Below are 72,089 nucleotides of genomic sequence, written 5' to 3'. Positions count from 1 at the left end.
CAACAGATAAATGGTAAACACATGTGGTATATACATACATTGGAATATTATTCTGCCTTAAAAAGGAAGGAAATTCTGATACATGCTATAACATAGATGGACTTTGAAAATATTACTCGAAGTGAAATAAACCAGTCATGAAAGGACAAAAGCTGTATGATTTATCTTACATGAAATACCCAGAGCAACTCAATTCATAAAAAGAGAAAGTAGAATGGTAGTTGCCAGTGACTAGGAGAAAGGAGGAGGGGTGGTAAATTATCATTTAATGTGGGTATGGAGTTTCGATTTGGGAAAATAATAAACACACGTGAAATCTGATGGAGACAAACAAACCATATTCAAACCCTAGCAATTTCTTTAGTCTTTTCAAGTGATTGCTCTAGGAATTATAGTGTTATGGTTTGGCTCTATGTCCCTGCCCAAATCTCATCTCAAATTGTGACCTACATGTATTGAGGGAGGAACCTGGTGGGAGGAAATTGGATCACTGAGGCAGTTTCCCCCATGCCATTCTCATAGTAAGTGAGTTCTCATAAGATCTAATGGTTTAAAAATGTGCCCTCCCCTTAGCTTGCTCTCTCTCTCTCACCCCCATGTAAGACATGTGTTGATTTTCCTTTGCCTTCCACCATGATTGTAAGTTTCCTGAGGCCTCCCCAGCCATGCAGAACTGTGAGTCAACTAAACTTCTTTTCTTTATAAATTACCCAGTCTTAAGTAGTTCTATTTAGCAGTGTAAACAGACTAATACTGAAAATTGATACCGGGATAGTGGGATACTGCTATGAAGATAGCCTGAAAATGTGGAAGTGATTTTGGAACTGGGTAACAAGCAGAGGTTGGAACAGTTTAAAAGGCTCAGAAGAAGACAGAAGACAGGCAGATGTGGGAAAGTTTGTAATTTATTAGAGACTTGTTGAATGGTTTTGACCAAAATGCTGATAGTGATATGAACAATGAAGTTCAGGCTCAGGTGGTCTCAGACAGAGATGAGGAACTTATGCGGAACTGGAGTAAAGGTCACTCTTGCTATGCTTTAGCAAAGAGACTAGCAGCATTTTGCCCCTGCCCTAGAGATCTGTGGAACTTCAAACTTTGAACTTTGAACTAGGATATCTGGCAGAATAAATTTCTAAGCAGAAAAACCTTCAAGATGTGACTGTTTTGTTTGTTTGTTTGTTTTTCTTAAAATGTACCTCTGCATGCCCTAGGAGAGGTTCTCCATGAGGACTCTGCCCCTGCAGCAGACTTCTACCTGTACATCCAGGCATTTCCATACATCCTCTGAAATCTAAGTGGAGGCTCCTAGAGCTCAACTCTTGTCTTCTGCACACCACACCCAAAGGCCCAACACCAAGTGGAAACCACCATGGTTTAGGACTTGCACACTCTGAAGCAATGGTCTACGTGGTATATTTTTTAGACATGGCTGAAGCTTGAGTGGCTGGGATACAGAGGGACAATGTGGGGTTGAAGCCCCCACACAGTCCCCACTGGGGCACTGCCTAGTGGAGCTATGAGAAGATGGTCACCTTTTTCCATACCCCAGAATGATAGATGCACTGACAGCTTGCACCATGTACCCGGAAAAGACACAGGCACTCAACAAAAGCTTGTGAAAGCAACCAAGAAGGCTGTACCCTGCAGAGCCACAGGGGCAGAAGTGTCCAAGGCTGTGGGAGCCCACCTATTGAATCAACATGCCCTGAATGTGAGATATGGAGTCAAAGGAAATAATTTTGGAACTTTAAGATTTAGTGAGTACCCTGCTGCATGTCAGGCTTTCATGGGGCCTGTGGTCATTTGTTTTGGCCAATTTATCCCAATTGAAATGGGGTCATTTACATAATACCTGTACCCCCATTGTATGTTGGAAGTAACTAACTTGCTTGTGATTTTACAGGCTCGTAGGCAGAAGGGACTCCCCTTGTCTCAGATGAGACTATGGACTTGGACTTTTGGGTTAATACTAGAATGAGTTAAGAATTTGAGGGACCGTTGGGAAGGCATAATTGTGTTTTGAAATGTGAAAAGGAAATGAGATTTGGGAGGGGCCGGGGTGAAATGATATGGTTTGGCTCTGTGTTCTTACCCAAATCTCACCTCAAATTGTAATTCCCATATGTTGAGAGTGGGACCTAGTGGAAGGTGATTGGATTATGGTGGCATTTTCCCTCATGCTGTTTTCATGATAGTGAGTAAGTTCTCACAAGATCTGATGGTATAAAAGTGCGGCACTTCCCCTTCATGCTCTCTCTCCTGCCACCATGTAAGATGTGTCTTGCTTTCCCTTTGCCATCCACCATGACTGTAAGTTTCCAGAGGCCGCCCCAGTCATGTGGAACTGGGGGTCAATTAAACTTCTTTTCTTATAAATTACTTAGTCTTAAGTAGTTCTTTAGAGCAGTGTGAGAACAGACTAATACATGCAGTATGTGTTTCTACTTTATCACAGCTTATTCTCAATTAAATCAATTTTTAAATGTAAGTACTTTATTACTTTGTTTATGTGCTTTCCTGCTCTTTGTTCTATGTTTATCATATATTTATCTCTACACATATTATGAACTCCAAAATATATTATTATTTTACTTAAATACCTAGTTGACTTTTAAAAAATAAGAAAATAAGAATTTCATATTTACTTTTATATTATTATTTTTAGTGGGTTTTATTGCTTCCCATAGATTCTTATTTTCCTCTGTATCATTTCCTTTCACCTGAGAACTCTCCCTAGCATATATTATAGTTAGGTCTGCTAGCAGCAAAGTCTGTCAACATTTATTGTTCTGAAATTGCTTTAATTTACTTTCATTTCTGAAAAATATTTTCACTGAATATATAATCAACAATTTTCTCCTTTTGTCTCTTTAAACACAGTGTTTCACTATTGTCTGGCTCCTATTGTATCTGATGAAACGGCTGTTGTTATTCTTATCATTGTTCTCTTTTATGTAACACGACTTTCTTTCAGACTGTTTTTGGGATTCTATTAAGTTTACAGTAAACTGACAATTTTGTTCTTAGATGTTCTTTCTTTGGTAATTATTCTGCTTCTGGTTCATTGAACATCTTAGATCTATTCGTGTTTTTTATCAAAGTAGAAGATTTTTAGCCAATACTTCTTCAGTTTTTCTGGCCCATTCTCTTTCCTCTTGTCCAGGAACTTCTCCTGAATACTGTCTAATGTGTCATTGAATGCTCTTTTTCATATTGTAATCTCTTTATTTCAGCTTGGATGATTTGTATTGACCTACTTCAATACAGTCATCCTTTTTTTGTTGTTGTATTCAATCTGCTATTAATACCATCCAGTAAGTTTTATATTTTGGCTATGATGTTTCTTATTCTAGCTTTTCCAGTTGGTTGTTTCTCTAAAAGCTCCCTAACATCCCCTAATTACCCATTCTTTTATCATTACATGCACCTTTTTCTGTAGATCTTTTATTATCTTTGTCATTGTCATCTTAAATTCCTTTATCACTACTTTAATATTTTGTGTATCTCTCTATTGATTCATTTTTCTCTTGACTACAAGTCATATTTTCAAACTCCTTTGCATGTCCTGTAATACTTTATTGAACATTGTATATTATATCTTAAAGGACAATAGATATTATAAAACTATTTAAAACAATAGATCTATTCAAAATAATAGATTTTTAAAAAGATATTATGCAACAATATACACATATTGTTATTTTTAACATATCATATTTTACTCTTTCAATAAGGAATGCCATATTCTTTATTAGAAAGATAGGTTGAGAGGCTGATCAGTTTTATCTAGTCATAAATTAAGCTACTTTGGGGCAAGTTTGTTTGGCTTTAACTCCTCCAACAAGGCCTTGGAATTCAAGTACCACAAGTCTATTGTGCTATCTTTCTGTTTTTCATTCTATCTCTAGCTTCCGGTGCCACCACTAGGTGAAATGTTATTGACGTTACCAGACATTGAATCAGATGGAATTTTGATTGGAGATTTGGTTATGCTTCATTTTTCTCTAGGATTAGATACTTTAAAAGTGACTTCATGTCTTTCCCTCCAGGACTGCACTGGGACCAAATGCTGTCAGACCTCATATCTGTAAGACCTTGAGTCTGCTTGACCCCAAAACTGCAAGACCGCTAGACTATTAGACCTGTAGACAGATATAAGATGACTGGATGTTAAATATGACATGTCATAAGACTGCAAGACTATGAAACTATGAGTCTCCAGAGTATGAAATTGTTGGGCTGTGAAACAATGAGACTACATCTGTCCAGATCACAAGACTTTGCAACTTTAGGTCTGCAAGACTGCAAATATGAGAGATTGTTACTTGGCAGAGTAATTTCTGGATTTGGGGCTTCTCCAGATTTAAATTTAATATGCAGCCCATAGGTTTCGTAAATTCTGATCTGATTTCTCATTTGAACAAAGAGATCTGATTTCTCATTTGAACATCTTGCTTCTCTAACTGCTTTCAGACTCAGCTATCCTCTGATCTTTGTTCACCCATCTTTCTAAAGCTTCTACTAAACTTTGGTAGTTTTAGATTTCTTTGTAGCCAGAGTTCCTCGTTAGTTATAGTTTTGGGATAATCTATTGATTACTTATTGTTTTGGTGTCAGCAAAGCTATTCCATATATTTCTATATCCTAACTGAAAAGAATTCCACTGGAGCTATTTGAAGAGCTGAAATATTAAAGAAGGGTTTCAGATAGCTTCCATCTGTGCTTACAGATTCATTCTTCACTTTTTTTCCAGTTTGCTTTTCTTTATTTGAATTTTATGACTTTTTTTCTTCAACTTTTATTTTAAGTTCTGGGGTACGTGTGCTGGATGTGCAAGTTTGTTACATAGGTAAACATATGTCATGGTGGTTTGCTGCACAGATGAATCCAACACCTAGGTGACAAGTTCAGCATCCATTAGCTATTCTTCCTGATGTTCTCCCCACCCCCAACAGGCCTCAGTGTGTGTTGTTCCCCCTCATGTGTCTATGTGCTCTCATTATTCAGCTCCCACTTCTAAGTGAGAACATGCGGTGTTTGGTTTTATGTTCTTGCATTACTTTGCTGAGGATAACAGCTTCCCACTCCATCCATGTCCCTGCAAAGAACATGGTCTCTTTCCTTTTTATGGCTGCATAGTATTGCATGGTATATATGTACCACATTTTCTTTAACCAATCTATCATTGATGGGCATTTGGGTTGATTCCATATCTTTGCTATTGTAAATAGTGCTGCAGTAAACATATATGTGAATGTATCTTTATAATAGAATAATTTACATTCCTTTGGGTATATGCCCAGTAATGGGATTGCTGGGTCAAGGTATTTCTGCTTCCAGATCTTTGAGAAATCACTATGCTGTCTTCCACAATGGTTGAACTAATTTACATTCTCACCAAAAGTGTAAAGTGTTCTTTTTTCTCTGTAACCTTGCCAGTATCTATTGTTTCTTGACTTTTTAATAATTGCAATTCTGACTGGCATAAGATGGTATCTCACTGTGGTTTTGATTTGCGTTTCTCCAATTATCAGTGATATTGTGCTTTCTTCATGTTTGTTGGCTGCATGAATATCTTCTTTTGAGAAGTGTCTGTTCATGTCTTTTGCCCACATTTTAGTCATGAAATCTTTGTGTCTATGTCCTGAATGGTATTGCCTAGATTTTCTTCTAAAGTTTTTATAGTTTTGGGTTTTACATTTAAGTCTGCAATCCATCTTGAGTTAATTTTTGTATAAGGTGTAAGGATGGGTTCAGTTACAATTTTTCTGCAATTTTTCTTGCAACACCATTTATTAAATAGGAAATCCTTTCCCCATTGTTTGTTTTTGTCAGGTTTGTTGAAGATCAGATGGCTGTAGATGTGTAATCTTATTTTTGAGTTCTCTATTCTGTTCCATTGGTCTCTGTGTCTGTTTTTGTAGCAGTACCATTCTGTTTTGGTTACATTAGCCTTGTAGTATAGTTTGAAGTCAGGTAGCATGATGGTTCCAGCTTTGTTCTTTTTGCTTAGGATTGTCTTGGCTATGTGGGCTCTTTTTGGGTGCTATGTGAAATTTAAAACAGTTTTCTTTGTAAATTCTGTGAAGAACATTAATGATAGTCTAATGGGAATAGCATTGATCTATAAATTAATTTGGGCAGTATAGTCATTTTCATGATGTTGATTCTTTCTATGCATGAGCATGGAATGTTTTTCCATTTGTTTGTGTACTCTCTGATATCTTTAATCAGTGATTTGTAGATCTCCTTGAAGAGGTTCTTCATTTCTCTTGTTAGCTGTATTCCTAGGTATTTTATTCTGTTTGTAGCAATTGTGAATTGGAATTAATTCATGATTTTGCTCTCTGCTTGCCTGTTGTCAGTATATAGAAATGCTAGTGATTTTTGCACATTGATTTTGAATCCTGAGGCTGCTGAAGTTGTTTATCAGCTTAAGAAGCTTTTGGGCTGAGACAATGGGGTTTTCTAGATATAAGATCATGTCATCCACAGCAAAGATTAATTGACTTCCTCTCTTCCCATTTGAATATCTTTTATTTCTTTCTCTTGCCCGATCGCCCTGGCCAGACTTTTAATACTGTGTTGAATATGAGTGGTGAGAGAGGGCATTCTTGTCTTGTGCTGGTTTTCAAGGAAAGTGCTTCCATCTTTTGCCCATTCAGTATGATATTGGCTCTGGGTTTGTCATATACAGCTCTAATTATTTTGAGGTATGTTTCTTCAATACCTAGTTTATTGAGAAGTTTTAACATGAAAGGATGTTGAATTTTATTGAAGGCCTTTTCTGTGTCTATTGAATAATCATACGGTTTCTGTCTTTAGTTCTATTTATGTAATGAATTACATTTATTGATTTGTGTATGTTCAACCAACCTTGCATCCTGAGGATAAAGCCAACTTGATTGTGGTGGAAGCTTTTTGATGTAGTGCTGGATTTGATTTGCCAGTATTTTATTGAGAATTTTTGTGTCGATGTTCATCAGGGATACTGGCCTGAAGTTTTCTTTTTTGCTGTTGTTGTATCTCTGCAAGGTTTTTGTATCAGGATGATGCTGGCCTCATAAAATAAGTTAGGGAGGAGTCTCTCCTTTCCAGTTGCTTGGAAAAGGTTCAGTAGAAAAGGCACCAGTTTCTCTTTGTACCTCTAGTAGAAATAAGCTATAATTCAATCTGGTTGGACTTTTTTTGGTTGGTAGGCTATTCATTACTGCCTCAGTTTTAGAACTCATTTTTGGTTTATTCAGGGATTCAGTTTCTTCCTGGTTCAGTCTTGGGTGGGTGGATATGTCCAGGAATTTATCCATTTCTTCTAGATTTTCTAGTTTATGTGCATAGAGGTGTTTATAGTATTCTCTTATGGATTTTTGTATTTCTATTGGATCAGCAATATTATCCCCCTTATCATTTCTGATGGTGTCTATTTGATTCTTCTATTCTTTATTCTTTATTAGTCTAGCTAGTAGTCTGTCTATTTTATTAATTTTTTCAAAAAACAAACTCCTGGATTAGTTGATTTTTGAAGGTATTTTTATGTCTGTCTCCTTCACTTCTGCTCTGATCTTGGCTATTTCTTGTCCTCTGCTAGCTTTGGGGTTTACTTACTCTTGGTTCTCTAGTTCTTTTAGTTGTGATATTGGGTTGTCAATTTGAGATCTTTCTAGCTTTGTGATATGGGCATTTAGTGCTATAAACTTTCCTCTTAACACTGCTTTAGCTGTGTCCCAGAGATTCTGGTATGTTTTCTCTTTGTTCTCATTAGTTTCAAAGAACTTTTTGATTTCTGCCTTAATTTCGTAATTTAACCAGGAGTCTTTCGGAGCAGGTTGTTCAATTTCCATGTAGTTGTGTGGTTTTGAGTGAGTTTCTTAATCTTGAGTTAAAATTTGATTGTGCTGTGGTATGAGAGACTGTTATAATTTCAGTATTTTTGCATTTATGGAGGAGTGTTTTACTTTCAATTATGTGATCAGTTTTAGAGTAAATGTCATATGGTGATGAGGAGAATGTGTTTTCTGTTGATTTGGGGTGGGGTGGACAGTTCTGTAGATAACATTCAGGTCCACCTGATCCAGAGCTAAGTTCAGGTTTTGCATTATCCACTTTTTCTATCCTGCTATGTTTCCCTGTCCATTGGCTTCTATTGGATTCAGTCAATGAGGAAAAGTTAGCTTGAGTTGAAAGGTAGGTCAGATGAGAAGAGTAACTGGAACAGAACTGTGTATACAGATCCCTACAGATGAAAAGGAAGCTCTAGTGTATAATAACTACAGGTTGGCATGATTTCCAAGAGAAGAATGATGAAAAACCCAGAGAGGAACAGTGGTACTGAGGAACTTTGCCAGTGATAGTGTGGAAAAAATTGACGGTGTCAGGGAGCTCAATAGGACAATTAGGTAACAAAGGGAAGGCAAACATCTTAACATTTTCATAGTTACATCTCTTACCACGAATTGCTTAGAAAGATCCATCTTTGACATTTCTGTGGAGGCTGAAAATCTTGTAAGCCTATTTTCTTTTCCTTTTGGCTAATAAAAACATGTATATTGTTTATATTAGTAGAAGAGCCCATTTTCTTTAGCTAAAATCTGAAGAGAAAGCCAATGTGTAAAGCATATAAAAAAGCAAAGCTCACCAGATTGAAAATGAGCTAAAGGGAAAGAGTGCTGTCTGATGGGCCCCTGCTCATACTCCTCTTTGATGGTTTCTTAGGGAGCATCTCAGAATCTTTGACCAGTATCACCTGGAGACAGAAAGAGTGAACCTTGTATTTTAGAGCTGGAATTTCTAAGATGCACACTTACGGAGAAAACAGGATCTTCTGAGTTGGATCTGGAGCTTGGCAATAAATGACTTTTGAACCAGGATTTTAGGAGTGACAAAAGCACATAAAAATCATGTCATTGTAATGCAACAAAGGTATCATTTTGGTCCTCATGGGTGCCCAGCACAGTACTAAATGTTGATCCAAAAACATGCCCATTCTCAAAAAGCTCAAAATCCAAAAGAAAAGACACCGTTCAAGCAACTGTTACATACACCATACTATACCAAGAAAAGGAAAAAAAAACCACGTTAGAACTGATTAAATATGAGAATTACCTAAAAGTCTTTTAGAGCACAGTCCACAGACCAAACTTTGATGACTCCTGGTCTTGATAACACTGTTTTCAGTGTTATTGTTTAATAATTAGAAACTATGAGGTAGAGCTGGATTTATCCTCCTTTTCTACTTGCAAGTTAGGCTTAATTTAAGAGGTAAAGCAGATGGGTGAATTCCCAACTATCATACTTTAAGTCAACCTTGAAAGTAAGAATAAACAGTTCATTAGCACACACATTCATGTTTTTGACTAGTACCTCCCTCCCAGGAGGTGCACACGTGGGAAAATGAGTGGGGGTCAGAACTCTTCTATTCACCCAGCATAAATTATTATATTCCACTGGAGAATGGTTATTTGCAAGGTTGCTGTAAATCTTAAAATGAATGTTTGTAAGGCAGCAGAGAACAGGTTCTCTGATTCCCTTAAAAGAAATGGGGGAAGGGAACCTAGAAAAATCATCTCTAACTTCCCAGATGAATAGGCAGAGGAACTTCATAGCTTCAGCTCCCAAAAATAGCAAGAGAGGAAGGCAAAAAAATAGTTAGGCATGATTGCATTGTTACAACTTAAATTGTACTCAGATGTGAACTCTGATGTGCCAAAAACAGTGAAGGCTGATCCTAAAAGATCAGAAAAGTGACATCTGGTATTGGATGCCCCAGCAGACATGACTAATACCATTGGTATTGTGTAGATTCTGCCTTTATTAATTTAATATTCAAACATGAAGGTCAGCCCCACAGTGCTCTGCAGTACCAGAAGACATAGGCTTCCCAGAAACCACCTTCTTGTCTCAGGGTTATTTAAGGGTGCTGGATGTCTATCTTGTGGGCTGAGCAGGACAAACTCTGTAATTTCCACATTTGTTAAGACCGTTTTGTTTCATGGCTGTCACACATGGTTGAGCTGTAAGAGAGCCCTGAGAACTCACCCATAACTTTTAATAAATAAATAACCTCCCCATAGTTTGCCCCTTGGATATTTGCTTTATGCCAGAACATTTTAGTTTTATACATACACTTGCATGCAAATGTATGAAAATAAAAACCTGATATCTCTCATAAATTTTACTGTTGTCATTCAAGAATACCACATTCGCTTGAGGCTTGAGGGTGTTCTGACTAAATCAACAGAGTTATCCTGTACCCCTTATGGATATTTCCAATTGTCATATTTATTAGCTGATATGGTTTGGCCGTGTCCACACCCGAATCTCATCTTGAATTTTAGTTCCCATAATCCCCACATGTCATGGGAAGGATCCAGTGGGAGGTAATTGAATCATGGTGGAGGTTACCCTCATGCTGTTCTTGTGATAATCAGTGAGTTCTCATGATATCTGATGGTTTTATTAGTGGCTTTCCCCACCTCCACTTCATTCAGCACTTGTGCCTCCTGAAGGACATGTTTGCTTCTCCTTCTGCCGCCATGATTGTAAGTTTCCTGAGACTTCCCCAGCCATGCAGAACTGTGAGACAATTAAATCTCTTTCCTTTATGAATTACCCAGTCTTGGGCAGTTCTTTATAGCAGTGTGAGAATGAACTAGTAAAGTAAGTTGGTACCAGGTAGTGGGGTGCTGCTATAAAGATAACCGAAAATATGGAAGCAACTTTGGAACTGGGTAATAGGAAGAGGTTGCAACAGTTTGGAGGGCTCAGAAGAAGACAGGAAAATGTGGGAAAGCTTGGAACTTCCTAAAGATTTGCAGGGCTCAGAAGACAGGAAGACATGGGAAAGTTTGGAACTTCATAGAGACTTGTTGAATGGCTATGACCAAAATGTCAATAGTGATAGGGACAAAAAATCCCAGGCTAAGGTAGTCTCAGATGGAGATGAGGAACTTGTTGTGAACTAAACAAAAGGTGTCCCTTGTTGTTATTCAGCAAAGAGTCTGGTGTCTTTTTGCCCTTGCCCTAGATATCTGTGGAAATTTGAACTTGAGAGAGATGATTTAGGGCATCTGACAGAAGAAATTTCTAAGTGGCAAAGCATTCAAGAAGAAGCAGAGCATAAAAGTTTGGAAAATTTGCAGCCTGACGATGCAATAAAAAAGAAAAACCAGTTTTCTGGGGAAAAGTCAAGCCTATTGCAGAAATTTGCACAAGTAATAAGGAGCTGAATGTTAATCACCAAGACAATGGGAAAAATGTCTCCAGAGCACGTCAGAGACCTTCAAGGCAGCCTCTCCCATCACAGGCCCCCAGAGGCATAGGAGGAAAAAATGGTGTTGTGGGTTGGGCCCAGGGCCCCCCTGCTCTGTGCAGCGTCAGGACATGGTACCCTATGTCACAGCTGCTTTGGCTCCAGCTGTGGCTAACAGGGACCAAGGTACAGCTTGAGCCATTGCTTCAGAGGGTGCGAGCCCCAAGCCTTGGTGGCTTACACATGGTGTTTGTCCTGTGGGTGCACAGAAGTCAAGAATTGAGGCTTGGGATCCTGTGCCTAGATTTCAGAGGATGTATGGAAATGCCTGGATGTCTAGGCAGAAGTTTGCTGCAGGGGCAGAGCCTTCATGGAGAACCTCTTCTAGGGTACTGCAGAAGGGAAATGCAGGGTTGAAGTCCCCACATAGAGTCCCCACTGGGGCACTGCCTGGTGGGGCTGTGAGAAGAGGGCCACTCTCCTCCAGACCCCAGAATGGTAGATCCACCAACAGATGCACTGTGCATCTGGAAAAGCTGCAGATACTCAACACCAGCCATGAAAGCAGCCAGGAGGGGAGCTGTACCCTGCAAAGCCACAGGGGCAGAGCTGCCCAAGGCTGTGGGAGCCCACCTCTTGCATCAGCATGTCCTGCATGTGAGACATGAAGTCAATGGAGATCATTTTAAAACTTTAAGGTTTAAGGACTGCCCTGTTGCATTTCAGACTTGCATTGGGCCTGTAGCCCCTTTGTTTTGGCCAATATCTTCAATTTGGAATGCGTATATTTACCCAATGCCTGTACCCCCACTGTATCTAGGAAGTACCTAACTTGATTTTGATTTTACAGGCCCATAGGCAGAAGGGTCTTGCCATGTCTCAGATGAGACTTTGGACTTCAACTTTTCAGTTAATGCTGGAATAAGTTAAGACTTTGGGGAACTGTTGGAAGGTCATGATTATGTTTTGAAATGTGAGGACATGAGATTTGGGAGGGACCAGAGGCAGAATGATATGGTTTGACTTTGTGTCCCCACCCAAGTCTCATCTTGAATTGTAGTTCCCATATTTCCATGGTCATGCAAGGGACCCAGTGGAAGGTAAATGAATCGTGGGGGTAGTTACCCTCATGCTGTTCTTGTGATTGTGAGTGATAGTGAGTGACTTATCATGAGTTCTGATGATTTTATAAGGGGCTTTCCTCCCTTCACTCAGCACTTGTATCTCCTGTGAAGAAGGGCCTGTTTTCTTCCCCTTCTACCATAATTATAAGTTTCCTGAGTCATCCCCAGCCACGCAGAACTGTGAGTCAATTAAAACTTTTTCTTTTATAAATTACTCAGTCTCAGGCAGTTCTTTATAGAAGCATGAGAATGGACTGACATATCAGTCTAGCAAATATTTGCTGAATACATACTGTGCTAAATTCAGGGGCAACTAGATAAATGAATTTTTAAATGGAAGAAAATAACTGCATACAATGTCATTAAAACATGCTTTAAGATTTGAAAGTCAAATCAGAATTTTTTTTTTTTTTTGAGACAGAGTCTTGCTCTGTTGCCCAGGCTGGAGTGCAGCGGCACAATCTCGGCTCACTGCAACCTCCGCCTCCTGGGTTCAAGCCGATTCTCCTGCCTCAGCCTCCCAAGTAGCTGGAATTACAGGTGTGTGCCACCACACCCAGCTGGTTTTTGTATTTTTAGTAGAGATGGGGTTTCACCATGTTGGCCAGGCTGGTCTCAAACTCCTGACCTCAGGTGATCCACCCACCTTGGCCTCCCAAAGTACTGGGATTACAGGTGTCAGCCATGGCCTATAGCTCCTGGCCTTCCTGGCAACCTCCAATTGCCATTAAACAGTAATGCAGGGTTAATGTTAGAAATATAAATGATAATAAGAGCTGCTGTTTATTGACCATCTACTATAGGTAAAATATTGCACTAGATATTTCACATACAATATCTCAACAATTGTAAAAGATAGGTATGAAAAAATCCCTGTTTTACAGATAAAGGAACAGACCCAAAGAAATTAAGTAGCATGTGAAAGATCCTATAGCTCAGTAAGAACTGAATAAGACTTCTATTTTAAGTCTATCTCCCTTCAAAACCCATGCATTTTCCTCTATTCTGTGCTTCATCACAATTTTCAACGAAGCAATGTAAGTGGTTGACACCTGTTTCTTCAAGATTCTGATTTATTCAACCCCTTCCTCATATAGATAGGAACATGGAATTTCTCAAGCTTGAGAATTGCCAAATCTCCTAGGAAATTTTATAGGACTTTATTTTCTGTGATATTATAAAAAGTAATACTTCCACTTTCGAAGTATACAATTTACTCTGCAATTTAACTCATAACCGTAGTCTTTACCCATCACACCCCCTACCATCCCCAGATTCCCAGCATTAATCTTTTATATGGAGTCATTATACATGCCACACTGTCTCTCAATAGCCCAGTTGCGTGTGTGTGTTTGTGATGTATTTATTCTTTTACCCAAAAATCTCTTTTCTTCAGTTTCCTTGAATTTTTCTGTAACTTAGAATATAATATTTTATCTCCATGATGCAAATGCTCTTCAAAGAGTGGACTTATTAAGTCAATAGTCCTTAACACATTCATACAGTTTAAGTTTTCTGAGTGGCCAGTCACTTCAATAAGGACCTGAGAGATCTGGGCTAAGCAAACTTTAACATAAAACAAGTTCAGAAAACTCTAGGTCAGAGAGAGTGAAGGCCACTTGGATAGAAAAGGCCCATTGAGCAACTCTATTGAAGAGAGTTCTGGATACAAATGGGATACTGTAAGAACAGTAGGAGAAATGGGGAACATATATGGTTAAAAGGGAAAAAAGAAAGCAGAAGGAAGACAGAAATAAGGCAAATTTTAAGAAATTGTGTTTTGGCTTATAGATAATGATGTATTAGTCCATTCTCATACTGCTAATAAAGACATACCTGAGACTGGGTAATTATAAAGGAAAGGGGTTTAATTGACTCACAGTTCCATATGGATGGAGAGACCTTACAATCATGGCAGAAGGTAAGAAGGAGCAAGTCAATTTTACATGGTGGCAGAGAAGAGAGAACTTGTACAAGGGAATTCCTCTTTATAAAACTATTAGATCTTGTGAGACTTATTCACTATCATGAGAACAGCACAGGAAAGACCCACCCTCGTGATTCAATTATATCCCACTAGTTCCCTCCCACGACACATGGGAATTATGGGAATTACAATTCAAGATGAGTTTGGGTGGAGTCACAGCCAAACCATTACAAATGTTATCCTCTTATCTTTGATTTATAGAATATATGTTTCATTTATAGAAAAGTTAGTTATAGGCAAGAAAGTTCTTTAAAAACATAATTTAGTGCTATTTTTGTATATTGCTTTTCTTTTTATTTCCCTCCTGGGATAAGGAGTGTAGACTCTTTCAGGGAGGGCATGGCTAGGTTCACCTTATCAGGAGGCCGCTGGTTATCCCAAGGTGCATGTAGAGAGACTGATGCATTGGATAACTCAGGAAATTCAAAGCATTCTCCAGCTAGAGGATCCCCAGCAGTCCCAGAAATGGCGGAGCCTGCTGGCAGGCTGAACATGCAGGCTGACCATGCAGGCTGACCACAGCAACAGACCATACCACACTGGGAGAATCTGCCTGGGAGAAGAATGAGTTCTCCACTAAGAAATTAAGCTAAGAGGAGATAGGACTATTTTTTAAGTGGTTGAAGGGGGAATTAAAGGGAGGGGGAGGAATTGGTGGAGGGTTGGTGGGTTTGAGGGTTAGCTTTTCATTTTGCATTGAAGAGTCAGTTAACAATGGTTACAAAAGGAAATTAAAAGGCTGGAAGTAGTTGAGGTTTTTGTTATTTCTGAAGTTATGAAACACTCCAATATTGCACAGTCTTGTGTTTAATGTGGTATAACAATGTGACAGCCTTTGTGGATAGTCTCTGGAACCCTTTGAATGGGTTCCATGAGCAAATCAGCATTCTCTTGATGACTGTGACTGTCAGACTGTGTGTGCCCATTTTTCCAGCTCTTAGAGGGCATAGTCCGAAGTTTATCATGAGGTATACTCAAACAATGTGCATTTGGGGAGTTGAAAGAAAGAAGAAAGGCCTATTTGGAAATGTGTCTGTGAAGTTGAGGAAAGGATGAGTCCAGAACACAATCACCAAATGACAGCTAAAAGCAACAAAGTGACTACGGAAATTCTTGTGATGAAATTGCCACTTGAATCTCAAATTATAGCCAGAATCTTACCATGGATTCATACTTAAATACATATAAAGTGTGCTGTTAATTATGGCACAAGAGAAAGGGTTCCTTCTCAAGCTTTGTTAGGTTAGATATCCTAAACAATGAGTCTCTCAAATTCATTCAGCTAACAGGTAAGTATCAGAACTACTTTCAGTTGTAGAACAGAGCTTACATTGACGTTTTTCAAGTTTATGTCATGCTCAAAAAATGCATCCAAATAATTAAAATTATGCATATAATCTTTGCAATGGTCTTACTGGGTAGACATCATTATCATCATTCAACAGGTGAGAAATGGAGATAAGAGAAGTAATTTGTCCAAGTTCATACAGCTAGGAACAAATGGATATAGTATTTATTCCCTGGCAGACTGATATCAGTGCCACACACTTGACCATTGCCTCTGCTCACATCTACCTCATATCCCATTACTTAAAAAGAATCCATTCTTAAGTGAAAAACAAATAGACTTCTACATTATTATATAATTCTTTGTTGTATGACAAAGTTTACAATTATAAGCAGTTTCTTTAATTAAACAATAATTTAATAATTTAATTAAATAAGCTTGTATTGTGTTACATCAATATACATTTGAAAACCCCACTTCAATCTACACTGCATAAGAAGTATATGGTTTTCTAGAACACTTGGATGAACCAAGGCTTCTCCAGGCCCCAGCACTGTGTTTAGAGGATGAACATAAAACTCCATTCTAGAGTTGGGCCTCTCATAATACCCAGGAGCCTTTCCCTCTTACATGTTCTATTATTTTATGCTTTTTGAAGCACACAAGTAATGTTTTCTTCATTTTCTGAATTTTGCTAGGACTTTCTAATTTGTTAATAATTCAGAAGATAAACCTCTTTGGCAGTTTTAGATCTCAGAGTCTAAGGAATAAAAGACAGGGATGAACCAGGAGGGTGTGATATAATGAGAGAGGTGGGAAGACTCCCAGGAAAGCGTTGCCAGCCTGCAGCACCATCACACTGCTCCCTATTCTCTGCTGGGTTTTTTTTTTGTTGTTGTTGTTTGTTTGTTTGTTTAAAGGGCAGGGGTGTAACTTGTATTCTCCTTGGAAAGGGGCTCAAATTATATAATTAAAAATTACTATACTGTTCCCTCTGTGGGAAAATAACTTCGGTTATATGCAAAATCTAAAAAAAATGAGGCTGTAGTTCAATAGAAATTATGTATAATTTAACTGAAAATCTTTTTCTCTGTTGGTGTTTTGTTTCTGATGGGTGTATGTACCTGTGCATTGAAGGCAGGGGGAGCAGATGAATTCCTAAATCATATTCTGAAGACAAACGAGAGAAGATACTTCAAAATACATCTGTTAGTCCAACAACTATTTGTTGAATACCTAAAATATATTAGCTGAAGATAAGCAATATAAAAAATGTGAAAGCTTATCTGTTTTCCCAACAATTATTTGTTAATAAGAGATTTTTAATAAGATCATATATAAAATATATTTCTCATTATTTTTAAAATTGGTGACTATATAATTATTTCTCCATTCACTATAACATGTAATCTTTCCAAAGGGAACATAAACCTTATCAGCCCATTAGAAACCCCTCTTAAATTGACCTTTATTTTCACCACTGCCGCATTGTAGGAGAGATTTTGCAGCTACTTGTCTTCGTATATAAGCTCTTATTTATCAAATGAACATGCTATGTTCCTCATTGGTAAAGAAGGCAGAATATAATTCGTTAAAATTTTTTTGTATCATTCATTAAAAACAAGAACTTAAAGCAGTTCAATTTTGGCTGGAGGCAGAATCAGCATTAGGAAAAAGGTAAATGACCTATAGCAAATATTTAGTCTACAAATTCATTTAAATTAAGTTTTAGAAGAAAGAGAAATCCAAGAACGTCAAGGAAAGTTCACAATGTGGTAAGCACTGGCAACAGTTACAAATATTATCATGAAAGGTAAGGAAAAAGACAAAAGAAACAGAAGATTTGACAAAGGGGTTTCCTTCTGGTCAGATGCTTGGATGTCCATAATGTCCTACAGTGACCACTGAAAGGATCAATGACATTGGAGCTACTGGAGAGGTTAAAAGAGAACATTTGTGAAGAGTAGGGACCAGGAGAGGAAACCTTTATCTATCTTAAAAATGGTGTGAGAAATATAAAACGGTGTTAATCCTTAATTCGCAATAGAGAAGAGACAGAGATTTCCATTTTAATCAGTTTTTCTAACGACTCACTATGTAGTCATGAGACCCTGAAGATGTCATGTGCTCTGAAGATTCAAGGCATAGTCTGCATTGTCAAAGAGATGATTAATAAAGTGGTATCTTTATTTATTAGAAAAGTAAATCAATTCTGAGTTATTTTGTCTTACCATGGTTTAAGAAATCCTCTCATATTTAGGAAGCCATACATAGGTCAAATAAATTCCCCTACGATATTTTAGATTTTGATTGAAAAATTCATCTAAGTCTTTCTGAAACTTCTATAGATTACACCTGCAGCATGATATCGTCCATGAATCCATACTCCAATAGGACTTTAAAGCAAACACTCACAGAAAGTGGCATGCCTTAGAAGCTGAAGGCATAGCTCTAAGTTCTGTCTCCCATATTTACCACTTGTTTACATTTAGGCAAGCTATTTAAAGTCTCTGAAGCTCAGATTTCTTATTTTTAAAAAATGAGAAAAAAATGATGTCTTCAGGTTTCAAGGTGATACTCTATATCAAGAACTTTGTCCATTATGCAGTTTTGGGTACATACAAATTGTTGAATGGCAGCTGCTGCTGCTTTCCTAATTTAATTAGCCTTGGTGCAAAAATAAAATACTGAATTACTTAATTAGATTATATGCCTAAGAAGGACGTGCTATATAAGTGATAAGGTCTAGCTTAAAATAAAAATGCAGGGCCTCCTATTCAAAAATTATGAAGACTTTCAAGACTGCAGTAGCAAAGCATTAAACCAAGCATGGAGCCCTTCTAAGCATGAGGCTCTACATGACTTTATGGGTCACGCACCCTTCTCTTACACAACCTTTGAAAATGACCTTGCTTCAAGAACAGGAATATGTAGGTCACCAATTCCTGTTGGTAACCAATACCTCCTGCTTTAGTAGATTTAGTAATAATATCATTATCAATATTAAGTATCAGGATATATATTACCAAAAAAAATGCCAGCCAGTTTCTCTCCTAGTTCTGTTTAGTGCCTGGGGTCATTCTCCCCAAGGAAAATGCATTTCAGACTTGAGGTCTGATGAAAAAAGCCTCCATCAATCCTTCTTTGTTTTTCAATGCAATTGACCCTTGGAAGCAGAAAAGGAATTAGAAAAAACAAAATAAACATTTAAAAACGTGAAGCATTCTGGACAGTGATCAGAGAGGAAAATGTGTTAATGAATATAATTATGTTTAGGACTGCAAAATGAGAATGCAACTTTCATTAATATCCTGGGCTGAATCCAGGCTTTTGTCTGATTGATATGGAGAATTCCAACTATGAGGGTGGGAAAGGGACTAGATAAATGTGTACCAGTATTTTTATAGCTATGTTCATGTCTCCAGAGGCTCAGGAAGATTTAATAAATCAAATAAATAAATAAGTAAAAGAAGAATTCTATGCTCAGTTCTTCACGCAGTTTCCATCATTGTCCAAGAGATTTCCACACACACAGCAAGAAACGAAGATGTCTCTCTTGTTACCAATTATTTGGGAGAAACTATCTAGCTTTGATAATGATGTAATCTGGCCTTCACCCTCTGAACTTCATAGAAGTCTATTTAATCTTTGCCAATGTCCCCTTATGAGCAGAGACTTATTTTCCACTTTTAATGTTGGTTGAATAGCTTGTGAATACTTTATAAGGGATATGTCACTGCTTGGTTTGAGGTTTTTATGTAGTAAATAATTTCAGCTATGAGAGAGTCTGAGAAATAACTGTACCACTTGGGGAATATTTTTTTTTTCTTTGAAAGAAAGAGAGAGAAGAAGGGAGGGAGCAGGAGAGAGAAGGAAAAAGAGAGAGAGAGAGAAGAATGATTTGGTATTCATGAGCTCAGCAAAAGTCAACTGACAAAAACAAAATGCTTAAGGCTTTAAAAAATTGGTCACTGAAACCTTGCTATAATTTACAGAATCATAACATCATATAATTTGTAACTGAGAAGGATCAAAGAAATCATAAGCCAAACTTTTAATTTCATAGGTAAGGAAATAAAGCTTAGGAAAATTAACTTACTACATTGGCTAGTTTATACTCTCACTCCAGGTTTCTAGCTACATTCCTGTACTTTTCCTACATGACCTCTCTATGGAGTTCATTTCAGGGGAAGCTTCGAACGGAAACTCCTTTCCCAGAAAATTATGTCCAGGCAGGTTTATAAACATTTTGCTATCTCATGTGATAATTCACTCTAATTCACCCGTTCGTTTATTCATCTATTCATTAAATAAATTAGATAGGTCTTTCAAAGAGTATATCCCAATCCCATGTTATATTTTGGACTGAAACACAAACCCAGTTCCTGACTGCAAAAGATGCAAAACAATGGAAAAAATAGAGCTATCAAAATGAAATACAACAATTAGTCACTAAGGAGGCCCATGAATTCAGGAAGAATGCAGCGTATATGGACAATGCACAGTAATTACACAGTTAGGTAATGGCAGAGCTGACTTATCCTAAAATGAGGTACAGTTGGGATTCTTACTTTTCAAAGTAGGGATGCAGTATGTGCTTGGCATCACGGTTCAGAGTGTGAATTCGGGAACCAGATCACCTGGTTCCCAATTTTAGCTCTACTGCTCACTAACTATGAACTCTTATGCAACTTACTTAACAACTCTAACCTCAGTTTCCTCCTTGGCAAAATTCGGATTAATAGTAGTACCTAGCTCACATGGCAGTGGCTGGCACATAGTCAGCACTGGATAAAAGTTTGCCATTATTATGAAGTTACAGAGCTGTAATTTATCCACTGAAATTATTATACTTACTTTATAATTGGTTGCATCATGTTTTTCTAGCTTCAAAATATATGAATAATAGTTTTTCAATCATACTGTCCTAACCTAAGGGATAAATAGCAAAAATTTAAAAATATCAAAATGCTGGCTTTTCTTTATGATTCCCTTTAGCATAGTTATCAGCCCTAGATCATAAGTACTCCATATAGTATTATTTTCTCAAAAACAAAAATAAACAAAAAGCAACATACATCAGAATGCTTCCTCAGTTGTCCAGGCAACTATTTTTATAATATGGAAGATGGGGCACAGAGTTTACTTGATGGTATAATACTCAGAAGGTGAAGGATATCAAAGCCACTGTGCACCGATCCTCTGAAGCCAGGCACCACAAATGGTAAGGAGCTCTTGTGGAATGGAGAGAACATGGGAACTAAAATAAAATGCTTGAGTCTCAATACAGGTTCTATTAATTCCTTGGTTGCTTTATCATAGGCAAGTTGCTTAAACTGTTTATACCCTAGTTTCATCATCCTGAAATTGGGAATGATAATATGAGAGCATAAGTTTATTGGGAAGGTTATATGAGAAAAGGTGTTTGAAGCCGTAAGTTTGTAACAAAAAATATAAGGCACTATAATTACTTAGTATATTCAATTTAATTTCTGTTTACTCATTTTCTGGTCTTTGGATAAGGCAAAACATTTAGGTTAAGAAAGGGCATTTTGTATATATATTATATTAATTAATTAATTTATATATGTATGTCATATATAAATGCCCTTTATTAACCTAAAAATTATATATAATATGTAAAATTTACATATATATGGCACCAGTCTTTCCTTTTCCATCTCTATTTGTTCCTAGTTACATCTCCACTCCTTTCCTATAAAAAAGCAGGAAATGATCAGATATAATTTGCATTTTGATTGGGGTTGATTCACACTGATGTGTTACCTCTCAGGAGTTGGTGGTGTAACTCTAATGTGTTACCTCCCTTACTTATTTGGCGTTTAATCTCCATTTGAAAGCATCAGTTACTTTAAAGTTAAATTACAGATAGTTCTGCTTCAGCCTTTTGGATGGTGTGAAGGCTGAATTTAAAAGGGACTTCAGACATAGATGGGAGGTGTTAATTCCTTCCTTCCTCTTCACATCTTTGTCCTTTAGTTTTGAAGTCTTTTAATCTTCTAGCCAAACACTTCCTCTCTGTACACAGTCAAAGCCTCTCTCCTGATGCTCTATCCCCTCTCCTGAGCTCACTTTTGGGCTTCAGGTACTCCTCCCTGTAGAGTGTTGGCTTTCACTTCTCACCCTAAACTCCTGCTGCTAAAAATCTCTAGAACTTAAGGCACCAGCCTAAAATGAGGCTATGGTTGCAGTAGCTCTCTTATATTCGAGGTTAAGAACCCAAAATGAGAATAGAAGACGCATAGGAGATGACAGAAGAGTTGATGGGGATCTCAGGGTAGGAGCAGTGAGCAGGCAATGAATTTTGATGGCCTAAATTTATATTATATTGTAATAAGAAAAAGTACCTAACATCTTGAAATTGCCTCCAAGACTATGCCCCACAGTGGTGTGGGAGTATGAGAGTGTGTGTTCTATACCTGGAGGTTTGTTCTCACCAAGTACATAACCTCAGAAGAAATGTCTACCTTGAATTACTTCTTTCTGAAAGGGAAACATCAAAATGTTGGGAATGCAATGTTTAGGGGCTGATAAGGTGCTGATGAGATAAGGAAAGTTAATTCATTATGACCTACTGTAACTGCCCAGCAGGGTCTTCCTCCCCACTGAACAAACAAAATCAGCTCACAGAGACTACGGCCTTGCAGTAAAGAAAGAGTTTAATAGACACAAGGCTAGAGCCAAGATGGAGTCAGCCACGTCAGGTTTCTCTTACTGTCATATTTTTGCAAAGGCAGTTTCACTACAGTGAAAATAATCCTTGTATGGTACAAAAGCTGATTGTCCAGCTCTACCCCTTACGTGACAGAGGCATGAGAGCAGCATCTCTAAAGAAGAGTTATTTGGACCTTCCTGATAGCCTGCTCCTCATACAGGATGCAAAACCTGGCAGGAAGGGATTCTGTGTTGCTTGTTTGTTTGTTGTTGGGTAGTTGATTTTGGTGGACTTTTATCTCTTTATTTTTCTAAATTTTTCAAAACCCATTGATATTTTGAAAGATTTTCCTAGTTAAGATTTCTGTGTTGTTGCTTCGTGGCTTGTTTTTTCCAGTTTTGTTGTTTATATTGACTTTTCTGCATGTTTACTTTATTGGATTGCATCCTACCTTTCTCTTCCACCTTAAGATGGAAAGAGAAAGTAGTCAGGAGGAAACCACCCTTTCTCCAAAGGTGAGAGAAAAGATACTTGTCTTTCCTCTTGTTTGGTAGAAGCTCTTGCTAAGTCACCTTGCAGATCTCTAGTGCTAGCCCTAAAAAAGAAGCTTTTAATGTCTACATCAGTAGACAAGGAAAAAATGAACAGTGCTTGCTAAAGATCATTCATTTTATAGTTCAAAACAAACTCGGCCAAACTACCAATGGAGAAAAGCAGAAAATTATCCCCAAAAGTAAATTTAAGAGATTATCTTCCAAGGTATCTAAGGGCTCTGTGAGATAATTTAAGAATAAATCTACATGGTCACCAATAAATACAGCTTTTCTGATAATCTTTCTAAGAGCTCACAATTTAGGCAGTTTAACCAAGGTGTTTTAGTGTAATAAACATTTTCTTAAACGTTTAATGTTCAAGAAAAAACAGATTAACTTGAAAAGGGAAAAATCGGTCAGAGAATATATACCAACCTCTTTTCTACCAATACTTTTTCTTTTTTTTCTTTTTTTCTTTTTTTGAGACAGCATCTCACTCTGTTGCCCCGGCTAGAGTACAGTGGTGCGATCTTGGCTCACTGCAACCTCGGCCTCCTGAGTTGAAGCGATTCTCGTGCTTCAGCCTCCTGAGTAGCTGGGACTACAGGCACGTGCCAACACGCCCAGCTAATTTTTGTATTTATAGTAGAGATGGGGTTTCACCATATTGGCCAGGTTGGCCTCGAACTCCTGACCTCGTGATCCGCCCACCTCAGCCTCCCAAAGTGCTGGGATTACAGGTGTGAGCCACCGCGCCCGGCTACCAATACTTTTTCTATTGCACCACAATGCTGGGGATTTTGTAAATATCTTTAAATTTCTGCTTTAAGAAAAACAAGATACCATTAAGGTAGGTTGAAAATTATACATCTGACGCTCTTGTGTTAATTCACTCACTTTCACTAAATAAACTTCCCACCCATGCCTGTGAGTTTACCCAACACATAACTCTGTTCTATAGCTAATTCCTATCCAATGAAGCTTCCTAACATGAAGATTCTAAGTACAGTCTCAGTTCCTTTTGTGCCCATCTGATTACTTTAAAGACACCTGAGTGTCACCTCTTTTTCTAGCCACTCCAGCCACCAATGTAACATGGGCTTTTTAACAGCTTCCCCTGGAGACTTGCATACACTTGCCTCATACACAGCCTCCAGCTTCTTGTTTCCTGTACTTAGCTATGACAAAACTTAAAGCAGTTATAGAGGCACATATGCTCTTTTTTGATGGGATGGACTATTTCACCTGATTCTATAGTGCAATGAAATTTAGTAGTGTCAGCAGAGTCCAGATTAGATTTACGTCAGTGTATCATAGAAATCTACCATAAATTATAAGCAACACACACAAAAAAACAAAAACTAACCAGTAAGATTAAAAACTTAAAAATATTATACCAGTTATAATCACTTATTTAAATTACCTTGTTCTTATGCCTACTTAGCAATGACTATGCATATCATTAAACGTGTGTCAATTTAACTCTGTGATAACCTTTGTTGATGTCAATGATAGTCTTCATAATATTTATAACATTCATGATTCATAGCTTTTGCTGAGAGGGTACTATTCTAGAATTATCTAAATAAAGTAAGGACTGAAATACAGTTGTTTGACTATATAATTTATTCTAATTTTCCAGTGCCCAGTTGCTATACAGCTACACCCAATGACCCAAAAACTTGGTGAAAACTACCCCCAAAACTTGGTGAAAATTTATTATATTATGCTCATGAATCTTGTGGGTTAGGAATTCAGACTGGAAAAAGCAGGAATGGCTGTTCTTTGCTCCACAATTGTGAGGTCTCAGCTGGGAGGACTTTCAGGATGAGGATCATGCAATGGTTGGGGCTAAAATCACCTTGCTGCAGTTTCATTAACATGCCGTCTTCACTCACATGTCTGGTGATTGTTGCTGGCTATCGGTTGGAACCTCAGCTTGGCTGTCAATCAGAACACTTGCATGTAGCCTCCTCATATAGCCTTTCCTATGGGCTAGTGTGAGCTTCCTCACAACATGGCTCTGTGTTCCAAAAGAGAGCAAGGAAGAGGTACATGACATTTTTATGATTTCATCTCAAAGTCAAGTAGTGTCAGTTTTCTCATACTGCATTATTTGAGGCAGTCACTAAAGTCTGCCTACTGCAGGGAGAGGGGACATGGACTTTACCACTCAGTGGGAGGAGTATCAAAGTTTTGAGGGCAGTTAAAAGTGTGATCTGACTTTTATTTGATAGTAAAAAAAAAAATGCATTGTGAAGAAAGAATGCAGGCCATCTTTGGAAAATACAATGTGTCATGGTCTACTCTGGCCACAAAAATTCACATCCTTTCTACCCTTCCACATGCAAGATGTACTCATTCTCTTCCCTAAGACTTTCAAGTCTTCTCACACTGTGGCATCTACTCTAGGGTTTCCTCATCTAAATCAGTCAAGGTTCAGATGAATTGTAGTTCCTCAAGTACAACTTCTTCAGAAACATTCATTTTGATCTAAAGACATAATATCTAAAGAGACGAGCTACTTGCTCCCTAAATATTCTATATTCAATGATTGAACAAGAATAGGATAAGTTTTTTACATGCTCCCATTTAAAAAAGGGGAAGCCAGGAGGCACACAGCAGTCACAGGTCTATAGAAATTGCATTTATTTAATCTCTTTCCAACAATTTCATCTGTATAAATACTATATTACCAATTTTGATAATAGACTAGCATTATATAAACATTTTAACTTAAAAACTAGCATATTTATCACATAAACCAGAAATTAAATACAGTCAATGATTTGTATTTTTTTATTTTTTTATTTATACCTATATATTTTTATTATACTTTAAGTTCTAGGGTACATGTGCACAACGTGCAGGTTTGTTACATATGTATACATGTGCCATGTTGGTGTGCTGCACCCATTAACTCATCATTTACATTAGCTATATCTCCTAATGATATCCCTCCCCACTCCCCCCACCCCACAGCAGGCCCTGGGGTGTGATGTTCCCTTTCCTGTGTCCAAGTGTTCTCATTATTCAATTCCCACCTATGAGTGAGAACACGCGGTGTTTGGTTTTTTGTCCTTGTGATAGTTTGCTGAGAATGATGGTTTCTAGCTTCATCTATGTCCCTACAAAGGACATGAACTCATGATTTTTTATGGCTGCATGGTATTCCACGGTGTACATGTGCCACATTTTCTTAATGCAGCCTATCATTGTTGGACATTTGGGTTGGTTCCAAGTCTTTGCTATTGTGAATAGTGCCACAATAAACATACATGTGCATGTGTCTTTATAGCACCATGATTTATATTCCTTTGGGTATATACCCAGGAATAGGATGGGTGGGTCAAATGGTATTTCTAGTTCTAGATCCCTGAGGAATCACCACACTGTCTTCCACAATGGTTGAACTAGTTTACAGTCCCACCAACAGTGTAAAAGTGTTCCTATTTCTCCACATCCTCTCCAGCACCTGTTGCTTCCTGACTTTTTAATGATCATCATTCTAACTGGTGTGAGATGATATCTCATTGTGGTTTTGAGTTGCATTTCTCTGATTGCCAGTGATGATGAGCACTTTTTCATGTGTCTGTTGGCTGCATAAATGTCTTCTTTTGAGAAATGTCTGTTCATATCCTTTGCCCACATTTTGATGGGGTTTTTTGTTTTTTTCTTGTAAATTTATTTGAGTTCTTTGTAGATTCTGGATATTAGCCCTTTATCAGATGAGTAGATTGCAAAAATTTTCTCCCTTTCTGTAGGTTGCCTGTTCACTCTAATAGTAGTTTCTTTTGCTGTGCAGAAGCTCTTTAGTTTAATTAGATCCCATTTGTCAATTTTGGCTTTTGTTGCCAGTGCTTTGGTGTTTTAGATATGAAGTGCTTGCCCATGCCTATGTCCTGAATGGTATTGCCTATGTTTTCTTCTAGGGTTTTTATGGTTTTAGGTCCAACATTTAAGTCTTTAATCCATCTTGAATTAATTTTTGTATAAGGTGTAAGGAAGGGATCCAGTTTCAACTTTCCTACATATGGCTAGCCAGTTTTCCCTGCACCATTTATTAAATAGGGAATCCTTCCCCCATTTCTTGTTTTTGTCAGGTTTGTCAAAGACAAGATAGTTGTAGATGTGTGGTATTATTTCTGAGGGCTCTGTTCTGTTCCATTGGTCTGTATCTCTGTTTTGGTACCAGTACCATGCTGTTTTGGTACCAGTACCATGCTGTTTTGGTTACTGTAGCCTTGTAGTATAGTTTGAAGTCAGGTAGCGTGATGCCTCCAGCTTTGTTCTTTCGGCTCAGGATTGACTTGGCAATGCAGTCTCTTTTTTGGTTCCATATGAACTTTAAAGTAGTTTTTTCCAATTCTGTGAAGAAAGTCATTGGTAGCTTGATGAGGATGGCATTGAATCTATAAATTACCTTGGGCAGTATGGCCATTTTCACGATATTGATTCTTCCTACCCATGAGCATGGAATGTTCTTCCATTTGTTTGTGTCCTCTTTTATTTCGTTGAGCAGTGGTTTGTAGTTCTCCTTGAGGAGGTCCTTCACATCCCTTGTAAGTTGGATTCCTAGGTATTTTATTCTCTTTGAAGCCATTGTGAATGGGAGTTCACTCATGATTTGGCTCTCTGTTTGTCTGTTATTGGTGTATAAGAATGCTTGTGATTTTTGCACATTGATTTTGTATCCTGAGACTTTGCTGAAGTTGCTTATCAGCTTAAGGCAATTTTGGGCTGAGACGATGGGGTTTTCTAGATATACAATAACGTCATCTGCAAACAGGGATAATATGACTTCCTCTTTTCCTAATTGAATACCCTTTATTTCTTTCTCCTGCCTGATTGCCCTGGCCAGAACTTCCAACACTATGTTGAATAGGAGTGGTGAGAGAGGACATCCCTGTCTTGTGCCAGTTTTCAAAGGGAATGCTTCAAGTTTTTGCCCATTCAGTATGATATTGGCTGTGGGTTTGTCATAAATAGCTCTTATTATTTTGAGATATGACCCATCAATACCTAATTTATTGAGAGTTTTTAGCATGAAGGGCTGTTGAATTTTGTCGAAGGCTTTTTCTGCATCTATTGAGATAATCATGTGGTTTTTGTCTTTGGTTCTGTTTATATGCTGAATTACGTTTATTGATATGCGTATGTTGAACCAGCCTTGCATCCCAGGGATGAAGCCCACTTGATTATGGTGGATAAGCTTTTTGATGTGCTGCTGGATTCGGTTTGCCAGTATTTTATTGAGGATTTTTGCATCAATGTTCATCAAGGATATTGGTCTAAAATTCTCTTTTTTGGTTGTGTCTCTCCCAGGCTTTGGTATCAGGATGATGCTGGCCTCATAAAATGAGTTAGGGAGGATTCCCTTTTTTTCTATTGATTGGAATACTTTCAGAAGGAATGGTATCAACTCCTCCTTGTAGCTCTGGTAGAATTCAGCTGTGAGTCCATCTGGTCCTGGACTTTTTTGGTTGGTAAGCTATTAATTATTGCCTCAATTTCAAAGCCTGTTATTGGTCTATTCAGAGATTCAACTTCTTCCTGGTTTAGTCTTGGGAGGGTGTTTATCCATTTCTTCTTCTAGATTTTCTAGTTTATTTGTGTAGAGGTGTTTATAGTATTCTCTGATGGTAGTTTGTATTCCTGTGAGACCGGTGGTGATATCCCCTTTATCATTTTTTATTGTGTCTATTTGATTCTTCTCTCTTTTCTTCTTTGTCTTGCTAGTAGTCTATCAATTTTGTTGATCTTTTCAAAACACCAGCTCCTGGATTCATTAATTTTTTGACGGGTTTTTTGTGTCTCTATTTCCTTCAGTTCTGCTCTGATCTTAGTTATTTCTTGCCTTCTTCTAGCTTTTGAATGTGTTTGCTCTTGCTTCTCTAGTTCTTTTAATTGTGATGTCAGGGTGTCAATTTTAGATCTTTCCTGCTTTCTCTTGTGGGCATTTAGTGCTATAAATTTCCCTCTACACACTGCTTTAAATGTGTCCCAGAGATTCTGGTATGTTGTGTCTTTGTTCTCGTTGGTTTCAAAGAACATTTTTATTTCTGCCTTCATTTCGTTATGAACCCAGTAGTCATTCAGGAGCAGGTTGTTCAGTTTCCATGTAGTTGAGCAGTTTTGAGTGAGTTTCTTAATCCTGAGTTCTAGTTTGATTGCACTGTGGTCTGAGAAACAGTTTTTTTATAATTTCTGTTCTTTTACATTTGCTGAGGAGAGCTTTACTTCCAACTATGTGGTCAATTTTGGAATAGGTGCAGTGTGGTGCTGAGAAGAATGTATATTCTGTTGATTTGGGGTGGAGAGTTCTGTAGATGTCTGTTAGGTCTGCTTGGTGCAGAGCTGAATTCAATTCCTGGGTAGGGTATCCTTGTTAACTTTCTGTCTCGTTGATCTGTCTAATGTTGACAGCTGGGTGTTAAAGTCTCCCATTATTATTGTGTGGGAGTCTAAGTCTTTTTGTAGGTCTGTAAGGACTTGCTTTATGAATCTGGGTGCTCCTGTATTGGGTGCATATATATTTAGGATAGTTAGCTCTTCTTGTTGAATTGATCCCTTTACCTTTATGTAATGGCCTTCTTTGTCTCTTTTGATCTTTGTTGGTTTAAAGTCTATTTTATCAGAGACTAGGATTGCAACCCCTGCCTTTTTTTGTTTTCCATTTGCTTGGTAGATCTTCCTCCATCCCTTTATTTTGAGCCTATGTGTGTCTCTGCATGTGAGATGGGTTTCCTGAATACAGCACACTGAAGGGTCTTGACTCTTTATCCAATTTGCCAGTCTGTATCTTTTAATTGGAGCATTTAGCCCATTTACATTTAAGGTTAATATTGTTATATGTGAATTTGATCCTGTCATTATGATGTTAGCTGGTTATTTTGCTCATTAGTTGATGCAGTTTCTTCCTAGCATCGATGGTCTTTACAATTTGGCATGTTTTTGCAGTGGCTGGTACCGGTTGTTCCTTTCCATGTTTAGTGCTTCCTTCAGGAGCTCTTGTAGGGCAGGCCTGGTGGTGACAAAATCTCTCAGCATTTGCTTGTCTGTAAAGGATTTTATTTCTCCTTCACTTAATGAAGCTAGTTTGGCTGGATAGGATATTCTGGGTTGAAAATTCTTTTCTTTAAGAATGTTGAATATTGGCCCCCACTCTCTTCTGGCTTGTAGAGTTTCTGCTGAGAGATCAGCTATTAGTCTGATCGGCTTCCCTTTGAGGGTAACCCGACCTTTCTCTCTGGCTGCCCTTAACATTTTTTCCCTCATTTCAACTTTGGTGAATCTGACAATTATGCGTCTTGGAGTTGTTCTTCTCGAGGAGTATCTTTGTGGCGTTCTCTGTATTTCCTGAATTTGAATGTTGGCCTGCCTTGCTAGGTTGGGGAAGTTCTCCTGGATAATATCCTGCAGAGGGTTTTCCAACTTGGTTCCATTCTCCCCATCACTTTCAGGTACAGCAATCAGACGTAGATTTGGTCTTTTCACATAGTCCCATATTTCTTGGAGGCTTTGCTCATTTCTTTTTATTCTCTTTTCTCTAAAATTCTCTTCTCACTTCATTTCATTCATTTGATCTTCGATCACTGATACCCTTTCTTCCAGTTGATCGAATCAGCTACTGAAGCTTGTGCATTCGTCACATAGTTCTCATGCCATGGTTTTCAGCTCCATCAGGTCCTTTAAGGACTTCTCTGCACTGGCTATTCTAGTTAGCCATTCGTCTAATCTTTTTTCAAGGTTTTTAACTTCTTTGCGATGGGTTCGAACTTCCTCCTTTAGCTCGGAGAAGTTTGATCATCTGAAGCCTTCATCTCTCAACTCATCAAAGTCATTCTCCACCCAGCTTTTTTCTGTTGCTGGTGAGGGGCTGCGTTCCTTTGGAGGAGGAGAGGTGCTCTGATTTTTATAATTTTCAATTTTTCTGTTCTGTTTTTTCCCCATCTTTGTGATTTAATCTACCTTTGGTCTTTGATGATGGTGATGTACAGATGGGGTTTTGGTGTGGATGTCCTTTCTGTTTGTTAGTTTTCCTTTTAACAGTCAGGACCCTCAGCTGCAGGTCTGTTGGAGTTTGCTGGAGGTCCAGTCCACATCCTGTTTGCCTGGGTATCAGCAGCAGAGGCTGCAGAACAGTGAATATTGCTGAACAGCAAATGTTGTTGTCTGATCGTTCCTCTGGAGGTTTCATCTCAGAGGGGTACCTGGCCGTGTGAGGTGTCAGTCTGCTTCTACTGGGGGATGCCTCCCAGATAGGCTACTCGGGGTCAGGGACCCACTTGAGGAGGCAGTCTGTCCATTCTCAGATCTGAAACTCTGTGCTGGGAGAACCACTACTCTCTTCAAAGCTGTCAGACAGGGACATTTAAGTCGCAGAGGTTTCTGCTGCCTTTTGTTTGGCTATGCCCTGCCCCCAGAGGTGGAGTCTACAGAGACAGGCAGGCCTCCTTGAGCTGCGGTGGGCTCCACCCAGTTTGAGCTTCCTGGCTGCTTTGTTTACGTGCTCAAGCCTCAGCAATGGCGGGTGCCCATCCCCCAACCTCGCTGCTGCCTTGCAGTTCCATCTCAGACTGCTGTGTTAGCAATGAGTGAGGCTCCGTCGGCATGGGACCCTCTGAGCCAGGTGCAGGATATAATCTCCTGGTGTGCTGCTTGCTAAGACCATTGGAAAAGGGTGGTATTAGGGTGGGAGTGACCCAATTTTCCAGGTGCAGTCTGTCACAGCTTTCCTTGGCTAGGAAAGGGAATTCCCTGACCCCTTGCACTTCCCGGGTGAGGTGATGCCTCACCCTGCTTCAGCTCATGCTTGGTGCACTGCACCTACTGTCTGACAAGCCCCAGTGAGATGAACCCAGTACCTCAGTTGGAAATGCAGAAATCATCCGTGTTCTGCGTCGCTCACGCTGGGAGCTGTAGACTGGAGCTGTTCTTATTTGGCCATCTTGGAACCGCCGACTGTGTATTCTTTAACTATAACTTCACATATTCACTGTCAGCCCAAAATGACTTGTTGTGCTACCCCTAAAATGTCTTTCTTATAGATTCTATTAATTATATAATTATGTGCTTAACAATACACCTAAAAAGTTGAATACATCCCCTCTGGATAAATTAGTTCCTACTCTAATGTCATTTGACATATTAAATATTTGAATAACTATAGATGACATCTCACTATGGCAGGCTAAAGTCTGTGATGTTCCCCAAGATTTCTGCTCTAATTTCTGGGCCTGTCATTAGGTTATGTTACATGGTACAGCTAAATGTAAGAAAGGGCGATTATCCAGGTAAGCCTTATTGGATCACGTGAGCCTTTAAAAACAGGATTTTCTCCATCTGGTGGAAGAAGACGAAAGAGATAAGCTCTGGCTGGCCTGGAAGAAAGCAAATATCCATGTGGTGTACTGTCTATGGAAGCCACATGGCAAGGATTGGAGAGGAAACTCTAGGACCCAGGAGCAGCTGACAGCCAGAAAGGAAATGGAGCCATCAGTCCCACCACTGAAAGGAAATGAATTCTTCCAACAAGAAGAAAGAATATAGAAGAGGAACTCCCCCCACTGCCTCCAGGTGAAAACACCTTGGAAACACCTTGATTTCTAACTTGTTATACCCTGAATAGCGGTAGAACCTACACAACTGAGAGCAAATAGATGATGCTGTTTTGAGTTAAGTTTGTGGTTGTTATGAAGCAATAGAAGCTAATATACTCAGTCAGGGAAGGAGAGTTTTAAGTGAGCAAGGGAATCAGGATTAGTCAAGGAGGTGATATGGGACAAAGCAGAACTCACACTGAACTACTGACTCTCCTTCCCTGCCCCTTTCTCCTCCTTTATTCTGCTTACAGGTAAATTTCTTCAGGATGTGGTCTCTGTTCACAAGTGGGCTGTACTGAGCAGGATATCCATGGGGTTGGTTCACTCAGGCCTGGACTCAAATGATTGCTCTCCCATGAGATTGCAATCGAGTTACTTAATCTCTGAGCCCCCAATGTAATGGAGAAAGCCTCTCTTTCAATGTGTGTCCAGAGAAAATGAATGAGGTAACGTATAATAAGCATTCAAATTAATCTACTAAGAGACATTCTGTAGAAGTTTTAACTGTACATCATTTAACACAGCAGAGACTCATGGGAAGATTAAGATTCTCAGTCCACGCAGGAAGCATCATCATTGCCATAGCATCTTCCTCTGTTGATATTCTCCAAGATTCTACTTGCTTAAAATATCTTGGAATGACAGGAAGTTTCCCAATGGGCTCTTTGAAATATCTAGTGATAAGACTGAGCTCCAGGGGGAAGGGTTCTATGTTTGGTAGGCAGTTAGAAATATTATCTGATTTTGATTTGACCTAAAGGGAATGTCATGATAGTATTCACTAACTAGATGTATTCATTAAAAAGTAAATAAAAGTTTTTTTTTGAAAAAGAAATGCAATTGCAGACATTCTTTTTTTTGTTTGTTTCATTTTGTTTTTTAGTTCACTTGTTTTAACAAGGAATTTTTTGGTGTTGATGCTGATGGTGGTAGTTATGCTTTTTGTATTTTAAATAAATACGAGATTTTGTAGTACAACCCTTACCCACCCAACCATGTACTAACTGTTAAAGAAATCTTAACATGGTGTGATAATTCAAAGATAAGACCATCGGCTCAAACGAAGGAAAAACTAGACTGTAATAGTATGGTTATTGCCTTTAGTTGAGATGATCTTATCTGTTAAAATAAAAAATTGTACCGTTTGTCAAAAAAAAAATGGGTAAGCAAAACATGAAAAGTGTAAATTGGACTTTTGCTTCGTGTTACATCTCTGCTGTTTACCAAAATCAATTTGTTTCTGTTTGTTTTACTGTCTATCTGCTGAAAACATATCTGAATCCATTGAAAATTTAAAACATGTGATTTAAAACAGTTTGAGAAAGGAAAAAGGAAGCGTGCTGTTAAATGTTAAAACGGGTTCTGTGGTAAATTGTATACATGCACCACATCAAAAGTAAATTGAAGTTAAAATAAATAATGTTACACTGAAAGTTGAAAGAATACAGCAAATCATAAAGATGGTTGTATACTAATTGAGAGTATTTTAATTGTTAAAAGATTTAGAGAAATAAACATTGTAGATGGGAACACAGTGCTGAAAGATCAGCGTCGGTTCTGGTTTTCCTTTCTAGTGGCTTGGCAGGGCGGCTGCGCTGAGCTCCAGCCCAGCTTTCAGAAAACAGAAGCAATGCTCTTCAAAGGATTAATCAGTGGCCCATACACAGGAGGCCTGGGGCCACTCATGTACAAAGCCCCAAAAGTTGGTACAGAAAACCTGTGCCTTCCATCCTTGCTGTCTTGCATTTCCGTGAAGGCGGCGGTTCTTGGCAGGCATACCCTGTAGGGTTAAGTTTGCTTCGTTTTTACCTCCCATATCTGCAGTGCTATTGACCTCACCAAACTACTTCTCTGTTCCCTTCTTCACTCTGTTGCTAGTCACCCTGTAATACAACATTAAAATGACCAATACTTCCTTTTCCATCCTGGTCTGTTTTCTTACTCATGCTGATCTACATTATATGGCTAACAGGGCTCAAGACAAAAAGGTTGTCTTCATGAAAGAAAAAAAAAATTGCCATTGTTTATCCCTCTCTTCATTCCTGTTGAATTCAAATCAACAGAATAGAATTTTTTTTTTTTACAATATAATCTACACATATTTGCATTGTATATAAAAGAGGCTTCTGGACATTTGATGGAGATATAGTAACATTGGTTAGGGTTTGGGTATTTTGTAAAACAAAAATGTTTTGGTTTGTGTGTGTCTTTCAAATGTATATGATATTATTTCTAAGTCCCCATTCTTTTTCTTCTTTCTTCAAAATGTACCTCATCTTCACCTTCAAGGGGCAAATTAGTTGTTAAGTACAGTCAAGGATGGCATCAGATAGAGAAAAAATTAAAGTATTTCATATATAGGTGTATAGCCTATCAAACAAATAATTACCATCACACCTTTTAAGCATTCACCTATGTTATGTCAAGAAATATTCTAGGTTTTGGCCAGACGCGGTGGCTCACGCCTGTGATCCCAGCACTTTGGGAGGCCGAGGCGGGCGGATCACGAAGTCAGGAGATCGAGACCATCCTGGCTAACATGGTGAAACCCCGTCTCTACTAAAAATACAAAAAATTAGCTGGGCGTGGTGGCGGGCGCCTGTAGTCCCAGCTATTTGGAAGGCTGAGGCAGGAGAACGGCGTGAACCTGGGAGGCGGAGCTTGCAGTGAGTGGAGATCACGCCACTGCACTCCAGCCTGGGCAACAGAGCCAGACTCCGTCTCAAAAAAAAAAAAGAAATATTCTAGGTTTTATACATAAAATATCACATTTAATCCTTAAAATAACCCTGTAAAATAAGTATTAGTGGCCAGACATGGTGGCTCACTCCTATAATCCTGGCAATTTGGGAGGCCTAGGCAGGTGGCTCACTTGAGCCCAGGAGTTTGAGACCAGGCTGGACAACAAGGCGAGACCCTGTCTTTAGAAAAAATACAAAAATTAGCTGGGTGTGGTGGCATGCATCTATAGTCCCAGCTACTTGGGAGGCTGAGGTGGGACAATACTCGGAGCCTGGGAGGTCAAGGCTGCAGAGCCATGATTGTGCCACTGCACTCTAGCCTGGGCAACACAGAAAAACCCTGTGTCAAAAAAACTGTTAGGATTTTATAAATTAGGAAAATAAGAAAAATTAAGTTTAGGGATATTTTTACCTTCACTTTTTTTCCCTAATACTATATATTGAACATCTATTCTGTGCCTTATACAGGATGATCCTTTGGAGATAAAATGGTAAGCAAAAATATTCAAGATCTATCCTTTCACTGGATTTCCAAAGGAAAAGCATCTGGTTAATAAATCAGTTATTAGGTGGCAGATCTAGTATTCAAATTCAGGACTTCCTGATGCCAAAGCCAGGACCTCACTAGTGTTTCTTTGTCGGCATTTCTCAGTAAAGAAGAAGAAAAGTAGTGTCAGAAGCTGGTCAGTCCCTTTTATATAAGGCCTCCAAATGTTCCAGGTATAATTAAACCCTAAGAAGGCAAACAAATTTTTCTCCCACTTAGCATCTACTGTTAGATTCTTAGGAATACTAGCCAAACGTCATCTTCTATGGTTGACTAGTGTCCAATGGAGAGGCTATTTCAGGTCCAATAATATATTTGATCAGACATTTGGTTACCAAATAAACACGTCCAGTAGTATAGATTCTGGATATATTTAGTAATTATGGATGCCGTTAACGAAAACACCATATGAACTTTTCAAAAACATTTAGTTTAGTCATAAGTTTCAATTTTTGTCTGCTGACTCTATATTTTAAGTGAATTTACAAAATGTATAGATGTTTAAGTAGGATTATAAATCCAGAGCTTTTGTGTGACTTGAGTCCCCTCCTGCACTTTCTTTTCTGCCAAGTAAATGTGTCATACATAAGTCTCATACTTATTTAACAAAATATGTCAAAAACTTACATCATTTTTTCTGCACTCCCAAATAAGTTCAGGATAGGGAAATCATTCCATCCTAGTAGTGGCACACATGAGTCAAAAATCAGGAGACTCACACACATTTCTAGGTGACGTGATCACTTAGTCATCTACTCACAAGCAGATTAAGAAGAAAGAAAAAAAAGCAAGACTTCAAAAACAAATCACCAACAGAGGCTAGAAAACCAGTTTCAGCAAAGCAAATCAACCTTTATTTTCAGGGCTAGCTACTTTCTTGTTCTTAATAAAGAACTACTCTTCCGTGCCACACTTCCCAGAGGCCCAAATGACCACTCCATGTTGTCCCAGACATGATTTAATAGTGCAGTGTCTTGCTGACCCAACCTCTTACAAATGAATACCTACCTTCTACTGATAATAGCTACCCTTATATTTCCTTGAAGATAAACCGAAAACAGCACTAAAGGAATTTAGAAAATATTTATGCATGCAGTCTTTTAAGTCCAGAGCTTGAATGGTTTTGTCTGGTTATTGAAAAGACTAAACATTCTGGAATGTATTTTTGGTTGTTACATGAATGGCAACTTACTTGCTGCAAATATGCCAAGTGTATATTGCAGGGGCTATACATATTGCTTACTGGTTCAACATGCATTTCTTTCCAGAATGCCAAGAAATGTTGCTCTAGCTTCTGTTGGTGCTCTATTGATGCAGATGCAAGGCTAACAGCAGTCCTCTCCTTTCAAGTCACTTTGATTACATTAAACTACATCAGTAGATATGGCACCCCGTGAGTGGTAAAAAATGCAGTAGTGTACTGGGAGTGCCTTTAGAGCCACATTTGAACACATTACGAAATATATGCCCCCTTTTCCTAATGAAAATGGAGCCACATTTTCCTGTTCTTTCAGCCAGATGGAATTATGATTGGTGTGTGCTTGCCTTTTACATCACTATTTGATTCCATAATAAGAACCACATGAGACAATTTTATTTTATTGGTTTTTCAGTTGCCAACATGGCTTTTGTACAACTAATAAAATAAATAAAAAAAATTCCCCTGTGGTTTTTTATATAAAATACACCTGTTTATGAAGGATAAGCACATACCAATCAAAACCTGATCCAGCATGAGCAATATTGTCTTGCTTTTTCTCATTAAATAGGAAGCAAAGGAGTATTTATTAGTTTCCTAATAGCACGGTTGGCTCACACTGGCATATACCTATGTATTAGATACTGAAGGCATTTGTTTAGAGAGCAATAGGTTAGGCTGGTGTCTTGGTAAAAGTTTCAAAATGTAGTTACTAATGAAAATATATTTCCTGGGAGGGCACATAATGAAGGAAGTAAAAAGAATAAAAAGCTGCATAGCTTCTTGGTGTCCATGGTAACTGAGCCATGATCTTCTTCAGAGGGAGCTCCTGAAAAAGCACTGCTGGTATTGCATCTTCTCTACTGCAACCAAGGAAGCCTAAAATGAACCACAACAGCATGTCTAAAGTTAGTGGCCTGCCATTCATAGAGCACAGGCCAAGATTTTGAGAATGAACTGAAAGGTCACCTTTTAAGTATACTTGAATGTAACTCATACTGCCCTAAAATCTGTGATTAGTCATCAGCTCACACAAGCTCTTATTATTTAGAATATTCAAAAACAATTCATCAATATCCTTTTCCATATACAAATGCTTAACAGAGCAATGGCTTAGGAATAAATTTGCAATAGAAATGGATTTTCTTCTTAAATATCTTTCTGAGCAAGTACTCCTGAGCAAAGAACAATAGAGGACCACTTTACCTCTGATAAGTCATCACACTTCCATTGACTGATATTGGTCCTCCAAGAAGCCCATGAAATCTATCAGAGGTCTTGTTCTTTCATTTTTTGTTTTCAGCATCCACAGGCCTTGAAAGATGAAGATAGGGTTATAGGCAGTCACAAGCATGTTGAAGCCTTACTACAGAAAGTAAGGTGAACATCTGAGAAATGGCTCTTACCCTAAAATGATGCTTTCTTGCAAAGAAGAGGCTATACTACATAAGAATTGAATTATACTACATAAGACTTGAATTTAATTAAATAGTTGCAAGAAATACTTTACAAAACTAACTTTGTCAGTCTTTTTTTTTAAAAAAAGAAAACCTGTCCATGTTGTTTTAATAATTTGGTAAAAAAATTCCGTTTGCTTAAACTCTTCCATTTCCTGGTTTGATCACTTTCCATTATTCTATCCTGAGAAACATAGAAAGAAAAAATGAAAGCATTCTCTTACCTGGACTTCATAAAACCTAGACATCATATAAAAATAAACATCTGTCTTAATGGAGAAGAAAAACAACAATTTGAAATCTTTAAAGAAGCTAAAAGTATATTTTTTATTATCACTTAGATTTACAATTGTTAAGATGTGAAATATAAAAAAAGAAGCAATTCAAAGAAAACACAGTTTGTCGACGTGATAGATTGTTGTTTTGGTTTGATTATTTTGTATATATGAACATGTATAAATATATATGCATGTATTTTTATCTATTTATTAGAATAAAGCAAAAGGTAGAAAGGCAGAGGTTGTTTGGGAAAAATACACCAAAAGAAAACAATTATTTCCAATATATTTTAAGACTGAAGAGAAAGTATTGATCTGAATCATTTTCTCACTGGTTCATGGAAAAAAACAACTCATAAAATGAGTTCGATGGGCACAAAGAATTAACTTTGACCTTCCTTTGGCTTCAGAGGATCCAGGTCAACTTGGAGAGACTGGAAGTGTTATGACACAGGAGAGGCCAATGGGACACAGCCCCACACCCAGAAAACTGCTCCCTCTCACACAGCCAGCCAGCAACAGCCTTTCACAGTGATGTTGCTTCTCTTTCTATGTCAGGGTTAAGGTCATTTTTAGGGCACAGCGAGGAAATGTAGAGGCCTGGGCTGTCTGCACCACATCTGTGCTGTGAGAAACAGGGGGTTTCAATTTCCAGCCTCTGAATATCACACAACCTAACCTTTACCTGCCTGTCCTCACTCTAGTACACAACAAGCATAAAAATAAAATTAGACATTTCAGAGTATGGACTAGCAAGGTCAAAGGTAGACATTCCTGAAATATATTAGGACCTTCAGAAAAAGGTAAGCGATACAGGCAAAGCCTTATTATTCAGCTATGATCATACAGTCTCCTATTTCGTTATTTTACAGGGTAAGAAAGTGTTGGGAGGTGGGTGTATAGAAACTATATTTCAGTTATTGTTTTGGTACATATGGGGGCAGAAATCTCAAGTTATTTATAAGTATACAGGTTACTGAGGGCTGTATTTGCAAATATAACCAGTTTCTTATCATCTAGAGTGTATTCTTATATTTACTTCATTAATCACCAATCACACTCCTGGAATATAAAACAGAAGCAATGAAATTGACATTGGAAGGGACATAAACAGAGGAAGCATTTTACTGTGTGGTTCTGGAGCTAGTGAACTCTTATCTCAGAGAATAGGAACCCAATAATCTTACTCATAAGTATAAAAACATCATTAATAAAAGCTAGTATTGACTGAACACTTTTCCTAAGCTGTGAGCTGCCTTTTGCACTTTCCATGTGGTACTTTGTCAATCCTCATAACATATTTGTGAGCTATTATAATTATTGGCATTTCAATATGATGAGAAAATTGAGACCATTTCTTCATATTTAATATAATTTTTCTATATTGACCCACAAAGTAGCTGAATATTCCCAATGTGTTCATGGCATTCAAAAACAGCAAGTGCTATTGCCCATTTACAATGAAGGAAACATGTCACTAGTTGTGCTTGTGATGCCCTTGGGTTTCTCTGAGATTGTGCAGATGTAAGTTCTTGATTTACTAAGCCATGCTAACTGAGAAATCTTTTAACTGAAAATAATAATAAAGCAGGGAAAAACAACCTTTAGAAATATGACATAAATTGGTGCAGAAATTGGTGCAGAACCAGGCTATGGGTAGGACAAGAAGACAATTATCAGTGAGGTATGGTTTAAGGGGCAGTGGAAGTTTGCTTACACCAGACATTTACCTCTAGTTCAGGCTTTGCAATTAGACAAAGCTAGAAACAAACATTAATTGTATTATAGCTATTGTGACTCTCTTTGAGCAGAAGTTTCTTAATTCATCCAAAAGTTGCCGTGAGAATGAAGCTAGGCAATGAATGTCAATACTTTGAATGTGACAAGTCTTCCAATACATTTTGTTTCCTTTGTTCCCCTTTTCTAACTTGTCTTCCCTCCAGTGATTTAAAGTGGGGGTTTAAAATGAGGAATTTTCATATGATGAGTGAGAGAAACATATGAAAGTATTAGAACCTGCCCTTGGAAGACCCACTATCTAATGTTATACTTTGTGACCTAGAAAAGGCTGTCAGCTCTTAAATATTTTCCAATCATTTAGATATTTATTCAGGCTAACAAAAATAACAAACTCAGGAATCTATACAAATAATTAGCTTGTCCAAAAATGGCACTACATTTTACATTGTATTAGGAAAGAGAAATTGCAATACCATAATATTGGTCAATGTTATTTATTATCTCTTGGTCTTTTCCTGTTTCTCACCAGGTTCCTATAAAGTTCCTGATAGTTGAAGAAAGTCAGGAGATCTTAGAAACTGACTTTCATTTATAACCTGCTGATTCACCTAGATCAGGTTACTGGGAAGAAATCCAAGTCAGACCTCCTGACCTACTCGAAACAGCATGAAGTATGCCCTGCCACTAAATCCTGATTCCTGTGTACCTCACCCTGTCACTAAATATGATTTAGAGAAACCTTTAGAAAGTCAGGTAAAAGGATTTAGTGCTTTACATGTAGGTTACAGCTGCTGGTCTAGCTTTTATAGTAACGTAAGTAAGTAATTTATTAAATGGCTCAGTCATTAGATATACCAGGACTTTAAAACATTCTTGTGAGGGAGGCTACTCTGGGGAGTGAGAAGATTAGCATTTCTCAGCAGCAAGTATTTTTGACAAGATTAATGAGGCACAGGGCAGAGGGATCTGTTTCCCCCTTTGTGTCTGCTCTCCTGGTTTCCTTGCCCTTTCTTTCGTTGTCTTTTCCTCTGTGGCACCTGCTGTCACCGACATGGATGAGATGCCAAAACAGCATTCCTTTACTTCAACACTCTTCACACCTTCTTCTTCCCCCTTCTTTCTCCCCAGGAGTTATTCCTTTCTCCCTTTCTGGGATTGGCAAGGACATTATTTTAGTTTTCTATAAGAAATGCCTGATAGGCATTTTCACATTAGAAGAAATAAAATTAGGAACAAGATCAGAAACAGTTCTCAGCGATTCCTTTTATAGAAGGAAACCAGTTATATATGAGATCATTTTAAAAGTACATATCTGTTCTAATACATCTTGTGTGTTCTTTCAGACCCATCACCATCTCTATGGTATCGGTTTTGCCTGTTAACAGGATATAATTTGCTTCATATACTGATCATTTGATAGAAAGTGTATGTTCTCATTTTTTTTTCTCATGTTCTCAGGAACAAAAGCAGGACAGACACTGTCCTGCTTTTGTAAGCTTACTTTCCTTCAAAAAGAATTATATGTTGCAGACTAATAACAAGTGTACTTTCCTTTAACAAAGTCTCCAACTTCACTTCTGTTTGTTCCTCTTCCAGCTCAATTTCCCCTTGTTGTCTTCCAATAAATTGCCTTCCTTCTTACCCACAAAAGTCTCCTAAGTATGTCTTTTGGTTTGACAAAACACATTTTTTACATCTTATAAAAGCTAATATAGCAGAATTTCCCATTTGTATTTTTAGCATCTGCCAACAAATGTTTGTGATGATCCCAAGCCCGAGTTATTTTTAGGTCTAAAGTAATGGCAGAGGTATTTAAAAGCTTAACAGATGGTAATATCTGTGGCTACCCAATGGGCATCCCCGGGTTGGATGAGGGCCTGGGAGTCTGGAAAGTTGGGAGATCAGCAAAAGGTACACAAAATACCAGATTTCAGGAGTTAATGAAGATGCTTCATGTTTACTCCTGTAATTTTCTAATTTTGTAATTTTAAGTTTAAATTCTGGTACTTACTTTATCATTCTTGATTTGGCCATATGACTTAAAATAAGCAATTATGTATAAATGAGAACCATGAATTCCAAGAAATAAGTCATTTGAATTGCAGTAATCATCCAAAGGAACCCCAGTTTAATTTCTTATTTATTGGGCTCAGCTATGAACCTCAGTAGAGCATCTGCACATGAGGTCATTCTGGGGGTGTTCAATGAGTGCTTGGCTAAAACAAAAATGGGATTTCAAAATGTTCAAAAAGAAGATTGTTCATATGGTTATATACTCTAGGATAGGAAAACATTAGCAGGAAATAAAAATGACATTTTCTCACTTTCAATTATGAATAAGGCCAAGATGTAAAAAATGGGAAGGATTTAAAAGTCACAGTTTTGTGGGTACAATGTAGATTTTAAAAAGCCAGTACTAAAATGAAGTTTTGTAGCTAAATTGTGTATCTTCTCAGAATTTATTTCTTCATCTGTAAATTGTGAAAAATAGTAACAATCATTTTATAAGCCTATTGTAAAGATTGAATGAAATAATGTATCTAAAGCTCTTGAAACAGTGATTAATAATTGTTAAATAATTAACTATTGTAACGCACTTATAAAGCACTGATAGCTCTCTCAAGGAATATTTTATATTAATAAAAATAAGAAACACAGGGAAGGTAAACGGTCACTGACAAATGGAAGAGTGGGAGTGGAATCGTGTTGGTGAGGATAAAGCCTGTGATGAGCTAAGAATCTGAAGAATGAAAGTACTTTAAAGTTATTTGGCATGCAAGAATCAAGAAAAGAGAGAAACAGACCAGTTGATTGGGATAGGAGGGTCTGGTGTTCAAGAATATTGTGAGATCACCCAAATCCTTAATTTTTATGTCACTCTCTCTCCCCTGTAAAATAAGGTTATTCTTAAACTAGAAAAGGAAAAATAAACATTTTTAAAAGGAAACGGAAATTCAAGACAGGTTAGAAGATTGGAAAAAAAGCCCCTAGCTGATTATGTAAATAAAATGTCTGGGTCCACTGAAGCTTCATATTGAAAATTTTAAAATACTGTATGTGTGCCCTGTTCTCCTAACACAACTTGCTTTACACACAGCAATGCCTGACACACATATTTTGATTTACCTGAAATGCCTTTCCTTAATTTTTCATGTGAGAAAATGCTATTGTTTAGACATGGATTTCCCAGCTTCCCTCAGCAGATCTGATCGCTCCAGTCCACCTCCAGCTTACGCAAGCCTCCTTTTCACATTTGTTAGAATGTATTGCAATGATAAGATTGTATGTCTCTCAGTCTCCCTGTCCCAGTTGTGACTTCTCAAGACTACAGACTGTAGATCATTTTTGTATTCTGAGATTCTTCCACAGAGTGTGGCCCATGGTTACATTCAATTAATGTTAATTTGACTGAATTTAATTTAAAGGAGAGAAATGGTTGCAGGAGGTTAGAACTCTTGACATGGAAAGAATTTAGGGAATAAGCGAAATAATAACTACATTCAATAATTGACAGGTATTACATGAAAGAAAAAGTAACTTCAGAGGATAGAACTATGAATAGTGGATCAAAGTTAAAAAGGAAATAGCTTTTGGCCCAGTGTGAGGCTAGACTTCCTTTCAGAGTTGTTCAAAATTGGAAAGGGCTGTCTTGTATGATAGTGACATTTCTGCTAGATTGTATGATTAAGTAGAAACTGAGTAATCTATTGGAGACATAGTGCAGCTAGTTCTTGCAGAAGATTAAGATTCGATTTGAAAATCTGTAAGTTTCCTTAAAACTCTAAGATTCTATGATTATCAATTAATGTATTGGTTTAGAGATTCAGATATTGCGGTAAACTTATTCATTCACAGAATCCAAGTTTATCTCAGCTACCATCTTTCCCAGGTAACAACCTCTTCTACAAGTTTGAGAAATTTATTTTTCACTGCAGGCCTTGCTTTTATTAATATTTCCCTCCCAATAACATTTCTCATACCACAGGTATATTCCATGGAGACACAAAAAGTTGGCACCTCAGAAACCTTATTGTGAAGTTTCTCCTGCTTTGCTTTGTAGTCCTAGCTTAGCTGGAAAAAAAAAAAAAAAAGCAATATGTTTAGAAGACTATTAGTATAAACCTGAATAATCAGAAAGGGGCTCAGCTCTGTAGAAAACAATAATAATAATTAAAGTTTGCTTCTTTAGTGTCTGGAGTTCCAACTGGGACAAGCCCAAAGCTTTGGTTTATCATCACAAAAGAGCCACAGAGCCGTCAAGAGCCCTTTCTGAGTTTCCAAAGAAAATCTACCAAGGCAGAAACTCTTTCTTCAAGTTTTTTTTTAAATTAAAAACAAATAAAGGTAAACACAAACACATTCCAGTACAGAAGCATATCTGAAGAGCCACAAATCCACAAGGTTTCAAGCCTCTGGCCAGTCCAATCCACTAGTGTAAAATGCTAAACATAATTTCAGCCAGAATGAGGCTGTCTTCTACATTATGACTTACCTTTATTTATGTCCTCAAAGTTTGTATTATATTTTTCTCTCTCTCTAAAATTTTACAGTTTATGTAGCTTCTCGTTTGATTTTAAAGTAAAGTTCACATGCAAATTCTATCTTCAGCTCTAAACTAATAGCACATATGTTTTGTTTATCTGTATGGCGGCAAGACAATTTCATGATCTGCCCACAGCTCACAAACTGATCAGTGGGGTCTGTCTCCATGGTTCCATGACTAATGAACATCTGGAATTGTCAATTGTACCTCTGTGAGGTTGAGCCATGACTTGAACTAAAGATACAATGTGAGCAGTCATTTGAACTTCCCTGCCACTTGCTAGGGAAATAAGCAAGAAGGGTAAGGATACTCTGTAGTATTAAGAAAATTTTCCTTTCTATTAGCTTATATATCCCATCGTCTGATGTAATGCTATTACCAATTTTATGCATCTAGTAATATAAGACATTATAGTAGTTAATTGATATATATGTGTATATTATATTCCAAGATATCTTCTGTGGGTATTTAAAAACCTTTTAGAATAAGGTTTAAAGTAAATGTAGTAATATAACATCATTAATTAATTTTCTTTTCCAAGGCATTATGTATGTCTTTAAAAGAAGGGTTGTCAGAATGCACTAGATCAAGTCAATTAAGAATATTCATATGCCTCCACCTTAGGAGGCAGTGTGACAGAGTTAATACTCATAATAATAATATCTGACATATATGTAAAGATTTATTATATATGCTCTATTATGTACCCTTATAAGATACTAACCTATCTACTTTACATGGGAGGTAAGTACTATTTTTATCCCCATTTTATACATAAAGTCACTAAGGTCTCGACAAATTAAGTAATTTGCCTAAGGATAATTGACAAGAACCAGAGGCTAGCTTTTTAGGTACTATTTCCATTTCCAAAACGTCCTAAATGATGAGAGCAATGATTCCGCTTGAGTTGTGCACGGACTTCTACCAATGGCTGGGCTTAAGGTATATTTGTCAAGCTGATGATACAGGCCTGATGGAAATATATTTGTACCCTCTGGAAAAAAAATTCATATTCCATCTATTGCTCTAGTTCAGACACACTGGCAGGTAGTACTGGTGAGTGGTTTTACCAAAGTCTTTAAACACGAGGTACTGAATAAGTTCCCTGGAAAGGATTTCCCCTTGGGGATAGCAGGCTAAGTGTGGTGAACTTGACACAGTTACTAATTTCAACCACAGTAGGCGAGTAAACATGTGAGTCTACCACAGAGGCTGTATTTGAACCCAAATGAAAGACATGAGCCTGAAAGAAGGCTGCTTTGGGCCCTCTTGGAAAGAAACAAGACGAAGAGAGGGCAGTTTTCCCAACTTGACATTGGTGGATGCCAATAAGGGGCCAGCAGGAAACTGCAGCATCCGTGAGAACAGACAGGAGTAGCCCTCTCATGGTAGTGGGAGTGGAACCTGGACAATAATTCTCAGGCTTGGTGTGCAGCACCAAAGATTCAATGGGGATGGCACCATTAAATACATCCCAGGGCCTCCAAGAAATACTTGAGGGGTGGGACTTTGATAGGATGTGAAGGTTCTGCTCAATTAGGTCAGAGGAAAGTTGGGAATCCTGTCTAAAAGGAGTTCAGGAAACACACTAGATAGTAATTGTTCAGGAATGGCCATGGAAAGACTTTGGAGCTCAACTTTTAATAAAGCAAATTTAAGAAAATCTGGAACAAAAAATGGAGTATGCAAATGATCTCAAAATAAAAGATGTTCCTTTAAAGTAGAAATTTGGCTTGTGAAAAACTCACTCCTTACATTTTCATTTTACTGGAGGCTGGAGAACATCTCATCACAGGCTGCACAGGTCTGCAGAGAGGTATTTGGAAACAACAATGTGTTGGCAGCTCTGTTGGATCATCTGGTCCACCACTTCTAAGGTTTAAAACGCATTATTTCCAATGCCAAGGGGTTAACAGACCTTGAGAGAATGACCCATGTTAGCTTTAATACACAGAAAACTGTGGCTGATATCAAAATACCAACTTATTCTTTCAAAATAAGAAATACATAGAAGAATTGGAATATTCATGTTGGCAGGAATCTTATATTTTCTCCCTGTAGCTCAACTACTTGGAAGTGTATCAGTCACATTGCTTTCTGCCATAAGATTTTTTCCCTAATATTTATGAAAAGCTTACAATTTATAAAAATTCTTGGTTCTTTACTTTGTATTAACACTTTTTGTTTGTATGACAAACATAAGGAAAATGAGGCACAACAATATTAAATTCCCCACATTCATGCATTGAGGATTTGGCAAAGCCAGGATTCACAATAAGACAGTTGGTTCCTAAGCCCATGCTCTTAACTCAATACTATACTGCCTTAAACTGAGATAGTTCAAACTTAAGTCTTAATTCATGTTTTATGTTTCAGCACAGAGGTAGAGCAAGTCCAGAGCTAATTAATTCAGGGGATGATAGTGTCATCAAGGCCACAGGTTCTTTCTCTCTCTTCTCTCTCTCTCTCTCTCTCTCTCTGTCTCTCTCTGCCTGATACTCAGCTAGCTCCCCTCGTGGGGTCATTGCAGAACTCTGAAGTATCACACAGAAGACAAAGCCTTTAAGGAGTAGAAGGCATGCTTTCATTTGCACCAAATGAAGGGATGAGGAATCTTTCCTGAGATCCACCAGCCGACTGCCTTTATATCTCACAGGTTAGAATTGTTTCTGGCCTAGACAAGTTGCTGGCACAGAAAATGGGAATCATTGATGAGTGTAGACAAATCAGGATTCACCCCTGCTTGGAGGCTGCTTCCAGCCTCTAAGAAGCCTATGATCACAAGAAAGAGAATAGATGCCTGAGTAAATTTGGGGTACTCTCAGAAATGTAATCAAACAAAAATAACTAAACCAGGAAGCTAAACAGTAATCAGACATCGTTTTACTGAATTTCCAGAAGCAACTTTTGTTACAGGGATAGGAAAGGTTTAATGGCAGTATAACATTCTTGCATACCTTTATTAGACACACTTGCTTGGTGAACATGGATATGAGCAAGCAGAATTAGACAAATCTCTTGTTTAATGGCTTCACAATAAGGATGGTATTGGCAGTGTGATCTAAAACCCACTGACTACAACTGCCCATATTTATTTGCACTCTGGCAATATCTCTGTCATTAGAAACTGAAATATTCCAGGTTGGACAAACAATTTCCCTTTCCTTGGATTATCTTTGGATAGATGTTGCCAACAGATACATTTGACACTCACCTCTTCTCTGTGTGTCTAGGAGTGACAAATTCCTCTTTCTGAGAGGCTGTCTTTGACAAGATACATGAGCATTTTCAAATGGGTTACCAGGAACTCATTTCAGCTGACACACCTCACCTATATTCACCTGATTTTATAGTTTAACTCAGACGCATTTCTAAAAATTTAATTCCAAACTCTTGGAGACCTTTTAATTAAATCCCAAAGTTTTACAGTAGTAGACAATAAGGAACTATTGTAGGCACTTACAGGAATTATTATAGTTATGATTATGGCAAACATAAATTGATAAGATGAGTGAGAAAAGAGACAGGAAAGTCAGGTAGAAGTCTCTTATAATTCAGGCTATAAGCTGATGAGAGGTGTCATGGTTAATACTGAGTGTCAACTTGATTGGATTGAAGGATGCCAAGTATTGTTCCTGGGTGTGTCTGTGAGGGTGTTGCCAAAGGAGGTTAACATTTGAGTCAGTGGACTGGGGAAGGCAGACCCACTCTCAATCAGGATAGGCACAATCTAATCAGCTGCCAGCATGGCTAGAATAAAAGCCGGCAGAAGAACATGGAAAGACTAGACTGGTTTAGTTTTCTGGCCTACATCTTTGTTCTGTGCTGGGTGCTTCCTGCCCTCAAACATCGAACTCCAAGTTCTTTAGCTTTGGGACTCGGACTGGCTTCCTTGCTCCTCAGCTTGCAGATGGCCTATTTTGGGACCTCACCTTGTGGTCATGTGAATCAATGCTCCTTTAATGGCAGTATAACATTCTTGCACAGCTTTATTAGACACACTTGCTTGGTGAGCATGGATATGAGCAAGTAGAATTAGACAAATCTATTGTTTAATGGCTTCACAGTAAGGATGTACACACAGTAAGGTGTAAAAGATAAATTTACAGTAAAGATAAGTAGTCACTGGTGCTCTTTTGTTAGGACCCGAAATACCAGAAAAGAAAATAGGCAAGCAAATATGTACCTTCCAAGTACCCAAGTTAGTATAAAACTGACTAATAATATATATGGATATGGTGACTTCCTGAAAGCTCTGTAATATCAGGCATCCTCTAAGCCTGTAGGAGTATTACCCTAGGCTTCTTGAATGAATATACATATTTCAAGACAATCAGCAATATCCAGGTCTAAGTGAGGCCTGCAGAGAACAGAAAACATTTCTTCTTTGCTAAACCAAACTATAGATTCCAGAATATTGCTTCTCATTTAATGGTTATAAAGTTCAAAAGTTAAACTGCAAAAATGAAAATTCACTACTTATTTCAGAGTTATCATAACAGCTGGATGTTAAAACAGAACCAAAGAACAATGTTGAATGCTTGCATAACCCAAACACTGGCAAGGGATCATTCTAAATATGATATCCTAGTTTCTATTTCTTTTACGATGAAGCTTAATTTGCTTTCTAATTTGTCACAGTTTTGTTAAGATCCTTCAGTAGGGAGGAGAGGTTCTATTCTGATGTCCTTTGTATCAAATGGCTAGTGATCTGGCCCACTGTATGAAAAGTAAAGAAATGCTGACAGTCAGGGGGAAATTTTATTTCTTTTAAAATATATTTTTCTCTCACATAAAATTTCTGAAGCTGTAAGATAAAAAAACAAAAAGTAATAACTAGCATTTATTGACCACCTACATTATACCAGATTATATAAAATCTCAAACTCTCACAACTGTAACATTATGAGGTAGAATTAACATCCCCCTTACAGTGTGCCAGGTACAATGCTTGCCCCAATTCACTCAGCTATTCAAGGACAGAGTCAGATCTGTCTAATTCCAAATCACATGTCCTTTCTACTCGACCGTGTTAAACTAAAATGCTACCCTTTAAAAAATATAAAGTGACACAATAGACTGAGTAGATTAGCAAAAGACATACTACTTAAAAAGATGATATTCTCACAAAATCACATGCAAACAATGTCTCATATCTCATACATTTATTTTACTCTTCTGCTAGCCAACACTACAATCCTTTGGATCAGGAGATTTGGCTGCACTACAGAGCACACACTGGAAGTCAAGCAACACCAAGGCACCATTAAGGTCATTATTCTTGTGGATTTCTTTTCCTCCCACAGGGACAGGCATATCAATTTTTCTATATGTTTTGAAGAGCTTAGCCACATGATTCTAATTATTTCTCCCAGGTGGCTCTTAGAACTTGCATGGTGGCCCTATATGTTATCCAACCAAGGACAGGTCCCAGTGAGGCCTGATGAATGAGTGGGAGACCAAAATCAGAGATTTGAAATTCTCTTCCCTGAGGAGCAATAGTTTTACCTAATATTGCTTGGGGATCATAGGGAATCTGAACATTGGAAAACAATGTAACTTAAGGTTTTGAGCTAGACCACAATTTGAGATCATCTAGTATTTTTAGCTATTTTTACAAATGTTCTGGTTTGGGTAAAACCTAAATTATGTTTTTCTAAGTATCTTTCCCTTCAATTTTTAAATATTTATATATTTTAATGGAAATTTAATCCTCTTGATATTAATTTATTTACAGTTAACTCATCAAAGTGTATTCAAAAACCTATTTCCCAGTTGGCTTTACAATAATTTTTACCAACTGTAGAGTGAGTACGAATACACACACACACACACACACACACACACACACACACGTTCTCTTGCCAGGAAATAAAACAAAAGGAAAATACAACACACCAAAAAGTTCAGGTTAGGTTCAAATCTCAAAAGCCACAGGATCCAGTGAATTCTAAACTTGGGTGATGGTTTCTTTCATCCAGGAATCTGTCCCACATGTCACTGAGTGGTGCAACCACATCAACCACAAGTTTAACCTAGTTCTCTTGTACTTTTTAATTGACTTCATCCCTCAAATTTTCAAAATGTAGACTGAATTGAACTTTTCTAAAATATTGCAATTAAAAGGCATTTTTCACCTGACTATTGGTATGGAAGACAATATCAATCATCTTTCCTTTGGTAAAGAAATCTCTCTCTCTTCCTTTTCACTTCCAGGTGATAGACTATGCAGTGAGTGGTGCCATGGAATGTCATTCTCTTATTTTTTCTAATATATCTTCCTGTCAGTATACATCAAGAATCTTTAATCATGATATATAATTCATCAAATATCTATATAGCCCTTTCTATTAGTGAAGTGTTTATTTTAACAAAAATATATACATATATTTGTTGAATATCCACATACTTGTTGACTATATATATATAGATAGATAGATAGATAGATAGATAGATAGATAGATAGATAGATATGGAGAGAGGGAGAGAGAGAGAGAGAGAGAGAGTCAACCATGCCCTAGTCTTCTGTCAGGCAAGTTAATTCACTGAATAACATAAAAGTGATCATAAAAAATATAATAAGAAAGAGTTGAATATTTATTATATTCATAATGCTGTATCCCTATCCATAACCACAACAGACATTCTTAATCAATCTGATACATTTCCTGTGGACCTCATGCATGACCATTGAAGTTTTTTTTCAACTGAGTGTTCCAGAAAGTTTCCATCAAACTACTAGAGATGGTACTGTGTATATAACCTATATTATATCTTTGTACCATATGAAATTATTCTACCTGAGTGATATTCAACTCTTGTGTGTATTGTTGGAGTGCAGTGGTAAGATTCATATGAGATTATTTGTACTCCCTGGACTTCACCACCTCATGCCTCTGCAATCCTTCTTAGTGCATGTTTCCTTAATGCTGTTGTTGTCAATGCCTACCAGTGTTTTCTTTGGCTGTTTCTATTTCTCTTCTTAAACTAGGAGAAGCAGAAACAAAACAATAACCTACCCAGTAAAGTGAAAGTTTAAGTCTGTCATATTTCCTGAAATAATGAAAATCATAGGTGAATATGATGTATTGAAAAGACTAAGGCATAAGGAGGCAGGAGACAAGGATCACTTACCCCTAATTCTTCACCTGATACCAGCTGTTTGACGTTGGTTTAACTACTCATTCATTTATACATCTATTCTGAAGCAATCATTATGTCCCAGGCACTCTTCAAAGGTTATGGTTGATTCATCTGAAAAATGAGGAGAATACACTTCTTTTCAGCTTAAGATGTAGACAGGACTAGGACCATTATGGTAGTTTTCATTATTGGTCTTTTGGGTTTGGTGAGGAATGAATGTTTTGCACTGGTATAGAACCAGTAACTAGGTAATTAGCGTCCATTTTGTTCCTAGGCATATTTTCTAGGAATTACCCAAGAAAGCATTTTGACCACTATAACATCAAGTTCCTACTTTTTCTTCTTTCTTCTTTCAAGTACCTCTTCTCCCATTTGGACTCATTTTTTTTTCTTGCCATAATTTTGACCAAATTTTGGAAACATTATGTCATCTCCAATTTTTTCTCATTTTTCCTGACCTCTAATTTCTAAATTATTCATCGTCTTTATTCTTTGAATTATCAAATTCTATCAGCTAGTTAGGTTTTATTGGATTATATTATACCTTTCAGGCTGCCAATTATCTGAAGAAAGCAAACAAAATATTATATATAGCCCACAAGGCAAATGTCAATAAATTAATAGCTACAAAAATAAAAATACCCTATAACCTCTTGTCAAACACAATATTAAATATTAGTTACAGAAATTCTATGATTAATAAAATTAAATTACATTTTAGAATATCTGAGATATAATAGAAAAAGTAGTTAAGTGCTTTCTTAAATAAGAAAAAAATTAAAAAAAAATAGTGAAATAAAATAGGAAAGTAACAGAAACTGTAGATTTAAAAAATTGCAGGAGAAAAATAGGGCAAATTGAAAAACAGTAATTAGAGAATTAGACTAAAAGATAGGTCATGTCCTCAGTCTTCTTTATTTCTGCTCATTATACTTCTTCATGGTGCAAAAATTTCAAAGGGCCATAACTTGCTATATATAGTTTTCAAGATGGGAAACAATAAATATACAAAAGATTAAAACTTTGGAATATACGTAATCAGTTTTTACTCTCTTAATTTTATAATTTAACTCATCTCTGCTCATCTCTTAGTTGTCTATTAAATGTTTTCAGTGACAAAAAATACTCATTTTCTCCAATATGTACTGCTTAGTTCTTATCTTTATTTACCACATATACCAAAGAAATAAAGACCATGCAAAACAACAACACTCTCTTCCCATCGTCTTTTTTACTGTATCTGTTCTCATGAGCTCTTAATCTCTTCTAGCTGCCGTGTTCTGTCTTTAATGGTCAGGTTAGAATTCAGAACCAGGTCAGAATTCAGGATTCTGGGCCATAGCTGGAAATACAGACTCCCCCAACTCCAGCAGGTTCAGTTAGAAGAGCTCACAACCTGTTGTCCGGTCAATTCTACAATTGCCCTCTATAGGAAGAGAAGTGCCTGGGTCAGAAAAAAAGAGTATTAAAAAAACTGCATTTTGCTAGGTGCGGTGGCTCATGCCTGTAATCCCAGCACTTTGGGAGGCCGAGGCGGGCGGATCACCTGAGGTCAGGAGTTCGAGACCAGCCTGGCCAATGTGGTAAAACCCCATCCCTACTAAAAATTAAAAAAAAAAAAAAATTAGCCAGGCGAGGTGGTGGGCGCCTGTAATCCCAGCTACTCAGGAGGCTGAGGCAAGAGAATTGCTTGAACCTGGGAGGCAGAGGTTGTAGTGAGTTGAGATAGTGCCATTGCACTCCAGCCTGGGTGACAAAAGCAAAACTCTATCTCAAAAAAAAAAAAAAAACCTGCATTTTATATTTTGAATTAAAACAAAATACAAATCACCAGAAAGAGGATAGATAATAGAAACAGATTTTTGAAATTTAGTTATATGAGCCTACTTTTTATTTATTTCTCTTTTCTATCTACATTAATTAGAACAATTTCAATTAATGTTTATAATAGTAAATAATTTGTACCGCAAATTGCAAAACTAAGAAAGTATAAAAGTAATCACATAGATTCCAAATTTCTAATCCTTTCTGCATATTTGTCATTTCCTATCTTGAGAACTGTAAGTTATGCCCCTTTGTATTCTCAGTACCAAGATAGAAATAAAAAGAACAAAAATGAAGCCAGCTGAGAGCACTGGCGGCATAAGTTCCCAGCACATGGGTTAATACTGGAGTCCCAGAAAGGCCAAAATACAATACTCATCAATAACTAAGGCCAAAATACAATACTCATCAATAACTTCAGACCCTAAGTAGCCATGGAGAAAGAGGTGGGAACATCTACTTCCCCCTTCAAATCTTTAAAGTGGCATTTTTATCATCTTTTTTTTAATTGACACAGTGGTTGTTAGGATAAGGATTGAAAGACATTGGAAGAAGCAGTAAGGAAAGCAGGATCAACATGTTCAACAATTGATGGAAATGTCAGTGGTCAAACCAAGGAACACATAGCTGGTAGACAAAGAGAAGTGGTTGTTTTGTTGCTTGCTTCCCAACCAAAATATTTTGGAATAACCTGAGGTTTTATCCTAACTATGTTAGAGTCAAGCAATTTCTGACACTAAATCTAGGTAAAGCCCATCCTAGGAGTCAGAGCTTAGTTGGAAATTAGAGATTAGAACTAACGGGAAAAAAATAGAGAAGCTAATGGAAATAGGGAAAATATGTAGGAGTTATGAAAGTATTGGCAAATACAAAATCAATTATGTCAGTATATTTATTAAAGACCTATGGCCCAATAAATTCTGCTTAGTAGGCTTGAACCATCATCTGTCACCACAATATCCAAAAAGATATAATGTCAATCAACAAACCAGATTGTTGATTGACATTATTATTCAAAAATAGAAAATGGCCAGGCATGGTGGCTCAAGCCAGTAATCACAGCACTTTGGGAGGCAGAGGCAGGCAGATCACTTGAGGCCAGGAGTTCGAGACCAGCCTGGCCAACATAGTGAAACCCCATCTATACTACAAATACAAAAAATTAGCCCAGTGTGGTGGCACACGCCTGTAATCTCAGCTACTCATGTGGCTGAGGCACTAGAATCGCTTGAACCCAGGAGGAAGAGGCTGCAGTTAGCCATGACGGTGCCACTACATTCCAGCCTGGGCAATACAGCAAATCTCTCTATCTCAAAAAAAAAGGAAATTATTTTTCCTTAATTTTACATTTTTATTATGTACAATTAGGTACAAAAGAATGTAGGGAATGTAAGAGTTATAAAGTATATTATAAAAAAATCACTTGTGAACATATTCCACATAAGACATAGAAAATTCCAATACCATTAAGCATACTAATATGCACCTTCACTATTGAATCTCCTGACTTTCCCCAAACTAGCATAACTAACCAAGATTCTGAATATATTTCTCTATTTTTGTATTTTATTGTTTTGTCTCGTGTATAGACTAATGAAGCCCTTGTTTTGAACTTCATAAAAATTATACATTCTATGTAGTGTTCTAGAAGTTGATTTTCATTCACATTATATTTAAAAGTTTATCCATATTATTGCGAGTAGCTGTACTCTACTTTTACTATTGTGTAATATACTAAGTGTGAATAGTTCACAATTTATTTCTCTATTTTTTTGTGATGAACATTGGGTTAATATCATTTTTTTATATAAACAAAAGAACTGTGGAGATGAACTTTCTAAGAAAATCCAGAAGTTCTCCCGTTTGACATCCCAATTGATACAAAAATTCCTTTGACAGCTTGCTACAGATGGCTTTCCAACATCTTCAAAAACACTCTATAATGATGCTCAATTTGAACCCTAGAACCGTATTTGAAAGATACTTTTAGAAAATATTTAAGTCATGTTATTTTTCCTGGTAAATTTATTGATGTAATCCAATTTTCCAAAATAAGTGAAAACACAACTGAACATTTGCCTGAATCTTCGATATTACAACAATGATGACACCATATAGATATTGTGCCAGCACAGTATATCATTTAAAAAACAGCACAACTGATTCTCATTTAAAAATTGGAAGATGCTTCACAATTCTTAAAGTTATGTTCCAAATCAATCAGCATATGAACAGTACACTTGGGACCAAAAAAAGCTTTAAGCTTAACCCTTCTTAGAGAACACAACAATAAGACCATGAGAAATATCGATTTTAATAATCCTTAATTTGGAAATGACTTGATACATTTTATATTAGTCAAGAAGGTGTATAAATTCCTAATGAGGAATGGCATCTGTTTATTTAATATTCTGCATGAACAGGAATTTTGGAAATACATCTGGTGCTTCCAGTGACTGTATAATAACCAATGTATCCTGACTCTAAAGAAAAGCAGAAGTGAAATTGAAAGTACAGACTACAAGGTGGAATATGATCCCTCTACTATCAACTGAAAGTCTTAGACTTGCTACCCTTCTGAAAATGGTATGTTTGGAGAGCACTGTAGAATATGTGTGATGCTCAACTGAATTCCATCTGCTTGCCCATATTTGTTAGCCTCCTTGCAGTTCAACACTAGCGTGTTACTAGTTTTGGCTGGTAAAATAAGATCATTTCCAGATTGAGGAGGTATAAATTACACCCACAATTCTCTTATATCTCTTTCCCAACTATCAAAGATGCTGCATGTTTCAGAGGGTGCTGTGCTAAAATGGTGGAGATGCTATCATCCAGGAATACGGACTGAAACTATGCAGACTAAAGTTCAGTCTGTGTGAGTATATGATAAGGAAATGAAGTTTAAGATTAATTTGTTATAATAGCAAAATCTACCATTCTGATTAACACTGAGCAACTGCTGGATGCAATATTATTATATTTAATAAATTTTTTTTCAAAATTTGTGATGTATCCCATAATGAGAAAAATACTTGAATTTTTTGCCTTTAATTCTTTTTTTCAAGGTGGATGTAATTCTGCAATAAATAAAGGGACTGAATTCTAATTTATGAGCTTTACTTCAACCAGCACTTACTCAGTTTGTTATATTCAGCAAAATAGATACAACAATTATTATTTAAGTATTATTAACTCAGTGGGGCGCAAAAGACTCAGCTACATAGCCTGATGCTCAAGTCAAGACAGAATAGGGGTCCTTGGGTGGAGTGAGCCCTTGCAGTGCTCAGAGAAACTGAGAGACATTATTTTCCTTTGCTAGCTACCCTGGATTCTGCCCTGATGGTTCTTATCCTTTTAACCTCTGTGGCCTCCAACCTGACACCTCTGGCTGCAGCCTTCGTCTCCACTTCTTCCCCAGGTCTGACTACTTGTGTCCTCCAAAAATTCATTTGCTAAAACCTAATCACCAATGTGATGGTATCAGGAGGTAGAGTATTTGGGAGGTGATTATCATGGCTCTGCCCTCATGAATGGAATTACTGCCTTATAAGGGAGTCTCTAGAGAGCTGCCTTACCCTCTCTTGATGTAAGGATTCAGTTTAGAGGCACCATCTATGAACAAGGAAACCTGCCCTCACCAGACACCAAATCTGCCAGCACCTTGATCTCGGACTTTTCCAGCCTCCAGACTCAGAGAAATATATTTCTGTTGTTTATAAGCCACCAGCCTATGGTATTTTGTTATAGCAGCCCAAACAGTCTAAGGTACCCAGTTACTATGGATTTTGCCACAATCATTGTAATAAAGCCCAAAAAGAACAATGCACACCTGTTACTGTATACAATTTCCTTCCTATAAAAATCTCTGGAAAGATAAAAGGAATCTGGAATAGAGTTATGGTACTCAAAAAACAGAGACCAATGTCATGTTTAAGGTTAGTAACTCAAATCAGAATACAAGTAAGTGGAAATTAGCAAGTATCAAGTACAGCCATTCAATATGTATTAATTGGGCAGCCACAATATGTTAAACACTATACTAAGTACTGGATGTAGAGTGATAAACAATATCGATATGGTCTGCTCTCCCAAATGGGTTCATAACCTAGTGGGCACAAAACAAACCAGATATAAAGAGAAGAGTAGGAAATTAAGCAACATGACGTTCATCTGTCATTCAGGGTATATTTTTATATTAATAGAGACAAATCTTATCACTCTGCTGTCTAAAATCTTTTGATGGCTTCTTATTATACTAAAAGAAAAGTTGAATTACCTTATCATGTCCTATAAGTCACTTTGTGATTGGGATCCTACCTATTTAACCTCTAATCATCAGTTTCTTTGTCTGTAAAGTGCTTATAATAACATTTACTTCATATAATTGTTGTGGGAATTAAGTGAGATAGTTTGCAAAGCACTTAATTAGCACTGTTATCTGGCAATAGAAAGCCCACAATAAACACTAGTCAATAATATTGCTGTTGTTATCTCTTCTGCATTACCTCATACTTTTTTCATTTTCCCTCATTTTCCTTCACCCGCATTGGCCCCTGAAATCTGTTAGAATACGTCAAGTTCTTGTCTGCCTATGGATTTTGAACCTTTTTTTCTAATTCTCCCTTGGCCTGACAGGCTTCTCATCTGTCACATCTCAGCTTAAATTGTCACTTTCGGACTTTAAAAGTCCCTCTTACAGCTGCTTGTCTCTCTCATAGTACCCTTTTTGTTCCTTTCATTGAATGTTTAACTATCTGAAATTATTTTGTTAATATGTGGGTTTGCTTAACTTATTGCATGGCTGGCCCAGTAGAATTAGACTCCAAGGGGAAGAGAGTATCCGCCCTGGTTTGTCCATTGCTGTATCTAATATCCAGTCTTATTAGAGCAATGCCTTGAAGGTAGAAGTGCTGTAAAAAAATATTTACCAAATGACTCAAAAATGCACAAAGAAATCAGACATTGCAATTACAATAAAGGTTAGGAAAATATTTTTAAAAGAATAGAATTCAAAAAAGAAAGTACACAAATAGGTAGAACAACCTCAAAGTACTGATTTTCTTGCTAAAGAATTGGTCAAGAAGTAATCAAGTGGATTAAACAAGGGTATTGGTACTTCTGCCCTCACTTGGACAAAAACTCACCCACAACATGAAGGTTCTGATTTTGGAGGTCAAATCATTAATATAATCAAACACTTAGAATTATCTATTACAGGGCAGTATAGTAATTGCTGAGACTATGAAGATGAGTGAGAAACCACAGAGGACTCTCATATAACTGAAAAGAAAATGACTTATTTAAAAAATCATTAAAAAGTGTTAAACTATAATCTTCTCTTAGGCAGTAAAGTGCCTGAGTGTTAAGGAGCTTACAAAGTAAAGGATTTGACTTTTGCACCAACACTGAGTTGATGATAGACCTGAGCAGGACTTCATACAAGGACATAGAGAAGATAAGGTACAAGATATAAGATATAAGACTTCATACAAGGACATAGAGAAAAGGTTGGGAGAAGAGTGTGAGCACACTGGGGCACCTGTGTGCTAGTAGAGAAATTAACCACCAATCTATCTAGCACTTAAGCTACACTGATAAAGCACTTCCTATTAGAGAGAAAGCATCAAAAACCAATAGGACACATTAGCTAGGATCACATAGTAGAGTTGACAGTGCCCCACATCAGGTATTTTACTGAGTATATGCCATGTGCAATATTCTATGATTAAAGTTATTTTCATTTGTATAATGTGCCATGATTTATGAAGAGTTTTCATATAAGTTATCTTAACTAACTCTCATAATAAATCATTTAAGAAGGTCGTCATTTTGTAGGTAAAAAACTTGTCATTTTTCAAGGTCAACAGTTAGTAAATTATAGATCTATGAGAGCGATATTGAATACTAGAATCTAGTACAGTGCTTTTTTTATTGTCCCATCTCTGCCTCCCAGTAGCCACAAATATTTATGTCACTTCAAATACAAGTACCACTGTTTAGAATGAATCTATTAGTCATAGTATCACATGATTTAAGTATGTATTTTCAAACCAGTTAAAGCTGCCATTGTAGCAAAAATATTGCCTTAAAATTATACCAATTGTCTTAATGTAAAAGAAGAATAAAAAAAAAAACTTATTTAACCTCTGTAGAAATGTTTGTATCAGAAGTTGAAATGGTAGAAACCAGAACTTTCAGTTTTCACTAATTAAAAAAAGTGTGAAGGTATGAATGTTAAGTAAAAACCATGAATGTAATGAGGACAAATAATTCAGAACATTCATGTTATAAGAGTTAGCTTATAAGAAAATAATTTTATGTCAAAAGTATAGTGATATAATATAAAGATATTATGTTAGTTGGGTACTTTTGTTTGAACAGCTTAAGAGCTTAAAACTTCGCTACTTAGTTATAATCTACGATATTTACGTGTTGAATTTTACCAAACTTTTCACTTGTACTAATCTTAAGGGACATATTTAATCAATATGCTATTACTTGATATTTGTATAACTACTATAAATAAGATATCATTATTTTATATAAAAACCTATACAATCAAGTCATTTGTAACATTAAAAATATATCAAATAGCAAATTCTGTCAGTCATTATATGAAAATACACAATAATCACAAATAGATACTGCTTTAACTGAAAGGGAGCTAACACTAATATTTATGATGCTGGTGACATTTACTCTAAAAGTTATTATAGTATCTTTTCCCCAAAATTGAAAAAAACTAAAAAATTGACACATGCAACTTCTTTACTGAATATTATTTTAATACTAATGAGAAAATTTTCTTTGTGCACAAACACTTTTCTTTAGGGTACATTTAAAAAAATCAACCTGAAGAATTCTGTATCTGTTTCACTGGCGATGACAAGTATGTTAATTGCTTGCAGATAACATCTGTTCTAGTGAAATCAAGATGCAGAGTCTGGGTTGGATTTGCGGTGCTAGCAGCTTTCTAAAGCTTTGTCTGGGAGACCCACTGCATGCATTTCACAGACACTCCAGGCAGCTGGAGGGCTTTTTAGTTTTTCTGACAACCATCCAGCAACTGAAATAAAATCTGCCAGGAATCCTGGGTCATCGAAATGTCTCCCTTTGAGCAGTGGACTCACCTTTGAAGCTTCAAGATATCCACTGACCATGACGCCTGAGCGTGCTCCGGCTAAAGCAAGTTCAGGGTGAGCTGCCAACTGCCTGCATGCAAGAGCAAGTCTCTGACTTCCTTCTCTGTTTACAGAGGAGGGTGAAGGGCCTCTCTAGAAGGGATAGCAATAGCCTGGTCAATATAATGTCAGATATAAAGAGCCCTTATGCTCAACAGGCCACATTTACAATTTTACAGGGTTCATGGACTGCAATTGCTTGCCAGGTGTGCCTATGGAGTTGCATAACCATGGCATCATGATTGCTCTGGTCTCGATTCTTTGGAGGCTCTGTATATTTGCATCTCCTTTAATCTATCATTTGTATAGACTCTGATGTACTGTTCCTAGTAGAGCCAACCCCACTCCTCTGTGGAATACATAGCTGTGTGGCCTTTTGTTCTGCTGTAGAAACGTGGAGCAAAGCCTGGTGTGGTCCTTTTTAGTATTTGTAGACCCAGCTGACTATGTCAACCAAAGTTGTGAGCGTAGGGATCTCACTAGCTCTGCAGATAGGCTTAAGGTGATGTAGTTCAAAAAATTGAAAAATATATCTGTATTTGTCACAGGTTATATACTTGAGAAAAAAGAGACAAGAGAGATGGATGAAAAAATTGAAAAAGGAAACCATATGAGACACATGAGGGAGAGGTGAGAGTAAGATGTGAAATCTCAAGGATAAGAAAAGTGTATATAGTGAGAATAGAACTATTAAATAATATAAAACATTTGTATTATAGTGTATAAATTGATTTAAACCATTTAACTCTAAAATCTAGATCCTTATTGCCAATATGAGTGTTTCACATATTTCTGCCATTTTTAACACATCTCATTGTTTGTATAAGAGCTAATGACACAATATCTTAAAATAAATACACTCTGATCTTATAATACAGAAGAAATAAGCTCTTTTTGATATTTCATTAGAGGACTCTTCCTATGTAATAAGTAATATTACAATAGATACAGATAATATTCTTCTCTTCCTATCAATCACCGTCTCAGTCAACTTGGGGTACCGTAACAAAATATCATGGACTAGGTGACTTAAATGACAACATTTTATTTTTCATAGTTCTAGAGGCTGGGAATTCCAAAATCAAGGTGCTGGCCGCTTTAGTTCCTGGTGAGAGCTCTCTTCCTGGCTTGCAGAAGGCTGTCTTCTTGCTGTGTCCACACATTGTGGAAACAGGAAGTTCTGGTGGGTTTCTTCCTCTTCCTATAAAGGCACTAATCTCATCGTGGGGACTTTACCCTCACAGCATCATCTCAGCTTGATTACTTCCCCAAGGTCATACCTCCTAACACTACCACACTTGGGGTTAGGGCTTCAACATATGAATTTGTGGGAAACACAAACATTTAGTCTATAATAATAACCTTTTTTTTGACATTTTACTACTTATTCAGAAAGCAAGCACAGGAATAATTTTATAGAAATTGAAAATGGGCTACATTTATGAAATAGTTCATGTAAGAATAATTAGCTAATAATACAAGATACTTTCTTTATATATGGATACAGTCACCCTTGTTTTTCCTATCATCATATATGAGTAAAAGTTTAGAGCTTATATATTTGTCAATTAGAGAATGATTTTAAAGAAAGAACTGCCAAAAATTTCAGACTAGAAAGCTAAATTGATGAATGAAGCCAAAAAATAGTAAATGTTGACAGTATAATCATTGAAATGATCAAGAAGGGTAGGGTACTTTTAATTTAAATCAGTCTATAATCTGGTTTTTAAAATCATTTGGGCCAAGAGATCTTTTTTGATAATTAGATTATTGTTTTCAGCTCCTTAAATTCAACCAAATGAAATTACTTTTAACAAATCATTTATTTCAGACTTTTAAAATTAACAATACCATTTTGAAAAGATACAGTTTCATTTTAAATTCAGTACATACCAAATATAATTTGTTTCTTTAAAAAAATGCTCTAACCTTGTCCTCTAGAATTAGGTAGGTTAGCAGGTCTCACCATGCATGTTAACCCTGTCGAAGTAGCTACTATTTCTCCTTCGTAAAATGTATCCCTCTTCTTGGTAATTATGTGTTCAATGAGTACTTTCCTAGCAGATATTGAGTCCTATAAGGACAGTGGCTTTACTTGTCAGAGGATCCCTACTTCCTGGTATAGAGTAGACTCTCAGCTACAATTTGATGAGGAAGAGAAAGGAAGGGATAAAGGAAAGAATGGAGGAAAGACAAAGAAGAGAGAGAAGAATAGAGCTTGATATCACCTTTGAATATTGCTATTAAATCAGTCTGATCTCAGGGATGCTCAATCATCCATCAAGAGAAGGAAAGGAAAGAAATGCCATTTTCTCATAAAATCTGATGTGGAAGGCTATGTATTAAGACAAGAGAGGAAAAAGGATTCAGGGCATAACATAAAACTGGAAAAAGAAACCCATGCTGAAATGTTTTAAAGGAAAAAACATGAAGGTCAAAGCAGGTTAAACACAAGGGTAGGCATGATATATTAATAGTTCGGATATATGTCCCCAAAAATCTCATGTTGAATTGTAATTCCCAGCATTGGAGGTAGGGCCTGGTTGGAAGTGCTTAGGTCATGGGGACAGGTTTCTTTTGGCTTGGTGCTATTCTATGGGATAGTCAATGAGCATGAGAGTGAGTTCTCATGAAATCTGGTCGTTAAAAAATCTGTGGCCCCTCTGCCCTCCACTCTCTCTCTTGCTCCTGTTCCCGCCATGTGAGATGCCTGCTCCCCCTTCTTCTTTAGCCATGATTATAAGCTCCTTGAGGTCCTCACTGGAAGCAAATGCTGGCATCACACTTCTTGTACTGTCTGCAGAACTGTGAGCCAATTAAACCTCTTTTTTCTACAAATTACCCAGCCTCAGTCATTTTGTTATAGCAATGCAACAACAAAATTACATTGATAATACAAGGCATATTTGTGTATTACCATAAAGATAAAGCTGAATGTAGAAAAATAGTAAATTAAAGAATTCCTTAGATCAATCGTTCTTTAGGTGTGGTCAGTAGACCAGTGCTGGCCCACAAACAGTTTTTACCTGTTCATAATAAGATAAGCACAGAACTTGAGAGTAAGCAGTGAGAAATGTTTATAAAATTTGATAAAATAATTTTGTGTCCATTGAAAATAATGAAGATAGATTTGGGCTTGTGCCTGTACAGTTTAATTTGATTATTTGGTAACTAATTTATATTTTTATAAAGTAAAATTATTAATTAAAAAGATAAAAAATAAAATGTAAAATGTAAAAAGGTTTAAAAGTTTAATAAGTGCATTCATCAAAGGCAGTCTGAGAAGTACTGCCTTAGACAATGTATTGGCAGCAGTGCATGGTTTCATGGCTTCTCCCCATCTCTTGTGGTTGTATAATTCTACTTGTTTTAAAGCAAATATACACAAATACCCCCTGCAAGCTTTTGCACAATGGAAAAATAATCTTAAACATACCAACTGGGAATTATTTTAAAGAGTTTTCTAATTTGTGATGTGTGACAATATATGAAACCTCAAGTAGAGTAAATACAGAGGTTTTGGTTTGGTTTCAATGCATAAAGTTAGAGCACTGTCACCACGTGGGTTCAAAGCTCTTTTCTGCTCGATTGTTTCTGTAAATGTTTACATAGAAGTAGACCACTTTTCAAGCATTTGCAAATGGTGGTTTGCTATAATATAGATTCAGAAATCTTCCTTTCAGAAAAACTTGGGAGCAGAAATGTTGAGCTTTAAAAAACTTAAAGTCCTTCTCCAATTTTCCCCTTCTGTAACAGCATTCCATATTAAAAGTTCAGTTATACCTCATCTATTTAAAAAACCTGTTAAACCATATGTCAGACAAGTGAAAATATATTAGGAATAACATAATCAACATAGACTTATGCAACATTGAGCTTAATCAAGTAAACATTACAAACAGAATTGAAGGCTTTGCCCTGATCATGTTATCTCTTATTTCCTTTACATAGAGGTGAATGCTGCTTTTGTCCATTTCTTTGTTAGTTTTAATAAAGAAGGTGAATCTCATGTCCTTCTGGTGTTAATGTGATGGAATGTGGAGAAAATTCTAACCCTCTGAAGATACTAAACTATCATTCTCATGATGCTGAATAGCAGGTAACTTTTTTTTTTAACTACCAGGTTCTGAAGGGGCCCAGGAAGAAACCTCCTCTTCCCCAGCTGAGTTGAGAACCAAGTGGAAGACAAACAAAGAAGTTAGACAGGAGATGAAAAAGTGACCTGCCTTGCACCTTGCCAGTTGGCTTGCTAGCTCTCCCCTGATTTGAACTTCTGACAACAGAACCTGCTCCACCAAACTTACCATGTGAAGGAGAGCACGTGGGCATTCTTTCTGAGACCTGCAAAGAAAGCAAAGGGAGAGGCTAAGCAGACAAAGGAAAACTCTTCCTTCTCAAATGAATCAGATAATGAACTCCTGTTCCCTTTAAGAGAAATAAGTGGGTGGGGAGAGAAAAGCAAGCAGTTGACCTCTGGAGGTCCTTAGACTTAAAAACATAAAGCCCAAGGAAGAAAATTCCTCCCCAGCATTCACTTGGACCAGTAATGTTTTTCTATTTATATTCCATATGTAAATATGCCTATGAGGTATTATGTATTGTATTTGCGCCTTTAAGTGTATTTCTTTAAAAAATCTGTAACTTTAAACTTAAATAGAAAGGTACACAATGGATTCTTATTTTATACAATGGAGTTCTGATATTAATTATTGTTTTTTTAAATTTTATTATTATTATACTTTAAGTTTTAGGGTACATGTGCACAACATGCAGGTTTGTTACATATGTATACATGTGTCATGTTGGTGTGCTGCACCCATTAACTCGTCGTTTAGCATTAGGTATATCTCCTAATGCTACTTCTCACAAAATAAGTATTAAAGATTTCTTAGTTTTGGCTAAAATAGTATTGTGAATTGTGGTTGAGTGGTGTGCTCTTTTTGAATTTCCCAATTTTAGCTCATTCACTTCTCTATATGGCCCTCTATTCCTTTAAAAAATTTTTAATAGCTTAATTAAGATATGATTTGTATACAATTCACTAAAGTGTACAATTGAATGTTTTTTTTTTTTTTTTTTTACTATATTCACAGATATGCACAGCCATCACCATGGTGAATTTTAGAATGTGTCCATCACATCCTAAAGAAACTCTGCTGTCCACATTACTTCCCTTTATCTCTCCATCCAACCCTCTTTCCTAAGCAACCACCAATTTATTTTCCATTTTTATAGATTTTGTTATTCTGGATATTTCATGTAAATGAACATAGAGTATGTAGTGTTTTGTGACTGGCTTCTTTCACTTAGCATAATGTCTTTAAGTCTTATCCATGTTGCAGCACAGATCAGTACTTTATTCCATCTTATGCTGAACATTATATCTACATAGCACATTTTGCCTACCCATTTAGTCAGTCAATGAGTGTTTGGGTTGTTTCTACAACTTGTCTGTTGTGAATAATTTTTCCACAAACATTCATGTCTAACATGTGTGTCCTATAGACAGTGTATAGTTGGATCTTATTGTTTTATTTCAATCCATCTGACAATTTCTGCACTTTGATCAGGTTTCTTAATCCATTCACATTTAATGTTATGTTTGATATAGTTGGATTTATAGCTGTCATTTTTACTTTTGGTTTACTGTGTCTCATGTATTTTTCTGTTCTTTTATTCCTCCTTTACTGTTTTCTTCTGCATTAAGTAAATATTTCCTAATGAAGAATTTAAATTATTTATCTCACTATGTTTTTTGAGGTTTGTTGTTGTTTTTTAGGGGTTACTCTAGGGCTTACCATGTATATCTTAATTTACAGAATCAGCTTTCAATATGTACTTGATCCCAGTACATATTGATCTCAGCTTGATCCCAGAGAGACATAGAAATATATTACTCCCATACAACACTATTTTCTCCCCTTCTTTTGTGGTATTATTATTATATCTATTAATATTTTATATTGGTTCATGTTACAAACTCAATAATACATTGTTAATTCTAATACAGATTTAATCCTACCCACCTCCTCTATGCAGAAACATATTGCATTTCTATGTTCAATAGGACTAGCAATACGTTATATACATATTATTTTACACAATCGCTTTTAAATCAGTTAAGATATTGTGCATTTGCCTTTTTCCTGTCTTCTATAATTACATAATTACCTTTACTGGTGTTCTTTCTTTTTGTGTGGATTGCAATTATCCTGTAGGGTCACTTACTTTCAGCCTGAGGAACTTTCTTTAGTATGTCTTGTAAGACAAGTTGGCTAGGAACAAATTGTCTCAGTTTTTCTTTATCTGGAAATGTCTTGATTTAGTTTAATTTTTGAAAGATAGCTTTGCTGAGTATAGAATTCTTGATTGATAGTTTCTTCTTTGTACATTTTCAATATATTATCCCATTGTCTTCTATCCTCCATTTTTTTGTGATGAAAAGTCAAACTGTTAATCTTATTAGAATTTGCTTTTATTATTAAGTAGTAGGCCATTTTTGTTTGCTGCTTTCAGGGTTTTATCTTTGCCTCTGATGTACGTTAAGTAGAAAGGGTGCACTCTAAGATAATGATAAGAAGTATATTATGGGAAATATACAAACAAATGACAGTCATTTAGTATCATTATCAAGTATTATGTACTGTACTGCACTACACTGCACATCTTGGCTTCACTGACCTGAAATTTAGCCTCAATAGCAGATAGTTGCAGGCAAGATTAAATATACCGATGTCTTTCCCTCCAAGAAAGAAAGTCCTCTAATTGGGAACTGGAAGGAGAGAGACCTGTATTCTTGTCTCCACCTGTCTAGAGTGCAGTTTCTATTTCTCTGAGCTGGGGTAGAGAAGGGAAGGAACAATCTTCAAGTACAACAGATTTCTACTTTTCTTACATCACTTTTGAGATTTCTTGCATAGATGTTTCTTCATTTGTAGGACCATTTTAAGAAGTTATAAAGTGTTGATTTTACTTTTTCATAATTTTCACCAGATTCTCTGGGGAATGCACTGCTCAGCTCCTCAGGCTATCAGGCATGCCACTTCTTCTATTCTTAACCTTTATTATAAATGTTATTACACCATCTGAATTCTTCAATAGCTAGGTTTTTATCTTAATATTTTGATGATAAATTCAGTCACTATGTTAATTCATTTTCGTTATTATAAGATTCTGTTCAATGATTGCAACATAATTGATTTATTTTCTTTTTGATGGTTTTAGGTTATTTTTATTTTCATTATTACAAACTATGCTGCAATTAACATTCTTGAACATATCTGTTTGTAATCTATGTTAAAGTCTCTTAAGGTGTATATCTAAGATTAGAATGTCTGAGTTTTAGAGAATACATATGCAAATTTCACCAAATTTCTTTTCAAAGATCTTACATCACTTTGACCTTCCACCAGTAAGGATACGAGTTCTTATTTTCTCCACATTTTTACCATCACTTGGCATTTTCAGAACTGCAGTCTCATGTGAGTAAACTAATCATTCATTATGGTTTTAATGTTGATTTGCTTGATTTCTAGCAATGCGGATTTTTTTAGTGTTTATTGACCATTTAGGTTTTCTTTTTGTGCACCACATTTTTTTGATTACTTAGCATATCATCCATGATTTCTTTCAGCAGTGTTTTGTAGTTTTCCTTATCCAGCTCTTTCAACTTCTTGGTTAGGTATGTTCCTAAGTATTTTATTTTTTTGTACTGTTGTAAAAGAGATTAAGTTCTTGATTTGATTCTCAGCTTCGTTATTGTTGGTGTATAACAGTGCTGCTAATTTGTGTACATTGATTTTGTATTCTGAAACTTTACTGAACTCACTCAATCAATCTAGGAGCTTTTTCAATGATTCTTTAGGGTTTTCTAGGCATACAATCATATAATCAATGAATAGCAACAGTTTGACTTCCTCTTCACGAATTTGGATGACCTTTATTGTTTTCCTTTGTCTGATTGCCCTGGCTAGGAGCAATCAACAACTCCAGTAGTATGTTGAATAGCAGTCATGAAAGTGGACATCCTTGTCTTTTTCCAGTTCTAAGGAGGAATGTTTTCAACTTTTCCATGTTCAGTATAACCTTGGCTGTGGGTTTTTCATAGATGGCTCTTATTACTTTGAGATATGTCCCTTCTATGTCAAATTTGCTGAGGGTTTTAATCATAAAGGGATGCTGGATTTTGTCAAATGCTTTTTTTATGTGTCTGTTGAGATGATTTTATGATTTTTGTTTTTAATTCTGAGTATGTGATGTATCACATTTATTGACTTGTGTATGTTAAACAACCCCTGTATCCCTAGTACGAAACCCACCTAATCATGGTGCATAATTTTTTCAATATGCTGTTGGATTTGGCTAGCTAGTATTTTGTTGAGGATTTTTACATCTATGTTCATCAGCGATATTGAATTGCAGTTTTCTTATTTTGCTATGTCCTTTCCTGGTTTGGGTATTGCAGTGATATTAGCTTCATAGAATGATTTAGGGAGGATTTCCTTTTTCTCTATCTTTTGGAATAGTTTCAGTAATAATTGATTGGTATCAATTATTCTTTGAATGTCTAATAGAATTCAGCTGTGAATCCATCAGGTCCTGGACTTTTTTTGTTGTTGGCATTTTTTTTTTTTTTTTTTTTGAGACAGAGTTTTGCTCTTGTCACCCAGGCTGGAGTGCAATAGTGTGATCTCGGCTCACTGCAACCTCTGCCTCCTGGGTTCAAGTGATTCTCTTGCTTCAGCCTCCCTAGTAGCTGGGACTATGGGTGCCCACCACCATGCCCAGCTAATTTTTGTATTTTTAGTAGAGACAGGTTACACCATGTTGGCCAGGCTGGTCTCAAACTCTTGACCTCATGATCCACCCACCTTGGCCTCCCAAAGTGCTAGAATTACAGGCATGAGCCACCGCGCCCAGCCGGCAGTTTTTTAGTTACTGTTTTAACCTGGCTACTTGTAATTGGTCTGTTCACAGTTTCTATTTCTTCCTAGTTTAATCTATGAGGGTTGTATATTTCCAGGAATTTATCTATCTCCTCTAGATTTTCTATTTTGTGCACATAAAGGTGTTCCTAGTAGCCTTGAATTATCTTTTGTATTTCTGTGGTATTGGTTGTGATATCTCCCATTTTATTTCTAATTGAGCATATTTGGATTGTTCCTCTTCTTTTTTAAATTAATCTTACTAATGGTCTATCAATTTTGTTTATATTTTCAAAGACCCAGCTTTTGTTTCATTTACCCTTTGTATTTTTTGTTGTTGTTGTTTTACTTTAATTTAGTTCTGCTCTGATCTTTGTAATTTCTTTTCTTCTGCTGGGTTTGGGTTTGTTCTTGTTTCTCTAGTTCCTTGAGGTGTGACCTTAGATTGTCTATTTATGCTCTTTCATATTTTTTTGATGTAGGCATTTAATACTATGAACTTTCCTCTTAGCACTGCTTTCACTGTATCCCAGAGGTTTTGTTAGGTTGTGTCACTATTATCATTCAGTTCAAATAATTTTTTAATTTCAATCTGGATTTCATCATTGACTTAAAGATCATTCAAGAGAAGATTATTTAATTTCATGTATTTGTATAGTTTTGAGGGTTCCTTTTGGAGTTAATTTTCAGTTCTATTCAACTGTGGTCTGAGAGGATACATGATACAATTTCAATTTTTTTGAAATTTATTGAGACTTGTTTTGTGGCCTATTATATGGTCTATCTTGGAGAATGTTCCATGTGCTGATGGGAAGAATGTATATTCTGCAGTTATCGGGTAGAATGTTCTGTAAATATCTGTTAAGTCCATCTGTTCTAGGGTATATTGAAGTTCCCTACTATTATTTTGTTGCTCTCTCATCAGCATGTAGTAATAGTTGTTTTATAAATTTGGGAGCTCCAGTGTCAGATGCATATATATATTTAGGATTGTGATATTTTCCTGTTGGACCAATCCTTTCATCATTATATAACGTTGCTCTTTGTCTTTTTTTTTTTTTTCTGTTGTTTCTTTAAAGTCTGTTTTGTCTGATATAAGAATAGCTGCTCCTGTTCACTTTTGGTTTCCATTTGCATGGAATATCTTTTCCCACTCCTTTACCTACAGTTGATGTGAGTCCTTATGTATTAGGTGAGTCTCTTGAATACAGCAGATACTTGGTTGGTGGATTTTTATCGAATCTGCCATTCTGTATCTTCTAAGTGAAACATTTAGGCCATTTACGTTCATTAGTATTAAGATGTGAAGCACTGTTATATGCATCATGCTAGTTGTTGCTTGAATACCTTGTTTTTTTCCCCCATTGTCAGTTATTGTTTTATAGTCCTTGTGAGATTTATGCTTTAAGAAGGTTTTATTTTTGTGTACTTTGAGGTTTTGTTTCAAGATTTAGAACTCCTATAGCATTTCTTGTAGTGCTGGCTTGGTAGTGGTAAATTCTGTCAGCATTTGTCTGAAAAAGAATTTATCTCTCCTTCATTTATGAAGCTTAGGATTGCTGGATTCAAATTTCTTGCCTGACAATTATTTTGTTTAAGGCAGCTAAAGATAGGACCCTAATCCCTTCTGATCTGTAAGATTTCTGCTGAAAAATGTCCTTTAATCTAATAAATTAGATTAACATATAGGTTACCTGACACTTTTGTCTCATAGTTCTTAAGATTCTTTCTTTGGTCTTGACTTTAGATAACTATATAGGTTACCTGATGCTTTTGTCTCATAGCTTTTAAGATTCTTTCATTCGTCTTGACTTTAGATAAACCTGATGACTATGTGCCTAGGTGATGATCTTTTTGTGATGAATTTCCCAGATGTTCTAAAAGCTTCTTATATTTGGATGTCTAGATCTCTGGCAAGGCCAGGGAAGTTTTCCTCAATTATTTCCTCAAATAAGTTTTCAAAACTTTTAGATTTCTCTTCTTTCTCAGAAACACCAATCATTCTTATGTTTGGCCATTTAACACAATCTCAAATTTCTTAGAGGTTTT

The 72,089-nt window shown here is 36.8% G+C and overlaps 1 long non-coding RNA gene across 1 annotated transcript; it reads right to left on the bottom strand.

Annotated features, from left to right (window-relative positions):
- Positions 1-36,056: 36,056 nt before the first annotated feature.
- Positions 36,057-65,750, bottom strand: LOC134761555 (uncharacterized). Its single transcript, XR_010140339.1, has 4 exons — positions 65,421-65,750; positions 52,103-52,222; positions 38,157-38,264; positions 36,057-37,829 (listed from the first exon to the last, which is right to left on the bottom strand). It is a non-coding gene; the product is annotated as an uncharacterized LOC134761555 (long non-coding RNA).
- Positions 65,751-72,089: the final 6,339 nt, after the last annotated feature.

The sequence above is a fragment of the Pongo abelii genome, chromosome 5 (assembly GCF_028885655.2).
Source record: "Pongo abelii isolate AG06213 chromosome 5, NHGRI_mPonAbe1-v2.0_pri, whole genome shotgun sequence".
Taxonomy (NCBI): Eukaryota; Metazoa; Chordata; class Mammalia; order Primates; family Hominidae; genus Pongo; species Pongo abelii.
The sequence above is the reverse complement of the archived record's forward strand: the minus strand, read 5'-3'. Positions and strand labels throughout refer to the sequence as shown.